The sequence below is a fragment of the Lygodium microphyllum genome, chromosome 30 (genome assembly GCF_053477565.2).
Source record: "Lygodium microphyllum isolate KBCC chromosome 30, Lygodium_microphyllum_v1.1.10, whole genome shotgun sequence".
Taxonomy (NCBI): Eukaryota; Viridiplantae; Streptophyta; class Polypodiopsida; order Schizaeales; family Lygodiaceae; genus Lygodium; species Lygodium microphyllum.
Window position 1 is genome coordinate 66,541,066 of NC_141164.1, and position 72,089 is coordinate 66,613,154.

The 72,089-nt window shown below is 40.7% G+C and overlaps 1 protein-coding gene across 1 annotated transcript; it reads left to right on the forward strand.

Annotated features, from left to right (window-relative positions):
* Positions 1-25,461: 25,461 nt before the first annotated feature.
* Positions 25,462-29,265, forward strand: LOC148009951 (putative inactive receptor kinase At2g26730). Its single transcript, XM_087672366.1, has 2 exons — positions 25,462-27,619; positions 28,083-29,265. Exons 1-2 carry the CDS (start codon positions 26,266-26,268, stop codon positions 28,757-28,759), a joined length of 2,031 nt encoding a protein of 676 aa, XP_087528492.1. The 5' UTR covers positions 25,462-26,265; the 3' UTR covers positions 28,760-29,265.
* The last annotated feature ends 42,824 nt before the right edge of the window (positions 29,266-72,089 follow it).

Below are 72,089 nucleotides of genomic sequence, written 5' to 3' on the forward strand. Positions count from 1 at the left end.
GCCATGTATGCATGTGATGACCTACATAGCTATCATATGTTAATCGTTGCAATGGCTTTCTTACTTTACTTGACCAGTGTGGACCTGGATCACTACTAGCTACTTTAGCATCCTCTTGTGCCTTTTGCACACTAGATTTTTTAATAGATGGAATCCCAAACTCCTCATCTAAGCTTTTCTTAGAGCCATTTAAATCAGCATCAATATGAGATAAACCTAATGATACATGTGTCACAAAAGATGAGTCCCCAACTTTCTCTTTACCTTTTCTTGACATCTGTGATGTGCTTGGTGGAGTAACTTGTGGCCTCAATTTTCCACTCCAAGGTCTATCACTAGAACCATGACTAGGAGACTCATGTGGTCCACTCAATGTCTATGGACTGGTAACTTGTTTTTGGATAGTGACACTCTCATGCTTATCAATCCCAATTACATTCTGTACATTACTATACCAACTACTCATTTCATCAAAAACCATATCCCTACTAACTTTCAACTGATGTATAATAGGGTTATAACATCTATATCCCTTCTACTCAAGAGAATATCCATTAAATACTTTTTCTACTTTGGGATCCAATTTACTATGCAACTTATCAGGAACATGCACATAAGCAATACATCCAAATACTTTTAGATGGGACAGATTTGGCTTTCTACCTGTAAACTTCGCTTCAAGTGTGATACAATGTACAATAATAGTGGGTATCCTATTCATAATACACACATTAGTAGCAACTATTTCAACCCAATAGTAATGAAGCAAATTTCTTCTGACATCAATGCATGAGCCACCTCTGCAATATGCCTATTTTTTTTACTCAACAACTCCATTTTATTGCAAAGTATATCTACATGTATACTACCTCTATATACCATTTTTTTGCAAAAAATTAGAAAAATCATTGGAGAGAGATTCTCGCCCCCCAACCAACCTTAGGCATTTAATATGCAACCTTGTTTCCTTGTCAACCAAATCCTTAAAGCTTTTAAAGTGAGTAAACACCTCACTTTTCTCATGCATAAAGAAAACCACACTTTGTAGGTATGATCATCAATGAAGGAAACATAATACGTGCAACCACTCAATGTTGTAGTATTTGTTAGACCCCACATATCAAAATGTATCAATTCAAGTGGCTTCTTGCATACATGCTTTTCATGTGGAAACATATGCATTGCTTGCTTTTCAAATTGACATGCTTCACATACTTTATGCATCCCATCAACCCTACACTTGGGAATGCCATCCACAATTTATTTTGATTGCATGTCTTTCAGTAGCTACATATTCACATGGCTGATTCTCTTATATTAAATCTCAATAGTAGCCATAACACTTGAATCTTGCCCAAATATGGTAGCTTCCATTTCAAGTAGACTTACATCAAGAGTAAACAATCTACTAGCACATTTTGATGCCAGGAGGCATATTCCACGGTGGATTCTGTGCCACGGTGGATTCCGTGAGGTTTTACGGTGGACTCCGTAAACTTAGATGACCGGGGCTCATACACAAAGAGGATTCTTTGTGCGAGAAGTTGATGGGGACGCCTGTCCTTTTCGGGCGTTTCATTAATTTAGTGTGTACATGGGTGATTCCATAGCGGGTGATTCCGCAAAATGCATATTAAATTAATAAATGTTTATGAGTTTAGAGTGCGCACTCGTAATAAATTAAGGTTAGGATTTATTTCTAACCAGTTGATTTATTTATGTAGCTGAAGACTGCTAGGTATTCACTTTTGTCGGTTTAATTGTATTATTTTACTAACGATTGTGAATGCTTCAGTTGATGTGTAGAGATAGCAGCAGTGGCGGAGGAAAGCATTGGAGTCTAGCGAGTATTCGACCTTTGGATTATATTTTGATAGGCGCCACGCCTAGCGCCACGCCTATATTTTGTTATGTCTATTGAGGCATTGATTATTGATTATTATTTTGTATGCGCCTATGCGCACGGATATGTTATTTCTATTTGGACATTGTGTTGGGCGTGCAAGACTCTATGGGCACCGTCCATTAGCTTTATTTCCTACTTTTGTAGAAAGCAAACTCAAAAGCTAAAAGCTTGTCATATTTTTGTAAATTGGGCTATTATTGAGCATGAAGATGGAAATATACATAAAATACATGCTTTGTGAAGCGCTCACACAAGGCATGGGGGGAGATTGAACCCAATTGGTCTCTTGCTTCTTGTCGTTCATGCTTTTACATTGTTTTTTGTGCAAAAAGGTAGAGTTCATTGTTCTTGGGGACCTTCCAGGATTCACTACGTGAGCATACAGTGACCGATCTGTACACCAGTGGTATCAGAGCTGAGCTGAGATCAAGAGCTTCCAATCGCTACCCATCTCGTGCGAAGGCGGAGCTCCTGGAACGATCGGGCTCTACAGTCAATCTCGTCGCAAACCGTCGATACAGGCAGACTTCTGGCGATCAAGAACCCCTGTTTCTACTCTCAGATCGCGAAGGACCAGGCTATACAGGTGGAGGACCACGCATTCATCTCCATCATCAAGTTATCAAAACAGAGAGATAAGCTTTCTTCATATCATAGTTAATTATTTCAACAAGGCTTAAGACTAAGCTTAGAAGCTTCAAGCTTCAAATTTTTCGCCGTGGTATCTCAGGAGGTGTCCGTGTTTTTCGCGCCGTGCTGAAAACGGCCCCTCCCCCCACGAAATCAGACTATTGAGTTTGATTAAGCTTCTCAAGCTTAATCCCTTAAGTTAAAGCTAAACTACTCAAGTCAAGTCAGACAAGACAATCAAGTTCATAAACTTCAGGTCCTGCACCTCTGAAGTCAAGTCCTGCAAGTCGACTGGAATCAAGTTATGCAAGTTCATTAAGTTCTGCAAGTCTGCAACTCTGCAAGTCGGCTAAGTCTGCAACTCTGCAAGTCAGACCAAAGTATTCTATCCATCCACAGGTCCGCTGAAGTGTTTTTAGCAAACAAAGAAGGAAATATCGCAGATTTTCTGAAAATTGAGAAAGAAATACCCAAAAATACATGGCCTTGTAACCCCGAATTTGAGCTACGCTCATCCCGCTAACCTGATTTTGAGTGAGAAAGGTCTTTTGAGTTTTACAGGATGACGACCCCACATATGGATGATCCTATGGCTGAAGACGACTTACCTAAGCCTACCATGGAACAAAAGCTGGATCTAATTATGCTGCAATTGGAAGAAGAACGAAGGGCTAGGCAAGCATTGCAAGCGCAATTGACAAAATTACAAAGAGCGTCTACCGACAAAGAAGAACCTCAAGCTGAAGATTTGATTCGACGTACCATCGATGCCACTCTTGAAGCTCAAACCATTCGCAAGGAATCAAAGATAAGTAAACGAAGTTTCAAATTTCGCACTTTCAATGGCATACGAGAAGGAAAGACTGTTTTATCATTCATTAGCCAGTTTGATGACTATTTCCATGAGGAAACCTATCCAGAAAAAGATAAAATCAAGTGTGTTACTAATCATTTGGTAGACAGAGCATCACTTTGGTGGACTGTAGTACGCAAGAGCATAGAATGTCCAGCTACTTGGGAAGATTTCAAGAAGAAGTTCATGCAGAATTTCCTTCCACCGCAATTTCATGAGAAGGCTATCAAGCAATGGGATCTACTTCAATAACGGGATCGTGAGCCTATTCCACAGTATACATAGCGTTTTTGGAATGCACTCCTACAGCTACGCATGCTTGAAGACGTACCAGAGACGACACATAAGCGGAAGTATATGTCTGGACTTCTTGGACATTACTACGCTGAAGTGAACATGTTCAAGCCTGCTACCCTTGAAGACGCCATCTCACTAGCTCACGACACTGAAGATAAGTTACGCGGTAGAGACAGACGACCACAGAATTCCAAATCAATGGTAATTATGGATCTAAACAATTCAATTCTAATTTTAGAAGGTTTAATCCAGGTCGTTTCTCTTCACCATCCTTCCGCAAGAATTGGGCTAAACCACCTGCATTACCATCCAATGTCAATCCAAATCCTAAGCCTATTCCACAAGCAAATCCAAATGTACCCAGACTTCCAGCCATTGCAAATAATGTAACCAAAGCCAAGCCAATAGTATGCTATAAATGTCACCAGCCTGGACATCTCGCAGCAAATTGTCATTCAAAGAAGCCACCAGTACATATCAACTATCTTGGAGCCATGGACGAAGACGAGCATGAGGATATGCCTGATTTCACTGAAGATGATGATGACACTACTACTACTTCCGACACTTTACCAGGTATGCCTACTCCACATTCATTATTGACTATGAAATGTTTGGTGCATGGAAAGGAAAAGACTATCTTGCATGATGACGGTAGTACTCATGATTTTATTTCAGCAAAATTGGTAAAGGAATTGAAATTACAGACTGTACCTACGCATTATCACATAAAAGCTGCATTTTTAGGCACTAGGTATAATGGCACACAAGAAGTACAAGATTTAGAGATTCAAATTGGTTCATACACTGAAAGAAGAAATTTCTTAGTTGTTCCATTACAGTCAAGCGACATTATTTTAGGAATGCCTTGGCGACACCAACATAATCCCAATATAGATTATCCCACGCACACAATGAATATTAATTTTCAAGGAAAATCTATTACATTATATGGTATGCATGCATCTAATATTTTTCCACTGCTTTCGCATACTCAAGCAAAACGTGCATTACGCAAGAGTACTAAATCATATCTCATTTGGATGAATGAATTACAAGCAAACGAAAATCATATGCACCCTAGGCATAAGGAATTTCTTGCATATTTTAAGGACTGTTTTGCAGAAGACCTACCACCAGGTTTACCTCCTTCACGTCTAGAAGACCATAAGATTGATTTGATTCCTGGCACACAACCACCTTGCAAAGCACCATATAGGCACAATCAGATAGAGCAAAAAGAAATCCAGAGTCAAGTTGAAGAATTACTAAATAGAGGTTTAATTCGACCTAGCAGTTCTCCATTCGGTGCACCTGTACTCTTAGTCAAGAAAAAGAATAATACCTATCGTATGTGTATTGACTACCGAGCTTTAAATAAGATCACTGTAAAGAATAGGTATCCTATACCTAGAGTTGATGACCTTATGGACAAACTGCAAGGATCTTCTATATTTAGTAAAATTGACCTTAAGTCTGGATATCATCAAGTGAGGCTAGATAAATCTGACATATTTAAGACTGCATTTAGAACACAGTTTGGCCATTACGAATTCTTAGTCATGCCATTCGGATTGACTAATGCACCTGCCACCTTTAGTAGAATGATGAACCGTATCTTTCTAAAATATCAGTACTGTGTGATTGTTTTCTTTGATGATATTTTGGTGTTTAGTCAAAATGAGAAAGAGCATTATGAGCATTTGTCAATAGTTTTTCAATTATTGAAAGAAAATCAATTGTTTGCAAATCCTGAAAAGAGTGAATTCTTTAAGACAGAAATAGAATATTTAGGTCATATTGTATCATCTGAAGGAATTAAAGTTGATCCTAAGAAATTGATGTAATATTGCATTGGCCTATTCCTAAAAACGTGCATGAGTTACGCTCATTCCTTGGTCTTGCTAGTTTCTATAGGAAGTTTGTACGAAATTTTTCATTACTTGCTTTACCATTAACAAAACTTCTCAAGAAAGGCATTGTTTATCAATGGACCGAAAATCAACAGAAATCCTTTGACTTACTGAAACGTGCATTAACCAATGCCCTGTTTTACAATTGCCTGACTTTAATAGACCATTCTTTCTAGTTGTGACCGATGCTAGCGGATCAGGAATAGGAACCGTACTAATGCAAGACAATCATCCAATAGCATATTCTAGTTGTAAGCTGAAACCCTCTGAGCTGAAATATTCCACTTATGACAAAGAACTATTAGCAGTTGTACAAGCATTAAGACAGTGGAAACACTACTTAATGGGTTCAGAATTCATGATAAAGACTGATCAGCAAAGCATTAGACATTTACTTAGCCAACCCCAAATTTCTGACCGTCATATCAAATGGGCTTCCTTCATTCAAAGTTTTCATCCTATCATTCAATACTAACCTGGAAAAGAAAATGTAGTTGCTGATGCATTGAGTAGAAGACCTGCAATTCATAATATTTCTGTCATATCTTTTGATACATATCACCAAGATATTACTTTTCATTCTGATTGGAATAAATTAGTTCAAAATAATATCATTCCTGTTGATTCATTGTCATATAATGATGGATTTATGTTTTATGAAAAGAGACTGTGTGTTACTATTCCATTCCGATCTTTTGTTTTGAATGAAATTCATTGTCCCCCATATCAAGGTCATAGAGGTATCATCTCTACATTACGTATGTTAACTGAAGATTTTTATTGGCTGCATATGGATGCAGATGTATCTAATTTCGTTTCTGAATGTTTGATTTGTCAAAGAATAAAAAGACATCATGGTAAACAATATGGATTACTAATGCCTTTGTCTATTCCATCTAAACCTTGGAAACAAATTTCTATGGATTTCATTACTGGTTTACCAAATACTAAATCTAACCATGATATGATTTGGACAGTTGTAGATAGATTTAGTAAGCAAGCATATTTCATTCCATGTAAGAAAACTTTAACAGCATCACAGGCAGCACAGTTATTTTTGAAAACTGTTTTTACTAACCATGGATTGCCAAAAGTTATCATTTCAGATCGTGATTCTAGATTTTGTAACAACTTTTGGATTACACTGTTTGCTAATCTAGGCACAAAGATTGACTTCTCATCTGCATTTCATCCAGAAACTAATGGACAAACAGAAGCTACAAACAACACCATTCTAGATCTTTTACGTACATATACTATCTCTAAACCTCAGACATGGGACACTCATTTGCATTTATTACAGTTTGCATATAACAATACACCGCACACATCTACAAAGAAAGCACCTTTTGAAGTCATTTATGGATATAGATTATCTACACCTGTTGCATCTTTGTCTAATAAAATTCAGAGTACTGATGCTATTGCTAGTATGCATAACAGTATTTTTGATGAGGTTAAGGATATGATTGCTAAAGCCCAACAATCATATACCAAACAAGCTAACAAGAAAAGACAAGCCATGAATTTCAAAGTTGATGATTATGCTTGGCTGAGAATAGAAAAACGTAGACTGCAAAGTGTAGATAGACATCCAGTTGTCAAATTAGCTCCTAGATTTTATGGACCATTTAGAATCATTCATAAAATTAATGATAATGCATTCAAGTTAGAATTACCATCTCATTGGAAAATTCACAATACATTTCATATTAGTTTATTGAGACCATTTAGAGGCCAATTACATATCCACCCTGTTTATGAAAACCCACCTTTATTAGAAGAAGAGACTGAAATACTTGAACCAGAAGCTATCATAGACACTGACTATATGACCACTAGAACTGGCCGAAGGTATTCTAGATATCTAGTAAAATTTAAGAACCATCCTGTAGAGGAAGCACAATGGATGCACGCTAGAGACTTAAATGCTTTCCCCACTCTGTTAGCTCCACATTGAGCTAATAGCAATTGAGGTCAATTGCTATCCCACCCCGGGGGTATGATGCCAGGAGGCATATTCCACGGTGGATTCCGTGCCACGGTGGATTCCGTGAGGTTTTACGGTGGACTCCGTAAACTTAGATGACCAGGGCTCATACACAAAGAGGATTCTTTGTGCGAGAAGTTGATGGGGACGCATGTCCTTTTCGGGCGTTTCATTAATTTAGTGTGTACATGGGTGATTCCATAGCGGGTGATTCCGCAAAATGCATATTAAATTAATAAACGTTTATGAGTTTAGAGTGCGCACTCATAATAAATTAAGGTTAGGATTTATTTCTAACCAGTTGATTTATTTATGTAGCTGAAGACTGTTAGGTATTCACTTTTGTCGGTTTAATTGTATTATTTTACTAACGATTGTGAATGCTTCAGTTGATGTGTAGAGATAGCAGCAGTGGCGGAGGAAAGCATTGGAGTCTAGCGAGTATTCGACCTTTGGATTATATTTTGATAGGCGCCACGCCTATATTTTGTTATGTCTATTGAGGCATTGATTATTGATTATTATTTTGTATGCGCCCATGCGCACGGATATGTTATTTCTATTTGGACATTGTGTTGGGCGTGCCAGACTCTATGGGCACCGTCCATTAGCTTTATTTCCTACTTTTGTAAAAAGCAAACTCAAAAGCTAAAAGCTTGTCATATTTTTGTAAATTGGGCTATTATTGAGCATGAAGATGGAAATATACATAAAATACATGCTTTGTGAAGCGCTCACACAAGACATGGGGGGAGATTGAACCCAATTGGTCTCTTGCTTCTTGTCGTTCATGTTTTTACATTGTTTTTTGTGCAAAAAGGTAGAGTTCATTGTTCTTGGGGACCTTTCGGGATTCACTACGTGAGCATACAGCGACCGATCTGCGCACCACATTTTCCTGTTGCAATCAACCTATAATCATTTTTTAAAATCTTTTGCATAGCAACCATAAAATGTAAGCCAAACCTACAATTCTTATTCTACCATATGATTAAAAAAACAAAGTTTTTTTAAATACTTGGTTTATATAGCACATAAGTCAAGTACTTAGTTTTGCCATCCTACATACTCAAAGAAACATTTCCAACATGAGTAATGGGGTGAGCTATATCATCCCCTGTCTCCACATAGCCTAGAGATTCTAGATTACATATCTCACTAAATCAATATTCATGAGAAGTCACATGGTTGGAGGAACCTGAATCTATATATTATACACCATTCTTTGTTGCTGAATTATTAGCAGTTATAGTATTTATAAAGTGTTGCATAACAAAATTGTTTACTCCTATCGTCATTGTTTCTACTAATACTAGATGCATAATTACCTTGTTGCTTTTTGCCATTTCTAATTTTAGATTTTATTTTGAAGCAATTTTTAGAAATGTGGCCTTTTTTACCCTAATGTTGGCACTCTCTACTATCACCAGAATTCTATTGCCTATTAGAATCTGCAACTTGCCTTTTTTGGCTTTCCCTTTCTCAAGACTATCCTCCTCTATTTGATGTGTATCATAACCTTGACCATGAGTACCACCTTGGCCTATGCCATAATCTCTATCTCTATTAGGAGAGTAAAACACCTATTCAAGATTTCTTTTGCTTTGAGAAGAAGAGGAATCCAAGCCAAGGTTCTTCTTCTCAAGTATGAACATAGAAATCAAGTCTGCAAAATCAACGATATCATCTCTTATATTCATAGATGACTTGAAGCTCTTGTATTAATCTTCAAGTCCATCTAAGCATGCATGCACAACATCATCATCATCAACTACTACCACTCTAACAGATCCAAGAGCTTCCACAATAATCATGATCTTCAAGGCATAATCATCAATGAATAGGTTCCCTCTTTTCACTTGGTTCAACTCTTATTTGAGTTGTAGCTTTCTTGCCTTTGTATTTACTTCGAATAGCCTTGCCAAATTCTTCTATATAATAGCGGGGGTTTTAGATTTATGCAAATGTCCCATCATGCTACCTATGACACTTGACAGATAGCCAATACATGACCTTACTCTATGTTTATTCCCAATCTTTCTTAGTCTTTACTAGTTCTATAGTAGTATTTTGTGTAGGAATTTCACATGCTACTACCATGTCTCCTTCAATATAATTCCAAAAACCTTTTCCCTTTAAGAAATTTATCGTCCTGAACTTCCATGTAGGATAATTGTTTTTATCAAGATTCTCGCTAACAATCTAGTTGAAGTTATTATACATTTTGGCAAAATAGAAAACCTTGCAAAAACCTACAATCTATAAGCAAGCTGATACCATGTACACCACAACTAAGCATGCAACCTTTTTTACTAATTGCACAATGATAACTATAATCTGCAATCTATATGCAGATGCCTTTTGTGTCTATAACCTAGCAAACACCTAAAACCTTACATATTCAAAATCTATAACCTATGTACCTATAGATGGCAGACATAGTCGAACTACAGTAAATCCAAAAATTATTTTCAAGACCACTTGTAGGTCCAGAACAAAGGCCAAAATGGCCTTAGATGCCAAAAATCACAACTAATAAGCCCTAAAAGGCTTATTTGCGATACATATCATTCTTTCTACTCATAAAGTTTCACTACAATCAGAGACTACAACCTTGCCAGCCTCAAGAGTCTCCTGCAGTTATAACCTAAGGCAAATCGACCAAGGTGGAAGAGCTTCTTACCCATTGCTTGCTTGGTTACTTTCATGCTCCAACACCTTTACCTGACCTTCAATCAAGCTCTGCACAACTATATGACGGATCTATTGAAATGCTCTTTGGCATACACTGAACAATTGGTTCCTATTAATCAAGATTTAAAAATCACTTATAAGTGGCTCTCGGCAAACATAGCACTTGTTAGGACCAAAAATGGTCTCGACATTGGCTCTAAGACTCTAGTCAAGCTCCTACGCTCACTAAACCACCCTCACGGCCTTGCAGTCAAGAGTATCGATTTGTATTGATTTGTAGTCCAACGATTTTGACCATCCCAACTCTGATAGAGGGAGTATTCTACACATGCAAGTAACTAATAGCTTGTTGCACACACATACATACCATCCCTAGAGCTGATCACTTTGGCTCTCCTACGGCTCTCCTACACATCGAGGATTGGCCTTAGGATACACTGTCTAAACATAAAACACAAGCGTAACATTGTCCACTCTTTTGAAAAAGCATTCCATGAGGTATTTTTGTTTCCTCACTTAATCAATCCCCAAAGAAAATCGTACTATCCTATAGGCCCGGGATCCTCACACTCTCGTGGTTGTGGTTAACAACTTTTAACAACCAATTACAATGCATCTATCAGAATTCCTCTTTCTTGATACCATGTATAAGAATACAAATGCAAGGTGTAATGCCATATAGTGCTCAAACAAATTAACCACAAATCAGCTACTAATGTATTGTGTGAAAAACATTATTTCAATGATTTTCTTTCAAACATATTGCTTTATGGCTCAAAAACAACACCGGACCAAACAGTGCTATTGTCTCTTTAAACTTAAATGAAGTGAGTCATATATATCATAATATGCATGGAAATTAGAATTTAATTGATACTTAACTTTTCCCCCCACCCCTTTCTCCCTATTGTTTAGGTTTTGCAATCGTACACCTGTTTAAAAGGTATTTCGTGTCAATTTTTTCCATGTAGAAAAGTGGTAAACACGCATTTTTACATAAACATGGAGGTAGGTTGAGGCAAATCCCCATGTCGTGCCTTCACCATACATCCACGTACATATACCTAATTATGGTAATTTTTTACGTATAAAAACTAAATTTTTTCATCAAAAAATATTTTTATAATTTCTCATAATTTATTTTAATATTAATCACTAGTTTTTTCTTATTTTCAAATTTATGAAGCTTATGTGGATCGTGATTCATCATTACATTCAATATAACTTCATAGAAACACCATTTGGACCATAAAAACCCATGAATTTATCATTTTTCTACTAAATTCTGTGTTGCAGGTTTTACGGTTTTGATTTTCATTAAGTGAATTGCTAGAAATTACTATTTATTATATAACTTCAGAAATATTCAAGCATGTTCAACCATTTCCAAGATGTTTCATAATAAAAACGAAAATTCATCGTAAAAATTCAATAAAAGGTGCTTATGCTATAATCCGCATATGCGTGCATCATATGTCGAAAACGAGAAGCTGCTAACACTCTTTTAGTCGTTAAGGCATCCTTTGCACTTCCTTGTTCCATTCCTCATCTCTTATCATGAACCAGCACCCATTCCCCCTCATCCTCTCAGCCTATATGAACAACATTTATAGCAAGAGAGAAAGAGAAGAGAAAAATGCTAAAATCTGAACTTTTCATAGAGGGTGTCAAATCACTTGTTGTTTTTCACGATGTGAAGCGAAGAATGCTGGGAATCCATGGCTAGAAGGACAACACATGCTGATGAAGAGAGGCACAAAAATCAAAATTTTAATGGAATGGAGGGGCACTGAAAAAAATGCCCCCCCCCCCCCCTCTCAAGTTATTTGGAGTTTATGCTTCTTTTAAGCTTAATTAACTTCTAACTTGCAAAAAAACCATTTCACTTGAGCACATCACACTATCTTGCAAAGTGGTTTTGGTCCGAATGGAGGGGCAAACGACCTTAGATTCGCAATCCGACTGGACAAGCGGCTTTCTAGCATCGAAATCTATTATCCAGCCTCCATAACTTACTTTTTGGATTCTAGATCAAGTAGCTGCTTCATAACACCAAACCTTATGACTATTAAATAGGGAGTCAAATGGACTTCAAACACTTGCATCGAATTCCTAGCGTTGAAATGCATCTAGGAAAATGCAAGTGGTTTTGGTCCAAACGAAGGGGCAAACAGCCTCATATTCGCAATCCAATTGGACAGGCAACTTTCTAGCATCTAAATCTATTACCCAGCCTCCATAACTTACTTTTTGGCTAAATGATCAAGTAGCTGCTTCATAATGAACCTTGGGACTATTAAATAGGGAGTCGAATGGACTTCAATCAATGAATGAACACTTGCCTTGGATCCCTAGCATTAAAATGCATCAAAGAAAACCTCAACTTTATGGCTCTCGAGCCACATTTGCACTTTAAATTTGGCTCTAAAAGTCAACTCTTAGCTCATGTAGCATTTTCTATCTTTGTTCTTGAAGTAAGCTTACAACTTGAGAATAAAAAAAGTAGGTTGGTGACCATGTACATAGAACCTTCCTTTATACAAATAAAACTTTTTCCCTACTACAATGTCATTTGGTTTGCATAACTTGAGAAAAGCACATTGTTGTGAGCTCATTTGCGAAAATATATTTTCCCTCATATCCCACATAGTGTTATCTTTGATCATCTCATGTCCACCTATAGCTCTACAATAACAAACCCTAGATTAGAAGTGGTGCATTTATAGCTTTGCTTGCATCATCACCTCATGGTATGTGTTTTCTATGATTGGGGTTTTCAACAAACCTACACTTGCCCCACTCCGCCTTGATCCTCCACACGACATCTCATGCAAGATAAGTGTGTCATATCTAAGGAAGTATAGTTCCATTGCCTCACGTCATGTTTGCTATTGTAAGATGTGTGGGTGTTGGTGCATACCCTAGTGATCCTAGTGTAGGTGGTCCTATCAATGGTAGCAATGATGTGGCCAAGTTCTACTATGTGTGTAGGAGGTCTAATAAGGTGGGGTTTAAGGGTGTCTATGAGTGAGGTCCACCTAATAGTGGTGCTAACAAGTATTCAAGCTACATTTGGTAGCTCTATATTTGGGACTAAGTAGGGGACATTCATGGCCTCATGATGAAGAAGGGGCCACTTACATAATCTTAGAGTTTAGTGGATTCAACACCCCTAAGTCCCCTTGAAAACCATAATCTACCACACAACCCCCCCCCCCCAAAACCTTGTAAACATTACCCACCTTGAAACCTTATGGCACACTATTGAATCTTAATGTTCCCCAACTCTAATGATCTATACACATGCGTGCACACCCATGCATCCTTGCATGCATGCACATGTATGCATATACATGCACCTTCAACTCACCAAGTGAAACCTTAGGCTCCCCATTATCACAAGAGACAAAGTAGAGGCAAAGCTTTTACATAGAGGAAGAATCAAACATATGAAGGGTGTTGTGCTCTTCTTCTTTCTTTCGACTTCCTCTTTGCAAGTTTTTATATATGTTGTTGTTTGGGTTTGTGAGAGAAATAATGCAAACACATGATGTTCTTTAGCACCACACTTTCAAAACATGGACTTGAGAATGATTATTGGTACAAACCATTGGGAATAAAGGCCTTGTATAAGCAACACATTTCCAAGGTAAGTCAAAGAAAAGAAACTGAAGTAAGCAAAACTTATCCTAATCATCTCCCATAAGAATGCAAACTCAAATATCACTTTCCATAAAAGATTAGCTTAGTGCAACAAGAAAAGTCTTCAATTTGAGTATTTAAGATTCTTCGTGCCATGAAAATAAGTCATTTATCTTTTGTAAAAGCACATTCTCTTTCTTGTATGTTGGAATAGTTGGCACAACATACTACTAAAAGACAAAAGTAAAGGATATTCTCCAATGAGTATCTTGGTAAAAGTGCTTATTAGTTAATCATATTAGTGTAATTATTACCCACATTCAAGGAGATTGCTTGTAGGGAGATCATCCCTCAACAATAAATAATTATCAATGTTGTTTTATATTTGTATTGGTACTATTCATGAATTCTTCACTTCAATGTTGCCTTATGGTATAAGGCAAAGTGAATAATTTTAGGAAATGTTCAATTTTCAATCGAGATGTTGAGTTTTTAGCAAACTGAAGAGCTAACAAAGTCTTAAAGGATAAGGATTGATGAGTTATTAATGGATTGAAGATGAAGTTTCCCTCAAGTATCCAACAAGGGATTATCAAACATACTTGGAAGCCAAAAGCCTTCAACCTCGAGGACTTGCAAGTCTTCCTTTAGAGGCTACAAATAATAAAACCTTCTCTAAGAATTTCAAAGTTGTTTTTTGATTTAGCAAATTGCTTGACAATAAACATTCTCTATGAGTATTATGATATCCAAATTTCATTGAAGGTCCTCTTCGTTGTAACTAAAACAAGACCTTTTTTTAGAATTACTCTCTTACTTTTTTGAAAGTTTCCTCGTAAGCATCATGAAAGACTAATTCAATAATACCTAAAACGTGCCCCTGCATACTTTACTAAGTTGTTGTGGCAAAACAATAGGAAACACATCACTTCACATTGTTACTTTATCTAGTCATAATGTTTTGATAATTGTAGCATCATTACTAATTATGAGTGTGTATAATCTTTTTAGAACAATTTCTTGAGACATTTTCTTTATTAGTTATTTTGATTATCCACTTCTAGAAATAGAGAAAGATATCCACAATTGTGAAGTTGAGAAATGACCTCATACTCTTAATCAAAGCATTGGTTTATAATCTTATTGGGTAATATTGTTCACCACTTTTGAATTTCTAAACTCTACGGCCATTTATATTTTTTCTGTGTACCATGAAACCAACCGCTAGTACAATGTAAATAGAAATAATAAGTAAAAGGAATATAGTAGAAGTAAAGGGAATACTGCGGTAGATGAAATGGGACACAAAGAGTATCTCTTCACCTAATTATCCTACCATCTATACTTGGAGATTTACCACAAGTGCTTGAGGTACCTACCCTCATATTCTTTTAATAGTTGTAAGTTTGAAGTAGGAGAGGTGGGTTCTAGCATTACCAACCATCACTTGCCTAAAAAGAAGACAAGCCTAAGTACAGTACTAGTACTGGGAGCTCTTTATAATACCATCAAACTATCAATCCTTTATCTTTGGTTTGCTTAATGTGTAAGAGGAAACGATGAAATTGTCAATAAATAGGGCATGTATTCTCTTCTTTTCTTATAATAAGAAGTTTTGAACCCATTCTTTACATGGAAGAGACAATGAGACATGCTCACATTTCCGATGCAAAGACTCTTCTAATCAAACCAACGATCACCATGGACTTTGGAGATTCTTGGATTGGGGGGGGGGGGGGGACAAGTGGGGCTTAGAGACGTTGTAGCAAAATATGTGCAAATGGCGCCTTTTGAGAAGTAAAATATATTAAAACTTTAAAAGGAGCAATTGATGTTCGCATTTTCCAAAAAAAGAAGAAGAAGGGAGGTTTTAAAGGAGCAATAAAAATGGGGAGTTTAATAAGAAGGTAGGCTGACAAGCTTAGGAAGTCGGAGGTAATGATGGCATTACCACAGCAATAAAAGTCGTAATAGAGGTAATGATGGCACTAATATATTGTAATAAGAAGGAATCCATAGAGGCTTTATGAATCTAATCCGGCTCGCACGAGTATCGAATGGGCGACGTACAGCACAACGGCCTTGTCATGTTGAAGGCCCTTTCCTTTTGGTAGTTTGACGTTTGCATATATACATACATATATATATATATATATTGGCGGATACTCCTTTTCACACTAGCATGCGGTTCCTTTAAATTTAAAAATCATAGAAAATGAAGAATTTCCCATTGTATCTATCATCCATGGCCAAGCCAAAGGGGGATAAAATTACTCATATTGTACCTCCACAAGCAAGGCTTTTGTCGAAGAAGTACAAAGGGGCATTCAAACCTTTCTTTTCTATTCAAAAGGGGGAAAATGCAAAATTCTCCCAAAAGTTTATGGGTGTTCGGTGGGACTTGGATCCAATCATCCCATGGTCATGAATGTTATTATGCAAAGCAGTCATGCATTGTGAGTGTGAATACTCATGCTTGATGATGTTTGTTTTGATGATTAGCATAGAGGCACAAAGTGATGGGCACACCTTGTCACACTTGTTCTAACTTCTCCCCCACACAATCTATTCTTACAAATCTCTTTCCAACTTTTGCCATTTATGCAATAGGAGTACATTCATATGGGATGTGCTTGTGCATTCAAACTCTACCAATCATAAACCGACACAAGCCTATGAAAGTTGCAGCTCTTATCACTCTTAGCCATGTCTCCAACTCCATGCTACTATTCTATGTAGCAAAGGATGACAATATTAGTATCTTAAAATGGGGACACCTAAAATAATAGTCTAAACCTCTTTAACTAGGAATATGGCAATGTTAGTATCTTAAAATGGGGACACCTACAATAGTAGTCTAAACCTCTTTAACTAGGAATATGATATTGCAAGTTATAGTGGTATAGGCAACTCACATTAATACCTTACCTTAATCCCTGTAGCTTGTTGCATTACCATTAAAACACATGAAGTAGGCCTCAATTCAACTATTATTGACACTAATGCATTGTGCTTGGTCTACTTGGAAGATACACTTCCATATGGCTAGGATGGCTAGGAAGGCTAGATGGAAGAGCCTTCAAGACTTGGCAAGTTGCAGCTCCAATAAGCTAAACACCTTCTTATGGAAGGTGGTGCTCATAAACTGCCACTTTGAAGCCTATTATCCAAGATACTTCATATTTGCCCACTCTACCCTTTTGTGCAAGAGAGAGGAGACCGTATTGCACATGTCTTGGAGCGTATTCATGTCAATCATGTGTGGAGGAATGCTAAAAAATGGATAATAAGTGCCACCCTTCAAGTTACCTTTGGTATCAAGACCTCTTTTTGGCGATAAGGTTGGACTTGACAACCAAAGTATGAAGCTAGTCAATCTCTTGATAAGAGCTATAACACTAAAGTTGATATGTGAAAATATGTAATTCGGTAGCCTTTCCAAGATCGACATCTCTACTACCTATGGGTAGTACTAATACTTTTTATGGTAGTATTTTGACAATCAGTAGGAAACTCAACCCTCAAATTTAGATATACAAAGTTTTTGTAAAATACTTGCTAAATCTAGTTGCCAGGCTCTACCTCGATGCAATGCACTTTGTGATGTTGTATATATTTTTACATCTGTAGTAATAACCTTTCACATGCTCTAACTCCCTCCACCATGAAGGCAAGATTAAGCACCATATGCCCATTCTTTAGTTTAAGTCAATAACAATAATAGAGATTTTCCTTAAATGCTTACATCACAATATTTGATGGTCACTCAAAATTCACTCATTGTACTAATTCGTTAACATGAAAGTTGAAGTCAATTCTCCTTATATTATCTACTCTTATGTCGAGAGGTCTTTTCTACTTATTGTACTAGTAGATACACGTCTCATTTTATCTTTGTATTGGCCTCCTTCTTGCTTTAATATTTTTTATGTATTCTTTTGCTTCTTACTTTTACATTTCCTCTTGCTTCCACAGTCAATAAGGACCATAGCTTTTATTCACATGCAACATTCTTACACTATTTGCTTTCTCTATTTACAGTAGGAGCATCACCATCCTTGGGTCTTTTCCAATCTTAAATGACTATGTTGCGGCATTCACTCAAGAAAATGAACTTCTATGTAGGCAGTACTAGTGAATGTCATAGGCTAAATCCACATATACACCATAAATAGCAGGCTCCTCAACTTCCTTTTATGAGAACTAACAACAAAAATATTGTGGCAAAGGTTAGGATTATAAATAAATGTAAGATTTTATAGGTGCATCTTAAGCTAATGCCACAAAAATAGCTAAGATTAGAACATTTGATTGCGATAAATATGTAGATATTATTGATGAAAGGTGTTAATTCATTTTTGGCATTTTAGTTTTAATCCCCATTAATGTTAGTTTAGTTAACTAGATTGTCAATTGCAGTTGTTGTCTCTAACTATTTTGATCAGTGTGCCAAGAAGGTGTTTGTTTGGCAAAATAATCACCTAAGAAAAAGACAATCTTAAAAGCTGTGCAATTGTGGTTACACAATCTAAAGAATGTTTTGTATAAACTATCCCAACACCCTATTACAAAGCTTTTAAACTTTAAGAAAGATGATTTATAAATGATGAAGCTTTGAAAAAAGGAGTAATAAAATAATTGCATATAGACTCTTTAATGAGGCCCCATCAAAATTTTGGAATCAAGGGAGGCAAAACTTGCATAATGAAAGATAACATCATAAAATTTTCTTGCAACCATATGGCATTGGGACATATGACTTCTCAAAGGGAGGATGTAATTCAAGGTAGAGCATGCATTAATACATCCCTCATGGAAGAGCTTAGAAACAATAGCTAATAAAACCAACACAACCTACCAAGAGACGGGGAAAGTGTTTTGAATTCTATAGTATTCATTAAAATGAGAAGTAGAGAGCATTAGTGAAGAACTCCCACAACTTTAGGTGAAAAAGGAGAGTAAAAGGAAATATGGAGGCTAATATTGTTTAATTGACTAGAGAGCATTAGCCAAGAACTCCCACAACCTTAGGTGAAAAAGGAAAGTAGTAGGAAATATGTGGGCTAATATTGTTTAATTGACTTGGCTCTTAGCCACTTGCATGTGATCCCCAAAATAAACTAAGCGTGTAGTCTAGCAAATTACTCTAGTATTGCTTAAAGCCACAAATGAGTAGAATGAAATAAACAATTAGTGCTTTGTATCTACTCGAGTGATTCATGTTCTAGCTTCTTTAGCACTACATATATGCACGACCATAACTCTATTTTTTCCAGATAGAGCTTTGTTAAGTGACAATGAGGGTTGAAGACATAACATCCACGTAAGAAATTTCCATAGTGTACCTTTCTAAAACATGTTGGTGGAACCTTTAAATGAATTTTGTTCAAGGAGTTAGATTGAGGTATGCTTTTTCTCCAACTACATAAAGACTCAATGATTAATAACTCTTTCTCAAAATGTTAAAGCTTGGAACTAGAGCCTTAATACACAAGACCCTAGGTTAACTTAGGCAACAACAAGGGGGGCGACAAGTTTGTGTATTATACCAAAGCTTGTATGGCCTTTGTAAGGGGCCATATGAGTGAAATGTGTTTTGAGGATTGACCATTGCCTAAAGGAATGTTATAGCTCAAACTCAACTAGTTTGGACGTATGAACCTCCCTCATTTGGTGGATGGGAGGGCATGAATCTCAAGTACATAGATATGACATCATTGCTTAGATCATATCAAAGTATCCCATGATATAACCTAACATCCTCTCCTATACTGGCCTACATAAGAGGCTCCTTTAGTATTAGTGTTCAAAGTATCCCATGATGTAACCTAGAATATTCTCTCTTACACTAGCTTAACAAGAGGCTGTGTTTGTAGTTTTTTTTGCTCTCTCTAATCTTAACTCTCTATCTTGCATCCACATTCAAAACATGGACTCGCTACCAACATCAAGACCCAGTTTTCATTTAAGCCTTCTTGACTCTATAAGGGTGTAGATATGTCATTGTTGAGCTTCCAAATTCCAATGTTTTAATAACCTATCATATTCTTCATCTACCCTCTCCATTTTTTGCACAATAGCACCCTTTCATAGTGTAGGACTTGTAATTCTAGAAGGAGGAATCCATTTATCTTTATCTTTTTTTGGAATAAGTTTGACCATGAACCTACAACTTGACATTGAAATTGGTCACAACCACCATAAGAAAAGGCATATTCTTTATTTGCAAGCAAAGCTATAACTCAGCATTGAAATTTATCACAACAACCATAAGAAAAGGCACCACTCTTTATTTACTAAAAATAGAGTCTCAGCTACTATTGTGTGGTATAGAGCCTTCAGATCTCTCCACTCTCGATAATCCTTAGGTTGATGCTAGGGTTCTTGTCCACCACATTATTACACACTCTAGATAACAGGGCTTGTCAAAAGACAACTACTACTACACGGCCCTATAGCTTTTTTGGAAGCGTGTCCCACCTACATCACATCTCTTCTTAACATTTCTACTATCATCTCTTCTTAGCATTCAAGTACCTCACTTTAGATTTCTCCCTTAGTACTCCTTTTCCCTTATCACATCTCTTGAAGCATCACAACAAAGGACTCAAAGACTAACAAGTTTGATGGGAATGGATTTCCCACTTGGTAGGGTAAGAGAAAAGGGTGTAACATATCTCTTGAAAAAAGAGTTGTGGAGTATCATCTCATCAACACAAGCTCAAATATGCCAAGCACTAGGAACCCATTCTTCTAGGGTCAAAAAAATGTTAGTAGCTCAAGGGGACAAGTAGTGCAACAATTAACTCCAAAGATAAGTACTAGAAATTCTTATAACCAGCCTTATATAGATAAACTTGTGCATCATATATATGGAGCAAAGAATGCATTTGAAGCATGGAAAAACTTGGAGAAATCATTTGGAACAAAAGATAACACTTTATTACTTTAAAGCTTAAAGATTGAACTCTATGGACTTTAATGGACCCAAAGCACATGTGAAATAGAATCCTTAATTCTCTTAAACTAGCAATCTTGTCCTTAATAGGGGGTATCTCTAAGACTATCTTTTAAAAAAGAAACAAAGTCAATTGTTGAACAAACATTGATTGTAGATTGCCAAGTGTGCATAGAAATATTGAGATATGTCATGTTCCAATACTTCTCAATCCCAATGAAGAAATACTTAGGAGAGGGTTGGAATCCAAACCTTTTTCTTCATTTTATTGGTCAATTTTTCTTTAAAATGACCTAAATACCTCAATAGGCCATCACAACCAATCATAAAGGAGGGAAACAATTTTCGCTATTTTTTTAGAGGGCTTAATTCATCCATTCCCCTCTCCTTCTTATTTAGCCATAATTTGTTCCCTATCCCATCCACTCACACAATCTTCTAATCATCCTCATCCCAATATCCATCCATCTAGCAACTCCTTTCTTTGCCAAGTTTTTAGAAAGACTTGGTTTGTGTGAGATGGGTGAGAAGGAATTTGCTAGGTTGCAAGGAATACTAAATACTTTGTAGCAAAGCCATGTCACCTCTATGACTTGTTTTAAATCTCCATTTCTATGTTTTAAGAATCTCCCTCCATTGTTCCACCAATGACTATAAAGTACTAGAGCCTGATACTTCAATTTTGCAACTTGTAACTGTGAGTTTGTCCTCTCAAGTGAGTCTAATCTAGTAGCCACCTAGAAGTCCAAGATTCTTGGTGGAAGCCTAGTAATAATTGCCCAAGTGAGCAAACCTTCATGCAAATTAGTAAATTGAAAACCAAATTGCATGCCTTGGTACTCAACTTCTCCAATCCCAATCCTCCACCTCTTCTTGCCATGGTGATGACCTCCCATGAGAACCAATGCCATTTCACGGTGGAACCATGTCTCCATAGGAAATCCATAAATACATTCTCAACCTTGTCCTATTGTGCTCTAATAAAGGGGAGGCTACAACAACAAGCATTAGAGTAGGAGACAATACCTTGTCTACCTTCGAAGCTAAGATCTAGAGGTGAGGTATGTAACCTTGAAATATTCTCCTCTATCTTCTTATTCAACATCCATCAAAGTTTTTGGGAAGGGGATATCCCTATCTGTAAAGGGCATCTTAGACAATGAAATATCTCCCCAACTCAAATCACTTTGAAGCCCATCTATGGAACCCACCTTGACTTTGCCTTACTAATGAGTGAGCCAGAAACACTAGAAAATTGATTACTAGCTAGAAATACTAGAAAATTGCTTATAAATCTCAAAGATCTTGTCAATGTTATCTTTATTTGCCTGAATCATATTAGAGTTATCATCCATAAAGAGTTTAGACATCTAAGAAACATTAAGAAGTGGATGATTATGGATAGTGTCCCTTTGTATCTTGAAATCAATCGCCTTCAATAGCAGATTGGTAGATGTTGCAAAGAGAATGGGAGCCAGAGGTGAGGCCAAAGGGCACCCTTATCTCATTAATCTTTGAAGTAAGAAAGGGTGAGAAGGATATCCATTCATCACAACCTTGATTGAGGTATTAATAAAAAGTGAATTGACCATCATACAAAATTGGATACCAAAATCCGACCTACGCATGATAGAAATCAAAAATCCAATTTAATCCTATCATCGACCTTGTCTAGGTCCATGTTTATGAGAGAAAATTTGATTCATAGTGTACTCAATTGTGACCATCAAACTTAAGATGGTGTCATGGATCTTTCAACCATGAAGCAATCCACATTGAGCAATATGAAAAATCTTAGCAAGCAATCCATCTCTCTTCTTATGTATTTGGGTGAGCCTTCCTTGCATCTTTTGTGTGCGTATTTGGCAATTTGGTTCAACCAAGTTCTCCCACCATGTGCATTTTTTCAAGTTTAAAGTAAGTTGGATGGGAGAATGATCAAAATCCAAGTATTCCTATAGGATTCTAGGCTTGGGCATAGGCACTAATCACCAACCCCCCTGATTAATATAAACTCTATCAAGTCTAGGAGCATGCTAGGATTCATATTTATGCTTATTATGACAAGTGAAGGCCTTAGCAATCTTTGATGAAATCATATGAATAACACCAATTAAATCTTGAAAGTGATATAGATTATCCAAACTCTCTCTTTCACTAGTAATCATAGTGATGTACACCTGATGTTCAATTTGCATGTGGTTATATTCCAATAATCCATTAGGATGGTACAATCCCACAAGATTTCCAAATTAATTTTCTTCCATAATCTTGCCCTACTCAATTGATGAGAGGGGGCCATACATAGACCAAACATTCAACTCTAAACCACTAATTATGATTACGATGGCTATTGCCAATGAACCATCCCCATTTGTCCAATTGAGTTTCGGTGTGAGTTCCTCCTTTATCAAGAGAAGAGCGCCATCTTTGCCTCTATCGACAAGTGCCAAGAATCCTAAATAAATAGGAAACACCATACTTTGAAATGTCATATGTTGTGCTAGCTTTACCTCCTAAATAACATGGATGTTTGGTGTACTATGAAGCAACAATCTTTTGCATGTAGCATTCCTATTATTAAAGTAGAGCCCTCTAACATTCCAAGAGATTAGAGAGCACTTCTTTGTGAGACTATCCATAAACATAATCAAAAGCAAACTCAATAAACTCATCATTCTTATCAATTAATGGAGCGAAAATATTATGATATGTCATAGATAATATGGCAAGTTTTTGAGAGATACATTACTTTTGTGCTTGTAAATCTTGCCTTTACACCCTTTTGCCAAAGGTGGGATGATCTCCTTGTTGCCTCTCATTTGGGCCTTGCTATGGTCCTTTTGTAGCTTCTTTGATTGGATGACGCTTGATCTTACTAGAATCAATTAGCTATGGATCCCTTCCTTTTGTGATGTTAGTTTTGGTTTGTTTGTTAGCTAGCCCCTCAGTAGGACATTCTTCATATCCTCCTCTTTGCCTTGTGGCCTAGAGGTTTGAATAGGGTTTGGGACCTTGTTTTGACTTGCCTTAGCCTAACAATCCCTCACAAAATGAGTTGTCTAATGATAGACATAGAAAGAGTTAAAGTTAGCATCCACCACCATCTTGATTTCATGTAAGTTGAAGACCTCAAGTTACTCTGGGATTTCATTCCACCTGTCCTAAAGAAAGCATGCTTTCTTCTCAACTCACAATAGTCCTTTTGCAAGTATTGGAAGGTATAAATCTTTGCCCTCTGTGAATCAACCAAGGCACCCACTTCTCTCATAACCAATCAACATGCTTCAGGAAATGGGATGCAAATAGGGCAATCATGCACAAGAGTGTCTTTTGGGGAAAATTGCGAAGACCATGGAATAACATAAATGAAATCACATTGAGTCCAATTACATAAGCCAGGATCTAGTCTCTCTTGTTGAGGGTCAACTAATGCAAACTAGAAGCCTTTGAACAAAAAATTATATTGAACAAGAATCCTGTGCACATGATATCTTTGTAGGCACCATCTCACAACTTCCTCCTCCATAAAAATCCTCCCCATGAAAAAGAAAAGTGTGCCACACGATGATAAATCTACATAGCTCTTTCTGATTCTTTGCAAAGAGAAAGCCACAAGAGCTTTGAATACCATTGGCTTGCTCTTTGTGGCTAGAGACTTCTTGCTCTCACTAAGCTATTTGATGTCTTTCCGTAAGGATATTCTAATTTCTTCCACATCGAAGTTGGCATGCTTTGCAATTGATAGGAAGTCCGTTTCCATAAATTCAACATTCTTGGCACTCAACTTGCAACTCTTACCATCTCTCTCCTGAGCGAGCTCATATTGGGGTCTCTTGCCACCCCCCATAGCTTGAATAAGAGGAGGCTCAATGGCAAGATATGTGTCTAAGGTGGCCATCCCTATTATTAAAGGAAATATATGCATTTAATATTATCAATGACTCTTGACATTGCTACATATCTTAATCCACTCCTCCTAATGCTTTTTAGAGACATTTGAGATTAGGGGATCTTCCAAGTTGTTGAAAAGGTGTGGAAAAGCCATGCCATCTCATATAGGTTTGATCTTTGGCAAGATTACATTTACTTTGTGTGAGTACTCTATCATGCGGTGCATGCTCTCTATCTTTATTTCCAGTGTAGCAGTTGCACTTATTAGCCCATCTGTAGGCACTACAATTGTGTTAGACGTAAGACTTGCTAGACATTTTAGAAGTCTAGCAGGCAAAGTAAACATCATGCAACATGTTTTTCTTTGACTCCTTACTTTCTAGAAATAAGGCAATATTACACACACACACACACACACACACACACACACGCGTGTGCGCACTTATGCACACACGCACACAAAGTGGCCTAGTGTTCTGGGGGTGTGAAGCGTGGAAGGAACACTAGTATTTGTATATACACGCACACACAAGGAACTTTGCACCTAGATTCTCTTGGTGCTTCAGCAAGTCTCAAACACACATATGGTGCCTAGGTCATAATTTTGTGGGGAAAAAGTGGGTATTTTGTGACTTAGTTGGCCCGGATTCTACATTTGCAAGGGTCCCAAGTTCCAACATCTCAGGTTGAGGAGGGGCCTCTTGTTTTTTTCAGTGACTCTTGGCCCTTAGCTCTTTAGTGTAACTGCAGCACTTGTGAGGCTCAAAAAAGATAAAGCAAAAGTAAGCTTCTGCGTGTCTGTATAATGCGAGGACTGAACGCTGATGTTGTTCCGAGCGATGGCGATTCGCTTTGCGTTTGGCGGAGCACCAGCACTGGCCCCCCCAGCCCCGGTAATAGATTGAGTTTTACTGCCATCTTCATCATCACGATTCACCATCGTGACTCGTGAGGGTGAAGGTGCTGGCAGCTGCTGCTGCTGCTGCTGCTACTCTCTCCTCTCTATAGTCGACTCCTGCCCACCCGCACAACAACAACAAAGCCAACAAAGAGGTGTGAATAGCTATCTACTCGCCAATGTTGGATCCTTCATGAGAGCTGGTCGGGCCCCTCCACATTAGAGGCGTGTCTGAGGCTTCACAGGAGAGAGAGAGAGAGAGAGAGAGAGAGAGAGAGAGAGAGAGAGAGAGAGAGAGAGAGCGCATTAATTAGCATACTACGCTCTCACAGTATGGATAGGAGGACGAGACAGGACTAGAGAAGAATAGAGGAAAATGGAGTTGATGAGGAAGGTGGCGAAGAAGAGCTCTATAAGGAAAAAGGAGGGAGCTTGTTTACTGCCATAGTTTCTTTCTTGCGCATACGGAAAAGACAGAGACGGCATTGCGGGCTCAAGGTTGCATTCGTTGCAGGAACATGGTCAGATAGAAGAAGAAGAAGAAGAAGAAGAAGAAGAAGAAGAAGAAGAAGAATGAGCAGAGGGCAGGTATGCTGAGGAAGGAGCGCTGTGATAGAATGGCGGCCTGGACCGCCTGTGGCTTCCTGCTGGCGGCCATAATGTGGGCGGCGGCCCGGGCGGCGGACGTCAACACCGACGCGCAGGCGCTGACGGCCTTCCTGGCCGGGCTGGCGGCGGCCACGCGCGTCAACTGGGCCGCTAACGCGAGCGTCTGCAAGTGGCAGGGCGTGGTTTGCTCGGCAGCGCCGCAGCCAATCAGGGTCGTCTCGCTGCGCCTGCCGGCGGTGGGGCTGTACGGGGAGATTCCGGCGGGGGCGCTGGGGAACCTCAGCGCGCTGCGGGTGCTGAGCCTGCGGAACAACCGGCTGACCGGGAGGCTACCGGCGGATGTCGGGAATCTGACAGAGCTGAGGAGCATATATATGCAGAACAACAGGCTGACGGGGGGCCTGGAGGCGGTGCTGGGCGGGGGGCTGAGGCAGCTGGTGCGGGCCAATCTGGCCTTCAATGGGTTCCGGGAAAGGGTGCCGGAGACGGTGGGACAGCTGCGACGGCTCGGGACGCTGTACCTGCAGAATAATTCGCTGACGGGGGCACTGCCGCCGGCGCTGGGGTCCCTGCCGGACCTGGCGCAGTTCAGCGTGGCGCACAACGCGCTCAACGGTTCGGTGCCGTCGTCCCTTCAGATGAGGTTCGGGCGGTCGGCATTCTCTGGGAACGCGTTCTGCGGGGCCCCTCTCTTCCCGGCCTGCCCGCCCAGCATCCCGCCGTCGCCATCGCTCCTCCCGCCCTCTCCTGCGGTGGTGCCGCACGTACACTCTCGGCCGCTGCTTTCCACCGGCTACATAATCGCCATCGCTGTCGGCGGTGCCGCGCTACTCTTCCTCGCCGTCGCCGCCTGCTGCATTGCCGTGGCCCTTAAGCGCCGGCGTGGCGATGGCCCCGGCAGCGGCAAGGCGGCTGCCGCCGCAGCTGGCGGCAAGGACGGCGCTGCCGCAGCCGAGGGTGCGGACAAATTAGGGGACGATGCCAAGGACGAATTCAGCTCCGCCCAGGAGGCGGAGCGCAACAAGCTGGTGTTCTTCCAGGGCAGCAATTACACCTTCGATCTGGAGGACCTACTCCGCGCCTCCGCCGAAGTGCTGGGTAAGGGCAGCGTCGGCACCGCCTACAAGGCCGTCCTGGAGGACGGCTCCACTGTCGTCGTGAAGCGCCTCAAGGACGTCTCCGTCGGCAGAAAAGAATTCGAGCAGATCATTGAGCAGCTGGGCCGCCTCCAGTTCAGGCACCTGGTGCCCCTCCGAGCTTTCTACTACTCCAAGGACGAGAAGCTGCTGTTGCACGACTACATGCCTCTGGGTAGCTTGTCAGCTCTTCTGCACGGTAACTACCCACTAACTATCTCCTGCTTTCCCTAATTACATGCCGAACTTTTTATCACATCAATCCTCCGATCTCCATGTAGTGACCCACTGAACTGTTGACAACATGGATACTTTTAATGATTCCATCTATCGATTGAAACAGTCGCGAAAATGGATGTTTGAAAGTATTTTTCCAAGGATCGTAATAATTGCAGCATGCTTTTATCAATCAGATTTAGGAAAGTGGAAGTAGTTCTGCGGCAATTATTCCCTTCTCACATTGATGCCATTTCGTTGCGCTTTATAGAAGGACGAAGTTGCTTAGTACTTTGAACTGTTCTAGGTTAAATGCTTATTGATGGTAGTGCTCCACCATATCATTTACACACATCATTGCTTTTGCCTTCTGATTATTTTCTGATTCATGTGTTGGATTCAATCTCACGCACTACATATATGCTGTCATTTGTCCCTTAAAACAGGTAGCAAAGGGTCCGGCAGGACTCCACTGGACTGGGACACTAGGGTGAGGATTGCCACGGGAGCTGCGAAGGGTATAGCATTCTTGCATGAACAGGGAGGTGGAAGCAAATTTGTCCATGGGAACATTAAATCCTCTAATGTCCTTCTGTCAAGGGACTATACCGCAAGTGTCTCTGATTTCGGCCTAGCCCCCTTGTTTGGATCAAGCCCGGCTGCATCACGCATAACAGGATACAGAGCGCCTGAAGTGGTAGAAACAAGGAAGGTGACACAGAAGTCAGATGTGTACAGCTTTGGTGTGCTTCTTCTTGAGCTTCTTACAGGCAAGGCACCAACTCAAACATCGAGCGAAGAGGGCATTGATCTGCCAAGATGGGTCCAATCTGTGGTCAGAGAAGAATGGACTGCAGAGGTCTTCGATGTGGAGCTTATGAGGTATCAGAATATTGAAGAGGAGATGGTGCAGATGCTGCAAGTTGCCATGGCTTGTGTTGCCACCTTGCCCGATCAGAGGCCCACAATGGTCCAAGTTGTGAAGATGATAGAAGATGTGAGAGCATTTGAAACTGATGATGGCAATAGACAGTCTTCCTCTGACAAATCTAAGGAGTCTAATGGACATACACCACACAGGACACCCCCAGAATCCCTCACCCCAGCTAGGATCACACCATGAGACTAGACACAAAGGCACTGCTAAGATGATGAATTAATCAACAGCAGAGGGTATTGAGAACATTTCTTTTTTTCGCAGCTTTCATGGATTGTGTCTCTAAACAGCATGGTTTGAATGCTGTTCCGGTAACTTCCTTTTGGGTCATGCTACCCTCATAGCCTAACGTGAATTGGATGGATTTCACAGTCTGCATTTGAGGGAGCCAGTGCCCTGTTCAAGCCTTCATTAAAGCCTGGTACTTCCAACCCGCTTTCCTCCTCCAGAAAGATGTTTGTGTTTTGATTTATTACATAAAAGAGGCACCGATGGCTTATTTGGTTAATAAGCTCCAAGCCTCTCTGCAATTGCGTAGTTGCTAGAACCAGAAGGAGAACTCTTCAAACAAGAAGGCGTAAATCCATATCCATTCTTGGCTGTCTGCAGCTTCTTGTATCTAAATTGCATCTGAATTATCCATTGTAATCGCCCTTGGTTGAATTTTTGGAAGCAAAAGTCCTATTAAATTGCATGGTTTGTTGGGAATCCTGATGTCGGTCGGAAATGTAATGGGAAAGGGATTATGGTTTGCGTTAAATTGCATGGTTTGTTGGGAATCCTGATGTCGGTAGGAAATGTAATGGGAAAGGGATTATGGTTTGCGAGGGTACTCTGGTGATGAGAGGCCGGGGTCCGGCCGGCTGCAGTGCGCGTCAGGTCGACTTACTCATCATCAGTCTGGATTCCGCAAAGATTTTGAATTCGAATCCGTTATAAATTATTTTGTTGAGAAAGAACGACCTGTGGCACGCAACTCAGAAAATCCATTATCGCAATTTGCAAACTTGCATACTGGCAGGCAGGCAGGTTGTGTGTGGGCACTGGCCGCAGTAGGCAGTAGTACTGGGACCAGAATTTCAAAAATTTTGTTTCTGTGATAAAACAAAAAAAAGCACGAAAGTGTGGTAATAAAAACGCTGTTAAAAAAAGCAAAAACAACCCCATTGGTGACGCCAAAATCGATTAGCGAAGGACGGGCGATGCCGACCGAAATTAAAGAGGGGGGGACCGGTCAAATTTGGAGGCAGAAGAAATAAAAGGAAAAGGGTTTGTCGGGAGAGGCTTTTTCTGGCGGTTATTTTCATTTTTATTTATTTTGTTTTTTTTCCCGTGTGTGCGGGTCTCTCCAGGCTTCTCTGTCCGCCTCCTCCCCCATGCACCGTTTTTTCTCTTTTCACCGTGCTCCTTTTTTGCGGCGTCCATGCTTTTTTCTTTGTAAATTCATATTCATATTCATAATTCATAAATAAAATAATCATAATAATGATAATGACCAGCTGGCATGTCCAACGTTTCCTCAGGCTTTTTAATAGTTGGAAAGCTGCTACCTAGCATGCCAGGTACAGTAGCTGCTGCTGCTGCTGCTGCTGCTGAGAAGACACACACTCTCTCTAGACTCTCTGTCTTTCTCTGTGTATCTGTCTCGCGCTCTCATGATAAACAAGAGCCAGCCCCAGCGTTTCATTCCCTCTCGTGATAGAAATAAGAGCCCCCAGGCAGGTTGATTGGTTTGGGCGATGTACGCAGCTTACTTTATAAAAAGCATAAAAGACAAACCAACCCCCCCCAACCCTTGCATGGAGAATATACTCGAAATGCGGCTGTAAAACTCGAATATGCATGTTTGTTGGTAAAATTTTGAGTGCATGCATGGTGTGTATTCAGTTCACAGAAAACCGCCCTCAGAGTGTGGCTCTTTTTTCTTTTTATGGGGGCGGGGGGACAGGACATTGACATTGTAGTTGTCGAACCGACTAATTCTATATACATTTTTCTTCCTTTCCATTGGATGACAAATCCTTTTGAAAAGAAAAAACCTTGATCGAAATGTTATTTTGCAAAGTAAGGATGGGCATTGGGTGAGTCATGGTTAGTTGCTTGCGAATATGGCCACTTTTCCTATATGCGCTCTGCAGTTAACACCACTATGATTGGAAAAATTCTGGGCATTTGAAAGAAATTTGCTTTGAACCATGGTTACATTAGCTTCATTAGTTTTTTTTCAAGAAATACAATGACAAATTTTCTATTCTATGTATTTTTTAAAGGGTTGGTTTGAAAATCCCAAACTTTTTTATAGGGATCCTAAAACAATGAGGAAGCCCCCAAGCCTATGTGGGGAGGGAGGTGTGGTGGAAAAGGTTTGTTTGAATCTCGCTTGGTGAGGGATTCTTAGTGTGCCAATCAACAACAGTCACACATGTACACCCAGAACTAGAGTCAATCTCTCTCACACACACACACACACACACACACACACACACACACACAAAAGGGTTCCAAAAAGCAAGAGTAGGAGATAGATATTGGAAGAAGCTCATGTAGCTCTTGGTGTGTGTGTCTCCAACAAGGTGGCTAGCAAGGAAGCACATACATATAATGGACCTTGAGAGAGTGGAGTGGTGTAGTTGGTGAATGGCTCAGTAAATCCATGAGGCTGTGAGTGAATGACAAACTAAGTGGCAGCCATTGGGAGATTGCAAAGGCAAGGTCACAACAAGCACTTTTGGAGGTAGATAGCATGTTGGTAAACATGAGAGAGAGAGAGAGAGAGAGAGAGAGAGAGAGAGGGGGGGGGGGGGGGGGGTTCACGGCGGAGGGGGAGGGGAGTTAAAGGTAGATGGAGGATAGTGAAATAAGTAGACATAGGGAAATTCACGGCGGAGGGGGAGGGGAGTTAAAGGTAGATGGAGGATAGTGAAATAAGTAGACATAGGGAAAAAGATGTGAGAAAGGGACGAGAGAGAGAAATGAAGATACTAGAAAAGAAAAAAAGAAAATATTTTTAACTAACCAAAAAATTTATCAATATTAGCAAGAGAACTAATTTTAACACTTAACATTATATTGGATTTTAATATTGTTAGTTCAATAAAAATATATTTATATTAAAAATATCAATTAAGTAAGGAATCGTGTTGTATTTATTATTCCTATTATTATAATAAAACAATTGACTAGGCTTTGATAAAATGAAAACTAGGAGCTTGGTGCCTAGATTCTCTTGGTGCTTCACATCGATGTTAGGTTAGTGCTTCACATCGATGTTAGGTTAGTGCTTCACATTGGTTTTAGATTGATACTTTGCACTAGGGTTAGCATTTGTTATGCACTTGCAAGGTGATAGTCTAGATATAAGATTAACCCTAAACCCTATGCACACACTCTATGGCTAAGATATTTTAATGTGATGTATGTTTAGAGAGAGAGAGAGAGAGAGAGAGAGAGAGAGAGAGAGAGAGAGAGAGAGAGAGAGAGAGAGGTGTGTCAAGGGCGAATGGCGGGACCAACAAATACACAAATAATAACTATAATTAATATTATATTAAATTTGATAATAAGTTGTATATAATGTATATGTATTAACATATTTAACACAATCATGTAACATTAAATCAACATGTATAATGTTGATAAGTATATAAATACATGTATACATTGTGTGTGTGTATAATACAATTGTAGTTAATATTACATTAATTTTGATTATAATTAACATATAATATATGTGTTAACGTGTACAACATAATAATGTAATGTTAAATTAACATGTACTATACTCATAAGTATATATATACATATATACATTGTATATAATTATATGAAGAAATACTTTAGATATAATGTTAAATAATTATATACATGGACGTCTATGTGAATACGTTATATGTAGTTACATATATAATCATGTAATATATAATGTTATATAATTACCTATACATGTGTGTGAAGAGAGAGAGAGAGAGAGAGAGAGAGAGAGAGAGAGAGAGAGAGAGAGAGAGAGAGAGAGAGAGAGAGAGAGAGAGAGAGAGAGAGAGAGGTTGTGTGTGTGCATGTATGTGTTGGAGGCACATGGGTGTTGAATTGTGGGCAGGGGTTGTGGGTGGATTGTGAGGCGGGTCGACGCATGGGTGGACGGATGGGTCAACACATAGGTTGCATAGTGTGAATTGCGGGGAGGGGGGTGAGAGCTACCACATGGTACCAACATTGAATCTTCAGTTAGTATACAAGAAGATTCATCTCTCTTTCTAATAGTGTATTTGCATTTGTGGGTGTTTTAAGAGTATGTACACATTGGATGCACGTGTTCAACCATTAAAATATATCATACAATTTCATCTCATATGTCAATTTAGAAAATAATTCGAGAGAGTGAGAGAGCCACAAACAACTTTTCAATGACTCACCTTTCCTATTTTCATTATCATATCACCCTTCAAAAGAAACCCCTCTTTATTTCTTGAACATCAAATATCTATCTTACTTAAGAAAAAGGAGAGAGAGAGAGAGAGAGGGAGAGAGCCACTAACAACTTTTCAAGGATTCACCTTTTCCCTTTTCATTATTATATCAAACCTCTCCTCTATGTTGTGCCACGCAAGCTTGGGAACCTTCTGGTTGGTTCTGGATCCCCAAGGCAAAGCTCTAAATAATATATAGAATAGACAAATGGGATTGACTAGTTGATTGACACATAATTCCCAATTTTGCATTTGGCAATGGTACCAATATTACAATGAAATCCACTTTCACAAAATGTATGGCCAAACATTAAGGGTTGGTGGAGTAAGAAAGAACATAAAGAGATATAATATAAAATTTGAGATAATGTTTTCTATGAGGAGTTGTGCTAGGGAATGATTAAAATGCCATAGTGCATTTATACAAGAAGTTAGAGGCTTTGCGGAATATTTAATACACATTACTTACTTGCAATGTATTTGACACTATTGCAAAGGGTGGCTTGCTTTGGTTGCACATATGGGAGAGATCCTATGAAAATGTTTGAGGATTATGCATCTGGAAAATACATGATAAACTTGACTTTACCTCTGGCTAAGTAATAATCATAGATTGAGAGCATAAGGCAATAGTAAATAAGATCTACAAACAATTATGGGATATGAAAATATTCTTGAATTCTAAATACCATGTGACTTATATGCACGTGTTAGTCTAAGGATAATGTTGACACTTTGCAATCATTTCATTCAATCTACAATTTGTGAGAAAGTTGACCCCAAAACAATGTGCATATCCACAACGATGCTTTAGTACATTATATCACCCACAAATTGATGGCCAAACAGAGTGAGTTAATCAGATCATAGAAGACATCGTAAGGGCATACTATTGCAAATAACCTCAATAGTGAATGTAATATCTATCTGTGGTGGAATTTGCTTACAATGCCTCATACTCCCAAAGTGTCAAAATGACAGATAGTAAAGGAGATGGATGAACAAATTAAGGCCATAATATAAGATATTCAAGTTAAGGATCTCCAAAAAGCCTATGTTGATCTTGGAAGACGAGTGGATCTTCAAAAAAGGGGACATTATATTTCTCATTGTCCACCCAAAGAAGAGTTCACTACCATTGGGTGAATTAGAAAAACTAAGCCTAAGGTATTGTGGACCATACAAGATCCTCAAGTGCCTAGGGACCAATTATTATAAGTTGGAATTTCCTGAACACTTAAAGATCCACAATGTCTTTCATGTTAGTTTGTTAAAGGCCTATGTACCCAACCCTGATCATGTAAGAGATGATAAAAAATTGTAATATCAAGCCAATGAGTCCTTGAGCTCTAGCTTGAGAGAATGCTTGATGTAAAGGAGAGAATCCATAGAAGTAGAACTTTAAGAGAATACCTCATCTAGTGGAAGAACTATCTTGAAGAGGATGCCACTTGGATTGATGAGGAAGCTGTATGTGAACAATATCCCTGATTTCTCTCAAGATGAAGACATTTCAAATCCTCCAAGGGGGAGAGGATGTAATGGCCTTAGTCTTGAAAATAAAAATCAAACAAAAACTTAAAACCTTTCGCAGTAGACAGCCATTGACCCGTCACTATGATCATCTACATCATCATTGTCGATGTTAACTAGAAGCTCCATCTCTTGCTTGTATGAGTCTACAAAGTAACCTAACCTGATCACGAAAAAGATGGAGTGAAGATCTCATGCTTGTTAAAGTCACTCTCCTCGCTCCATTCATATATCCCCCAAATCAGTCCTAATGACTTCCCAACTATTTGTATCAATTCCTTCCACATTCCCTATCACTATTTTGTCCAATCACCACCTTTATCCTTGTCGGATCTCCTACTCTCCATCCTAAACCACCCAAGAATACATTAAAAAATCACAAATCTGGTATCTAGAAGTACTATATCTCCTTCTTTATCTTACTACCAAGTTCACTTTTTCTTCTTGCTCAACCAAACTCTATATCTCTCTTAAATCTTATCATTTTGCTTAGTCAAAGCCTTAATTGGAGGATGTGCAAGCCTTAGAAGATTGACAAAGACTGAAGGAGAAGTGAGATGAGGAATATGCTAGGACAATTTACATGCATAAGATGACCCTAAAATGAAGGAATGTTGGACCTGGATGAATAATAGCATGTACAAATGATGTTCCCATCACACCAACTCAAGTCCATGTGTCTTGCTTGTATTTTGAAAAGTAATCTTGATAAAACAAAAATAGAAGTATTAGTCAAATAATAATAACAACTTAGGTCAAATTTACTTGAGTTCCAAGATCCTTGCGGACACTGTGAGAGTCAAGTAGATGGGCAAAAGTATAGGTGCTTAGGAGGGGAATCCCAATAAGAATAACTCCTCATGTGATGGTACCTAGCCCATCCATAGAACTTTCTAAAACAATTTGATGTTTACATTGCAATGATGAAATGATTGATTGGGTAAAGTATAAGTAGCTTTGCTGAACATCAGATTTAACTTCCATCTTTGAAAGAAAATCTTTATATGATAAAACCTCAAAGGAAGTTAAGATAACTAAGGATGTTGGTTAGACACCATCCTTATTTATCTCATGAAATTAAATTAGTAAAGAGAGATGGATCTAGCAAGGGTTAGAGAAACATCAACTCTTTATTGGAAAATTTAGTAAAGTAGCAAATGTATCAAATCAATAATACCTAAGATCCATGACCAAAGCCATGACCTACGTCAAGCAAAACCTATGCTTGCAAGTTTAGGCCTTAGAAAAATACACTTATGCATAAGTATACTTATTATATTACTTGTTACATTGCAATGAATGTTTGAATTGTTTGTGGATTCTAAGAAACAATTTATCCAATATAGGTTAACTCTTGGATGCCCAAGATTATTTTAGCTAGCCCTTTATCAAGGAGTTGGATTATCACTCTAGATGTTAGGATTGACATTTGATACAAGAAGTTTCTCCATAGGGACTTATAGTTAGCTAGGAGGTACCAAGGAAGCATGGGGGTGGAGGGGCTTTGGTTGCAATTCCTTAGGCATTCTATGACCAACTTAACCCTGAGCTCATCAAGGTGGATCTCTTGGTAGGCTCTAATGCTAGCTGAGAGCGGACTTGGTGTTTTTTTGGGCCTTTAGGTAGAGTCTTGATATGGATTGGAAAAACCATTATATTTAGAATAAAGATAATAACTTTGAATAAATATTTTATTTTTCAAAAGGACTATTTTGCCTTGTATTCATGTTTGTGCTTAGACTTATGTGAAGAAACACTGTTTAATAGGTAAATTAATGAAGCTGGATTTATATGTCAAACTAAAATGTGTTAGGGTAGTTAAAAAACTAGTGACTACTCTTCGAGAGAAGTGGGTGGTTAGATCCCTAATGGATATTTGCTATAATAGGGTGATCATGGTTAGCCAAGAGGCTTCCATAGAAAAATTGAAGTGCTATTCTATCCAATGTCATTTTAGGGGGACTAGAGTCGAGACTATACCTTATGGATAGAGGAATCAATACATATACTCCCCCTTGATTCTTAATCTCTTTGAACCAAGCTTGCTTTAGTTTGAGGGATGCTAGCAAAGTGGTCACTTCAAGCTCAAGTTAGATAATGATGATAAATTAATATTGTCTCCCTCATTTCTCACTCTCTTTGAACCAAGTTTGTTTTAGTTTGAGGGATGATAGCAAAATGGTCACCTCAAGCTCATGCTACATAATGGTCCACTTTAGTTTGAGGGATGATAGCAAAGTGGTCACCTCAAGCTTACACTAGATAATGTCGATATAGGAGATCATAGTAATAACTTAGGCCATATTTTAGGTTCATCCTTGTGGGATTGAGGTGGAGCTTTCTCTATGAGGTAGGCTCAAGTAGTTTTAGATAATAGAGTTTAGTTATTCCAAGGGAGTTTCAAATAAAAGTTACCTTAATTAGGCTTTGATAGATTACCAAAAATTTGTGCCATATTGAGTTTCATTAGATAGGCATGCTATACTCTTAGAGAGGCCTCATTTATTACTTTGACTTTGGGAATTGAAGTAGCTTGAAAGACCAACATGTAGGCAAAAACCTTTGGGTGGAATATTCATCCAATGGATATTTCAGGGAAGCTTGATGTGGATGAGGATGTAGACTTCAAGATGGATGGATGGCTCCCTTGTTGATGTAGATGCATCTCCCAATCACCTTGTTGTGATACCAATGTTGCTTGCCTTCACCATAGGTTAGAATATAATTGAGAATAAAATAAAAAGAGAACAATTTGCATGAGAGAAAAGAATACCAAAAACTTGCACGACACAAGATTGGGTATAATCTCCCTATTTTGTTGAAATTTATTGTGGATTTTATTCATTTGCCACATGATTCGTGGCTTATCACACATATGCTAGTAAAATATCATGATGATTTCATGATTTTGATTTTACTCGTGATAGATAAGACATAAATTCATAATTCTAGCAAAATACAGTGATAAACATAATTCCATAATAAGATAGTCCTTTTGTTAATCCTTTCACTATGCGAAAAGATTTTTCCAGGTGGACTTTTGATTTTCTTGCTTCTTCTCTCTTTGATAATACTTCAATTAAGGTCACTATTAATGGAGCTCTAACTAATCCCTTCCCAATCAAGAAGTCCATTAGACAAGGCTATTCCCTAGCCCCTCTTCTTTTTTCTATTGTAGTGGATGCCTTGGGGTAGTTGGTCCAAAAAGAAGTTTAAGTAGGAAATATAAAAGGTATTCTACTAACCAAATGATCAAAAGAAAATGATCCTCAATGGCTTTACCGATGACACAAACGGCACAGTCAACTATGGTAACAAATCATTGATAACATTTTGGTAATGTATCAAAGAATTTTGATGTGCTTCAAGATCTGTTGCAAACCCACTCAAGACAAGCATTAAAAGTCTGATCAAACCACCCCAAGACTCAATGAAGATCAGAGAAGCATTGAGAGCAGTCTGATTTTCCAACTACTTGGAATTCCATTAGGATTCTTAGGTGGTCTCTATGAAACAAAGATGGCATTGGGTCGTCTCTATGATTTAGAATAATTTGGAATATTGTGAGGACTTTCAAAGGCAACCTAGCAAGTAGGGTTGTGGTCCTCAAAAATATTATTATGGCCTCTACAATTTTATTTCTTAGCATGTTGGAGGCTCTCCAAATCTTCCATCAAACTTACTAGAAGGACTTTTAGAGAAGCCTAGCAACAAGTAGGGTTGTAGTCCTCAAACATATTATTATGGCCTCCAACATTTTGGAGGCCCTCCAAATCTTCCATCAAAGAAATAGAAGGCTTGTGTAAATTCTTCCTATGGGTTATAAAAGATAACAAATAGGAAAATTCTGATAGTGGCATGGATCACATGCATCTTGCCTAAAGAACAAGGAGGTCTAGGCATCTCGAGCTTGGAAAAAGTAGTTGACAAATTGGAAAATAAGTGGATTATTAGGAGTATATAGTACACTCAAGAGGACTAGACTATGCTACTCCATAATTTAGGGAGTTAAAATTTTGCGGTCAAGGATTTCCCTAACTTGGAAATGACTCTTAGTCATCACTTCCCATTTTGCCAACATTCCTACGACAATAAACAAAGCTACTATGCGGGAAGCTTGGTTCAAATACAAATCCCACATCAACCCCAACCACTGTTCCAATTTTACACTAATATGGGCCTCACTAGTTCAATATGATTTAGCATGCATTATTGTTACACTCTGAGGTCTCAAAAATTCCTTTTAGGATGTAGAGAGAGAGAGAGAGAGAGAGAGAGAGAGAGAGAGAGTGTGTGTGTGTGTGTTTTAGACCAATAGGAGTAAAGCCTTTATAATGGAACATATATTTTAAAAAAAGTAAAAATTATTTTCTAAAAAATAAATATTTATAATTATGATTTTTTATTTGAGTATTTACTTTTTATCCCTTGTATTGTGATTATAGTAGCCTTTATATTAATGGTATAGGGTCTTGTCCACTTCACATTACTGACATGATCGTGATTGCATGATAATCATGTTAAATCTAAATTCAAATCACAAAATGTTGGGTGTGTCAAACTTCCAGCTTGTCTTTTTCCCTCCTTATTTGGCTTGTTCCTTCCCCTCTCCTCCCTCCCTCCACGCACACGCGCACGCACACGCACACGCACACGCACACGTACACACACACACGCACACATAGAGGCACGCACACATAGCCATGGATACAAAAATTCAACGTTCAACAAGACATCTCTCTCTCCCCCCCTTCTCTCCCTCATCCACTTTGGATGGAGAAATTCGAGTTCAACAAGGTACCCAAGCGCTTATGCCACATTCATATTAGTGTTTAATTAATTTTAAAATGATAGAAAATGGATTCATATTTGATTCAACTTCTTTAATGACAAATATTTGTGTTAAAAAGTTTTGTAGATATAGAACAGAAGAAGAAGAGTATACAATATAAATATATTTAAGCAAATATCTCTTTCCTTTCAATATATTTTTAACAATTGATATTGAAGCAGATCTCTTTGCTTTCATCATAATTACATACATAAGTATTTACAAGGCAATACAAAAAAGCTATTGCTTTTTATGAGGACTTTTCCTAGAAGAGACATCCTTTTTAGGAGTCTTTTACATTTTCTTTGATACTTTAGTTGCCATAGGTATTGAGAATATGCCTATAGTTTGTTATGGTTTTGCAAAGATCTTATTCCTTGTCCATTTTCACACTCTCCATGGTCTTCTTGTCTCTTTGATCATCAACTTTTTAAATATATTTGTAAAACTTGTTCTTGCCTTGATTATTTTTCTCTTGTTGTGGTTGGATACAATTGATAACCATATGCTTCAATAGAAAAAAAAAAATAGAAATTATAATTAGAAAAAGCTCAAATGATGAGAGAAACCTTGAAGCGTTGTAGTTACACCTTGATATTTCCATGGGATTCTTTCAAAGAATTAATGAAATAATATTGCTTGGCTTAGAAAATTTGGCTAACTTTAAGCTTGATGAATCTTCTAATATAATTGTTTAGGATTATACTTTATCTCCTAGTAGTTGATTTTGTCCTTAATTATCATGTTAAAATGATTTATAAAATAATTAAGAAAATTTACAAGGTCTTACTAGAGCCATTTTCATTGATTGCTTTGCAAAAGATCCAATGTTAATGATGCCAAAAATAATTTAGATTTATAGTATCCCATTACTATGTTACAAATTTGGATCCATAAAGAAAATACTTAAGACTTAAAAATTTGGTCAAGGCTGCAATTCTACACTATGTATTATGAAAAGTGAAATACTAAAGAAGCAAAAGTAGTAGAAGTTATCATATTCGCATTTCATAAGATAGTGGTGAAGAAGGATAATATGTATTATAAAAAGTGAAATACTAAGAAGAAAAAGTAGTATAAGCCATCATATTCACGTTTTATAAGAAAATGGTAAAGAATGACACAAAATTAGAAGATAATGGTGAAAATTCTACACTATGTATTATGAAAAGTGAAATACTAAAGAAGCAAAAGTAGTAGAAGTTATCATATTCGCATTTCATAAGATAGTGGTGAAGAAGGATAATATGTATTATAAAAAGTGAAATACTAAGAAGAAAAAGTAGTATAAGCCATCATATTCACGTTTTATAAGAAAATGGTAAAGAATGACACAAAATTAGAAGATAATGGTGAAGAAGGATACAAAGTTAGATACTTTAACCCTACAGTGTGTCTTATGAAAAGTGAAATAGTAATAAGGAAAAGTAGTACAAGCTATCATATTCGAGTTTCATAAGACAATGGCAAAGAAGGACACAAGATCATATGCTTTTTCCCTTGGCTTTAGAAACATGATTTTTTAGGCCATAACATGCATAGATCCCTAAAAAGTTGTATTTCTCAAGACAACTATTGACTAACTATCAATCTCACTAGTAGCGACCCATTTTTAAAGAAAGTAAGGCTTGCAAGTATTGAAACCCTGGGTAGAAATTCATTTAGCAATATTCAACATCAAAGTTTCATAAAAGATTGGGAGATGGAGATTAGACCTAGAGATTTTGGCTTGTTTGAGTGGTTGATATCTTTCAAGAGACACGTACATCCTAAAACTAGACTTCTTCTTGTGAAAAACATGTTTGGAATGCAATTAACTATGTCCTTATAAATGTCTTGTTTGAAATATAGAATTCTTTTATATAGGACTTCTCAAAAGGTGGTCAATAGTCCTAGATTAAAAAAAAATCATTTTTTTCAAAAAGATACACACTTTTCAAGACCAAGACAACTATTTTTTTTTCCTATTTTGGAGTCCCTTTGTAAACCCTTTCTTTTCATTCATAACCCATTTCTTTAGACACTCAAACAACATAACTATGTGCATACACTCAAGACCTTAGACCTATAGGTAAGATATCCTCTCAATTGTGCCTATTTGTTCCTTTGAGACATCATGAAATAAAGTTTACCTTTTAGATAAATTAGGATAAATATTTATATATTGAACTACAAGAAGATGTATTTTGTTGCAATGTGCATTTGAAACTAATGTTGAGAAACTTCTCATTTAAATATTCTCTCCTCCTTAAAACAAGGAAAAGATGAGAGAAGAATAGTAAAATAATCCTCTTCTCTCTTCACTTTTGCAATCTCGTTTTGCCTTTTTTATATTATCTACAAAGATATACTCAGATTCCTTCTCTCTCCTCATTCAAGAAGTCTTTTTCAACCAAATTTTATATTAAAAAAGGAGTTAGTTACAGGAGTGTGGTGCTTCGTTTTCAATGCAAAATGATTAGTAGATATGTGGTAATTGATTTTTTTACTTGAGAACAAGGAAAATGAAATTTCAAAAGTTCATTTTAAGATATTTTGGGGATTTTTTATATTCTAGCTTTTGGTCAAAAAACAAACCAACTGGTCAAATTTTGTGTTTTTGGAGGTAAAATAGAAATGTCTAAAATATGAAAAGTCTTGGACATCCCTACCCTCATAGCTATTTTCCCCCATATCTATACTCTCTCATGGCTCTATTGTGACCTCTTCTCTGTGTTTATGCAACCTTCATTAACACAGTGAATTACTTACACCCTCCTTTCCCTTGGCACCTTTGTGTGTCTCTCTATGCATCTCCACTCTACCTCCTCTGACAACCAAGTAGGCTCCCCGTTTTTATTAATAGTAAAATGAATACAGGAAAGAAGGAGTTGCATATTGAGGTAGAGATTGAATATGCCCCATTATTCAAAAGAACCCAGCATACCAGTGTCAACTCTTAGGTTTTGCAGAGTTACAGGAAAATGGGATTGAAACATGTGGATTTGTGGGTTGATGGGGGAATCTACCCAATTGACCCCTTAAGCAATAGACCTCCAACTTTCTCAGGAATCACAAATTTTTTGAAGTATGTGTGCGAGGGTGAAAATGGGTTACTTGGTTATACTAGGTGGCTCAATGATCAGGCGTTCAAAGTATTTACAACTTGCCAAGCAACCATAAAAAATTGCCATGATGTGATCGTTGCACATCAACTTCATATACAACAGCTCATTGGACAAGTGGTGCGGTTGAATGACACTATAGTTCAACAAAACAATCAAATTATTTTAAGGAAGGACACTATCCATGACATTAGTATCTCATATGAGGAGGCAAAGGTACAATTGGACAACTTGAGAAAGATCAACAACAAGCTAACACAGGAACGGAAACGAAAGAAGAAGCCAATCAATGAGTTAATTGTGAATAACGGCCAGTGGAAGCGACGTATCAAAGCATGTAAGGTAGCTCGGAAAGAGAACCTAGGTGAGGGTGAGGTTGGATTGTGTATTAGTAGATTGCTGAAGGCAAGTACATTGGAAAACAATTTGAGCAATCCTAAGTTTAAGGCTATGAAGGAAAAGGCGATTGAGTGCACATTAAAAGATGTGTCAAATGAGTCCTTAGCTGTGGATGCACAATCTATTTGTGATAGGGCCAATGTTAGCACAACGACTTACTCAAAGATATTCAAAGGTGTGAAGGCTGGGTTTGGTCGTGTGCCGAAGAGAAGTAGAATCGTGCCTCTTCCTCAACCTTCAAAGTTAATAGAGGCCCAACGACAACTTAATACAAAGGTTTTGGAGTTGATATGAGATCCCATGCATGTTTAATGCGTGGAAACACTAAAGGTTGGGACCAAAAATGCATATAAGATGAAGTTCACCGAACTCAACAATTACTATTTAGATTTGTACAAGGTGCAGTCGGCAATGGTAATGTACTACAATATGTCTGTTGAGGAATGTAATGGTAAATTGCAGTTTGTTATAAAATTAGATGAAACTGAGGTCATCAAAGGAGTAAAGCTTGAAAGAGTTAGTGTAACTCTGATGAATAGAGCTTTGCAATTTGACAGGAACAACCCAGGGAACTTTAGTGTTCAATCTGAGCGCCATGTGTGGTGGCTCACTGCATTTGAAGTTCCTAAGGAAACATTTGAGGTGCTGCAGCTGTTCTTTATGTACACAAGCATTCCAAGCATAATTGATCGTCAGGAACATGGTGAGATGCTCTCGGTTGAAGGGTATGGTCAATACTTGGTTGAATGGCATCTTGTAGGAGACTTGAAAACTTTAAAATGCATGTGTGGAATCTCAAATGGTGCAAATACAAAGAATCCATGCCTATATTTATTGACAGAGAGGGTAGAAGGAAAGGACGGAAAGAAGAATTGGCAAAGGGTGACAAGTGTTGCACCGACGCGTAATAGAGAAGATCCCACTTGGAAGCCCATCTTCAACATTCCATTGGATCGTATTCACATTTGTTCATTGCATGCTTTTGTCAGAATCGTGGAGAAACTTGTATATGAATACATTTGCTTTGCTTATAGGATGTAACCAGAAAAAGAAGCCATTGCAACGTGTAGGAATGTGGAGCAAGTGCTATCAGAAATTGGGCTACACAAGCATCAAGTGACGATTGAAAAAGATGAGAAGAGATCAGGAAAATTTGGTAACTTGCCAAAAAAGCATTGCTTTGGAGGAGCAAAGACTAGGAAGTTTGTCTCAACACCTATCAATGAGGAAGGGAATGCCATGGTTCATAGGCTGCAGGACTACAATGGGTGGAAAAAGTTACATTTTGCAGTTCTCGATCGAAGTAATGGAGGAAAAATAAGATTGGCCAAAGCTAAAGTTTGGATAAGTCTTAAAAAATTGGCTTCCTTACTTCGCAAGATGGTGTTTAATAATGAAGATAAGCAAGATTTTATCAATGATGTGCATAGCTTCTATGAAAACATGGTGGAAGCATGGGGCAAAAGCTTTATCACACATTACATGGTGCGTACTAAGTTAATATTTTAAAATTGTATGAATTGTATAAACTATTGAGCATAGTTTTACTCATGTGTGATATGTGTCTTTGTAGCATATCCTTGAGGCACATGGGCCATACTTTGCAGAAAAGGGAAGCATCGGAATTCGGTCCACACAAGGGATGGAAAATTCACATTGGATAGCGCGTGGTGTATACCAAATAAAAATTGATCATGGTGGAGGGGTGAATGGTAGCAATCCAATGATCCAATTGCTGTCTTGGTGGTATAGGATTATAATAGCAGATGAAGCTAAACTCTCACAAAAAAGAGCAAATGAAAGTGCCGATGAATCGGCTGCAGACATGATGGAATCACATCGTGTCACTAAAAGAGTGCGTTATGAAGCCTCAAGTGCCAAAGAAAACCATGCCAAGTGGCTAGAAACAAGGCTTTGACAAGGCAGCAAATGGGTTCGAAGAGAGCTAAGATAGTAAGATGAACAATGTGTTTAGTGTGAATGCAATTCATAGTTTAAGAGAGAAAGAGAGAGTGTGCATCTATGTGAATGAGTCTTATAGTTTAGGGTTATATAAAAGAGGGTTTCACTTTCTATCTTATTCATTGAGTTTTCACACCTCTTGTGCAAGAAATATGGCTAGGTCTAAGGTAGTTGCAAATAAGCTTCCGCTCAGAGCCCCATATCGTGTTCAGTCCTTGGAGCATCTACTAGCTCAGATGCACCCCCTTCTCAACCTAACCCACCTTCCTCAAGCTGGCCTCACAAGGGTCCTCCTCAGCATCCCCACAAGAAACGCAAGTGGAAGCCAGGTTTAGTGGCCTTGAGAGAAATTAGGAGGTATCAACGCTCTTTTGATCCCATCATTCCGAAGGTGAGCTTCTCGAGACTTGTTCACAAGATTGTACAAGACCTTTACCGCACAGAAAGTAGGAGGTGGTTTTTGGCACAAGGTTAGGATAGACCTGATCGCTTCACAAAAGAACGTCTTCATGCTCTACAGTGTGCTATAGAGGCCTTTTCAGTTGACTTGATGATTGATGCTCGGCATTGTGCAATACATGCGAAGTGTATCACTGTAACTTCCAAGGACTTCCAACTTGTAAGAAATCTTCAAGCAGTGAAGGATGCATTCGTTCCAATGGAATGAACACTGTTTGTAATGTTATCTTTTTTGGCATAGTGTTATCCTCGTGTATCGGACATATGACTATGTCCCAGTGCAAAACTATTTTATGCGTCCTTAAAATCTGAATTAAAATTTTACACTTATCCTTCACTCTCAACTTTGACTGTGCATCTTCGCTGTATTTTCAATTCTTACTTACAATTTTTGTTAGCACTGTCAATTTCAATAGGAAAAACATGCAAAAATTTGCCATTTTTGTTGCAAACTTTAGTAATGATGCCTCTATATATTCTATGTGGTGGTGTGATGTTTCTAAGGGCCAGTAGTTGCGATGTTGATTTCTCAATTATCAATCCATCCATAATTTTGGTGTGGGATAATTTTTAAAATACTAAATTGTATCAGAATGCGATGAAACTTCACATGTGCACTCGTTAGATGGCCAAGAGTCAAAATTATTTTTTTTTGAAAAAAAAATGCATACAAACCCTTGGTCCAAAGGAAAGTGGCTCCAGACGCCAGACTTCGGTAGGGGTCTTTCTTGCCAGGAAAGTGGCTCCAGGTGCCAGAATTCAGACCAGGGGTTTACATGCATTTTTTAATTTAAAAATAATTTAGACTCTTGGCCACCTAACGAGTGCACGTGTGAAGTTTCGTCACATTCCGATAAAAGGTTATGGATTTATGATCACACGATGGATAGTGCGTATGAAGCTACATTAACCCGATTTTGGGGTTTAAATATGTTAAAAGTTCATTCTTCTTCTCATTTTCACATCTTGCTTTCTTTGCTTCCTCAATTTTCACATCCCCAACCTTTGTCTCTTCTCCATCTTGCCCTCCTCGAGCTTGCATGGCATGCACCAAGCAATCATGTTGCCATTTCGGCCACGAGAAGACCTCACGCCAAGGCCCGCCGCTTGGAGCACAAGGTGGAGCCTCCTCTAGTGCAGCAATAGGTGCTCCCCATAGAGCACAAGGACCACCATAGAAGAAGAGGAGATGGAAACCGAGCACTGTCGCCCTTCGAGAGATAAGGAGAATTCAACGTGGATATGAGCTTCTCATCCCGAAAATTTATTTTCATAAGGTTGTTCGGGAAGTCATGCAAGACTTGGAGCTGAAAGGGATGGGAAGATTTTGGGTACGAGTGCGGGATGGCCCACTAGTAGGAAGGTGGACTGCTGCAGCTATGGAGGCCCTACAAACAGTTGCAGAGGGGTTTCTCATCGACTTGTTCGATGATATACACCTTGTGGCCATCTGTGCAAAGCGTGTCACAATCATAGATAAAGACATGAACTTTATCATTCGGCTTTGACATGGCTCCGCCATAGGTAACTAGATTAATGATGCAAGGTTTTTAATGAGTGTTATAGCACCATAGCATCTTGGAAGGCCAAAAAATTTTGTATACTCTGCCACATTGGAATATTTATTTATATATACATAATATCTCATGTGATGTGTACTGAATTTAAATAATTGAGTAAAGTTGTTTTGTTTTGTTTCTTGAAACACACAACTCTTAATTTTTGTTTAACGTACGAACGCATCGAAAGTAGTAATACGTACGAATACGAGTTACGTTATTGCTTATGCATAATCGCAAGTACAGTACTATGCATTGAATTATGTTAATGTATGCGAATGCATCATTCATGTACCACACATTATCGTCACACTTATACGAACCACACATTTATTTAATAAATATTTATTTATAGGAACAAAGTAAAATATCTTATATTCATCAAGAAAAATACATGTGATGGCTGCTAGTGATGGTAGATACAAAAAGCCGATAGCCAACAAGAACTCTCAATTGTTCCTTGGCTTTTTCATCGGTGGAGAGGAGGGGCCCGAGGGGTCCACTAGGGTTTACCATATGGTACCACGTGAGTGTAAGGAAGGGGGGTTATTTAAGGGAAGGAAGGTACATTTTATAAGGTAAGGTCCCATAAATAGGGGATAGATAATGGGTATTTTCATATATTTCTTACACGCAGGTGATGTCTCCTTATTACTACTAGTGAATCCCCCATGAGGAGGGGCCAGCTTCTGATGAAAATATAAGTTTCTTATTTGCTTCAAAAATGATGTGCTCCCCCCCTTCAGCTCTTTCTCTAGGAGAAGCAGATCTGACACTTTAGCAAGGTCACCTAATGTAGCAAGCACACACATTGCTCCACCATGCGTTTGTCCTACCCCGAGATAAGCAGCTAGTTTCATTGTAACTCTACGTCGGGGATCTTGGATAACTGCTCCAACACTTCCTTTTTTATTAGGGCCCTTGGACGCTCCATCAAAGTATAATGTGTATGCCCACAATGGGTTTACACATCCAGCCATCCAGACCTCCCCTATTTGTAATTATGATAGTCAAAATTCAACATATTGAGAGGATGAACTGACGGCCTCCATCCCACCTTTATCATTAAAGACTACATGTACGCTCGTCAAAATCTACAAACAGTGATGACAAAAGACCTTAATCTCCCAAACAAATGTCCCATCATCTTGCTCAGTCACTTTATAGCGTTTATTCCACTAGATGAGCTTTCCCTGATGATATCGCTGCTCTAAGTATGGGTGCTCGAAATAAGGGATCAGTCGACCCATCAATCTCTATCGTTGTTTCCTTGCAGATATCCGATCAATCACACATAGACCTGCAAGGCACTTATGTCATTAGTGCAGTAAGAAATAATAAGGTTTAATCTTATTAAGATTAACCTTATTCTTAAACTCCACACCCTCAAGATCTGCCAATAATGCTATGTATTTATTATTTTCGATCCTGACAATCCAATAAGGACCGTCCTATTTGGCCTCTAGCTTTCCTGGAAATAATTCTCTATGCACATCATAGTACAACACTAGCTGTCCTTTCTTAAAAGTGTATTTCTTTGCTTTTAGGTCATGGAGCTGCTTCATCCGATGCTTGGTCACCTCCTGATGTAGCAAGCTCTGCAATCTAATCTCATTGAGGTGTGCCAGAGTCGTAAAGCACTCTAAGAGGGCATCCCCATCACCTAAAGAATGATTGATCACGAATCTTATTATCGGCAAGTCGATCTCTAGAGGTAGGATACACTCCTCTCCATATACTAACTTGAATGGAGCGTGACTAGTAGCTTGTTTGAACATCGTATTGTATGCCCACACTGCCACATACAACTTTTTGTCCCAATCTCATTTCTTTTTCGATACTACCTTAGACAGAATGCCCATAAGCTACTTGTTGGTACTCTCGACCTGCCCATTGGCTTATGGGTCATAGGGGGTTGTTTTATTGTGCTTGACATGCCAAGCCTATCTTTTTATCACTTTGTTCAGAAAATGCGTCCCTCGGTCCAATACTATTTCTTTTGGCGGACTAAATCGACATACTATTTGCTCCAATAGGAAACTGACGGTTTCCTTTGCATCGTCTTTCTGTGTTGCACGTGCTTCCGACCACTTAGTATTATAATCAGTCGCTACGATAATATATTTTTTCTGTGCAGTGGACGACGAAGTAATAGGGCCCACAAAGTCGATCCCCGACTTCTCGAATGGAAGGATTGCCATAATAGGGGTGAGTGGTTGCTTCCTATTCTCTCGGCTATCATGTCGTTGAGAGATGTTGCATCTTTTAACGTACTTGAATGCGTCCTGAAAGATGGACGGCTACAAATATCTCACCCTCAAGGCTTTTTGCGCAGGTAGCCGCCCAACAAAATGACCTCTGCAAGCAGAGTCATGGCACTCTTCTAAGATTAAAGGGACCTTGTCAGGCATTACGCATCGGTGGTAGATATCATCTACCCCTTGCCGATACAATGTGTCTGCGATTGTTGTGAATTTTAAAGCATGTTGCTTGATCTTTCACTTTTTTGACTTCGATAGACCAGCTCCAGTCTCTCTCATTGACAAATAATGTGTTATCGCCGCATACTAGGAGGGAATAGATGCCGTGTCAATCTTGAACAATGAGTCCCAGTCACTGCCTTCAGCTAGAGCTTCCTTTGGCTCCCCAAAGTCCAAAAGGAACTCTACGTTACCTTGCAACCTGCGTGGCTTGCTCTTGACCTCATAGTCAAACTCCTACAAAGTGATTAACCACTTTTCCAAACGATCGAGCGGTTGTAGCTTATTCATCAGCAGTCGTAGCCCTTCCGCCTTCGTATAAAGAACAACCTTCTCATAAAGGATGTAGTGCCTGAACTTTTTAGTCGCAAAGACCATCGCAAGGAACAACTTTTCCATATAAGTATAATTAATTTTGGATACACCCAGCTTTCAATTGGCAAAAGCAATCGGGTGATACCACTTCTCTTCCCACATCTGCGCTAAACAACAACTAATGCTATGCATGGTAGTTGTTGAAAAGATATAAAAAATTTTGCCCCTCTTCGGTGCTTTCAGCACAGGTGCTCTTGCGTGTTTTTGCTTTATATCCTTGAAAGCCACCTTACAAGGGTCACTCCACGTAAACAAATAGTTGAAGGATAAAAGATTTGTCAATGGCAATGTTCTTTCTGCCAAAGCATTTATGAACCGTTGATAATATCCAACTGATGACAAAAAGCTGTGGACTTCTTTGGGGATGCGTGGCGGACTCATGGCGACTATAGCTTTGATCTTTTCAGGATCCATCATAATCCCTACTGAGCTAACTACATGACCCAGGAGGAGCCCATAAGGTACGCCAAAAACACACTTCCTCCGATTAAGAGCTATGCAAAATTGTCTGCATTGCTTAAAACATTTTTGTAAAATATCAACTGTCTTTCTCTCATAGTGGCTACCCCTAAATCATCAATAAATACCTTCAGCTCCTCAGGGGAAATGTCACCAAAGGTCTTATCGGCAGTTTGTTGCCAAGAACCAGGCGCATTGCATAGACCAAATGCCATCACATGATACGCAAAGGTCCCAAAGACTGTTATGAACGTCGTTTTGAGCTTATCCTCTTCTGCAATCGCCATCTGATTATAGCCTGCAAAACAGTCCATGAATGAATATATCTCCCTACCCACCAATTGATCCAGAATCTGGTCGATAAAGGGAAGTGGGTGTCCTTAATTGTTTGCTTGTTCAACTCTTGAAAGTCCACACACAGCCAGATTTGGTTATTTTTCTTCTTCCTGATCACAACTGGTGAACACCATTCAGCATGCTGCATAGGGAAGATCAAACCCGCTTTTCGTAATTTTTGTAACTCCTCGAACAGCCTATCCCGCAACTCAAACGGCATACGCCTGACTTTCTGTCGCACAGGATGGCTTCTTTCCTTCAACGGAATTGTATGGACAATGAGGCTAGGAGGAATACCCCTAAGTTCATCGTAACTCCAAGCAAAAATATCACAGAACTCTTGGATCATAGTGACATAATCCTTCCGTTCCTTTGCACTAAGCATGGACCCTAGCTTTATTGGCCGCTCATCGTCTGGCATACCAGGGTCTAGCTCGATAACATCTACTTCCCTTATTCTATCTTGAGCTTCTAATGGCTCATTCAATGTTACTTGATAGATGTCTTCTGTGATCGATCTCTCTTTGGATTCGTTAGTTGATGATGTCTCACTTGCAGACACTCCATTGTCTCTAACTTTGTATAGAAGACAGGGGAGCTTGCTCACTTTGAGGTGATTCAGGATATGCATTGAATACCACCCGTCTAGCACCTCCACCAAATATCAATCTACCAGCGGGTATATCTACTTGACAGTTTGCTTTCAAAATCCAAGGTCGACCAAACAATAATTGGTAACTCGGACGCCCTGCAAATCGGATTATCCTAAATTCAGACATGCATTCTACGTTGGCAACTATCACGTGGACTTTAGTAATGCAGCCCCCTGGCTGTCTCAAACTATTGTTAGCCATTCTAAGGATTGTGGAGGCATCTTTTTGAATTGCAAGATCCAACCTCTCCATCAATTCAGAACTCATAATATTAACTGAGGATCCTGCGTCAACAATAGCATTATCCACTAGAATCCCATCAACATAGGCTGCAACCCTTGGGCAGTGCTTTTCAGCATGTTCAAATTAGTCATCCCCTACCCATGCTATTCCCAAGGGTTCTACGATATAACCCATACGCAAGATCTTTTTAAATTCTTTGCGTACTCCTGGCGACAACTTGATTAGCTGTAAGAGATTCACGTCTGGTTTAACATCGCAAAGGGAGTTAGCTAAATCAAATTTGTGATAATTTGCTAAAGCTCGCTTCTCGTGCCAAACCATCCGCTCTTTAGGACAATGCACAGACTTTATTGCCTCTTTTTTAACTCTCACCTTCTTTCTCGATACCTCTTTATCTCTCTTGGCGTCAGCCTTACTCTCTACGGGCTTCAGAGGTCCCCCTTCTTCGTCAGGATTTAGAACTTGTGTTTCTTTATCATCCTGCCTAGGGTTTTCGTCGACAGGTTTTACCTTATCTTTGTCTCCTTCTCTATGTTTTTTGCCTCTTATTATGACACGTAGGCTAAAAGCTTTAGTGCCATTAACTTGCACGGCCTCGATGAGGTTCATCCCACTGCCAATTGCCAGTTCCTCGACAGTAGCCTTACCCCTTTGGAGTATTTGCTTTGGCCCATCATCCTACTGAAAATTGTTTTCTTGTGCACGATGATTAACAAGCCTTGGTTGCCGACTGCCTTGTTGGAGGGAACTGATCTTGCTCCAACAGGTGGCTGCTAAATGTCTAGACTTCCCGCAAATGTCGCACTTGACATTCGGGAAATTAAGTCGATAATGTTGTCCACCACATCATTTGCACCTGAATCTAGAGGGTGCACCCTCTTTGGGGTGTCGACTCCCTATTAGATTCTGTTGTTTCTTTACGAAATAAACATCAATGGCTATTTGCCGATATTGTTGTAGTGGGAGCTCATGCTCAACTGCCAAGACCCATGGACCGCTTATTGTTTCAAGTGTTTCAAGCGAGCTCTCATGGCTATCTCTCACCTAGCCAGCATGCCATTGATCCTCTCAAGGTGTAGTGAGCTTACCTTGATGCTGAAATGAGTTGCCTCCTCTCTCACACACGTTGGTAGCTCCACAATCCTAGATGCTAGCTCAAGCATCCTCAAGCCTCCTCCATCTCCAAGCTCCATCCACCATAGCCGCACGCATGAGAAAAGAGAAGAGAGAAGAAGAGAGAAGAGGAGATGGTGAAGAGCTCCACCCTCTTGATCCCTCACTCCCACACACTCACTCACTCCCTCACACTCTCACACTCCCTCTCTCAAGAACACACACACAAGTAAGGTGAAGAGAAGAAGAGAGGACTCTTGTTAGCCACACACCAAAGAATGAGCTCTCATTCACTTTTTGAACTTTATATACAAAACCCTAAATTTCCATGGGCATCCATCCATTTTTATATGACTGGGCATTGTGGCAAGGTCCCTTTTTCTAATTTTCTCTTCTTGCTTCATGCCCTGAGCCTATACCCATCTATTCTTTTACAAATGGCCAGGAGGGAGCCTGGCGCTCTTTTATCAGGGTTTTTAGAGTTTTTTGAGGTGCCTTTCATTTAAAATTGCACTTTTTTCCCTAGCTTAGGTTTAGGGGCCGCCTCTACGCCTTTGCTATTTTTCCATCATTTTTTTACTTTTTGCTTCATTTTTCCACTATCTCAAATCGGGGTTAACATTACCCCCCTTCGAGATGGGTGCCAGTCCCATGGCACTTCTAGCTATTTGTTGGGAAAGGGTAGGCTGTTGGCAAGTTGTTGGTAAGGTGATGGTAGGGACACATGTGGACTCAGATGCTTTGGAGCTTTTGGCAATGATGGTTGACGGAGAAGCCAATTAGATGTCAAGTGGATGATGGGCCCTCCGAAGTTAGTGATTTATCGTATTTTGTAGTACGTGAAAGGAGAATGTGCGGTGCTCTACCTAAGGGGAGTGTCTACCTTACTATGTGGTGCATTGTGCTCATGTTGGTGGAATGGGGAGCTGGGTCTAACCACAGACAGGCCTGGGTGATGTCCCACACTTGAGGACCCCGTTCGTGTGATAGGGAGGTGGGGTGTGTGTAGTGTAGGGTGACAGGTCTAACCATAGGCGAGTGTTACCTCCCTGGGTATGTCCTACCCTTGATGTGCCCTAAGAGTGAAGTGGGGGGTCAAAAAGGGGCTAGGGGGTTAGGAGTGGAGCTGGCCGACTGAAGCCACTGGACATGCCTAACTTGAGGACCCCTAGGTGCAGTGATTGTGTCCTATGTGGTCCTGGTTGTGTCTTCATGTGAGCCTTTCTTTCCATGTCTTTTTATTTTTGTGATGTGTTTTCTTGCCTTCCTTTCTTTCCTTTTTTTTTTTTTTTGGCCAAGATAACAACCAATTTCTAACTTTCATCATAGTGAGGTGGAGAAGGGGGCCGGATAGATTTTCTCAAAAATTTGCGAGCTCTGCACACATCCCTTGAGATTCATGCGAACATGGAGTGAAGTGGTGGAGAGGAAGGGGTGGTTACATCGGGTGAACTGACTATCGTTCATATCTTCAAGAAGAGCTAAACAAAAAGAAGGTAGAAGGCTAGCTCTCATCAGCAAGTGCGTCATGGCATAGCTATCGATAGCATTATGATCAAAAAAGAGGAGTGGGAGGCCACATTCTTGTGGGGTAGGGTCCTGCTTAAGTAAGAGTTTAAGAAACCTAAGGTAGTTATAGGTGGATATGAAGGCTGGATCGGGACAAGATGAAAAGTCGGTGAGGAAGCGGGTCATGGACACGTCTAGGCTTTCATAGGTGAAGGTGAGAGCTTGTTCAAAAGAGGTACAATTAGGATTATAGATAATGGGGAAGTCATAGCATCCATGGAGGGAAGAGTCAAAATCCACTTTTACGCTATGAGGGTATGCCATGAATGTAGGGTTGTTCCTCTCGTAGAGTAAGGTGTTGCAAAAGGCCATCCAGGAGAGCATGCTAATGTTGCATACCCGTCTCCTCCACATGGGGCTGGCAGTTATAGCCTTGTATAGAATATGGCACTTCAAAGATCTTATTCTACCAAAAGTCTACCTCTTCGGTCCCCCAGAGAGTGGGACTCTTTTCTCTCTCTTCCAGCCATTGCTGGCCTAGTCGGCTTCCAATCACAATCATTTCCTCCACTACTTTAAGTAGCATGACTCTCCTCAGGCTGTTGGGTAGAAGGAAGCTAAAGGAGAAGGGTTTTTTGTCCCTTTCTTGTCGCTCCCAAACTATCAATTCAGTGTGGAAACCTGCTGGGAGGTCATGTGGGCATGGTGGTAGGAGTGTAGATGGTTGCATGACCGGCTTGGCTCTCATTTGTTTCCTAGTCTCTTCCACCAATTTCTTCATCCTTTCCCTGAGAGCGGCTTGTCTTTCTGCAGATGTGTCAATTGATGGTGGCTGCTCTTGGGAATGTGGCGAGGGGGGTTGTGGGATAACCTCTTCTTTAAATATGCCCATATCAATTTGGAGTTCAGCTTCAACCCTTTGTTGGTTTGCTTGATGTGGTTCCTCTTCAAAGCCTAGTACATCAACCTCCTGGGGGGTTAGGTCGGCCATCAATAAGTACTTCCATTGATCATCAAGGCTCAGCCCCACAACATCGGGTTGGGGTGGCATGTGCAGTCGTGCTTGCAGGGCCTTGCAGGCTATGCTTAGTTTCTTCTTTGCCACCTCGAGGGACTCCCCTTTTTCTGAGTGGGTGGCATCCATTAATGTATTCAAGAAGGCTTTTTCTTGAGTGTTGAAGGCTACTTAGGCGGCCTCTGCTTTGCTCTCTGCGAGGATTTTCTCTTTTTCCACAAGAGCCAGGAGACACGCCAAGGTCTTCATCCTCCGTTCATTCTGTCCTGCCCATTCTTCGGCTCTCTTCTTCATTTCCTCCATGGCTTACCCCTGCCTTTGCACCAGAGCTATGAGTCTTTGCTCCTGGTCTTTCAATTCTTTGCTCATTCTCTCTTGCTCTTTTCTTTCTAAGTTCAGCTTCTCAATCATGGTCTCCATCTCCTTGTCATGTTGTTCTTCCTCTTGCTTCCTTTCCTCCTCTTAGCTGGTGGCGTCATCGTCGTGGATCGGAGTGGTTGAGGCCTCCACTTTCTGGCGTTTTGGATCTTGTCTAGATTCGGCGTCTGCGCGGCCGGCCTCTTCTACCCCATGGCTGTAGTTTCCATGCTTTTCCCTCGGGCTAATTCTTTATTGATGAAATATTGCATCCAGGCCACCAAGTTTGAGACGTCGATACTAGTGGGGATGCTTGGGGTGAGGGTGGCTGCTTCGGTGGTAGGCATTAGGAGGGTCGGGAAAGGATGGATGGGGTCTTTACCCTTGCCTTCAGTGATGGATGGTGGCGATATGATCTCCGACACCTGAGTGCTTGAGCCTGGCCCCTCCTCCCTGGGCGGAGGGCTCAGAGCCCCTAGGTCATCTGCCTTGCTTTGTTGCTCTATGGACTGACATGTGGCTTTGGCCATGTCTTCCTCCTCCTTCCTTCTCAGCTCCTTCTCTTCCTTAGCATCCCTTCTCTCCCTCTCTTCTTCTGCTTTCCTAGATTCTTCCTCCAATTTATCTGCTTCTTCTTTTTCTTTCTTCTTCCTCTCTTCGGCCTCCTATTTTGGCACCTTCCTGGCTTTCTTGGCTTCTTCCTTTGACTTTTCTGCTTCGTGTTTCTTCTTCTTCTTCCTCTCTTTTTCCTCTTTGAGGGATTCCCTTTTTGCTCTCTCTAAGTCCTCCTTCTCCTTTTTGCAGCCTTCGTCCTGCTTCTTCTTTTGTGTCATCCTCTTCTTAGGTTTCTTTGCTTGCTTTTTGCTCGACTATTCCTTCTGTTCTCCCCTTCTTCGTCACTTTCGATCCTATCACTAGACAACTCTTGGTCCTGGTGAGGAGCCGATCTGTCGGGTGTTTCTCCTTCTCCTTCCTCTGCTTCTTGTGCCTCTTTTATTGCCTCCTGGATGAGAGCAGTCAAAACACTTCCATAGCCGATGAAAGAGGCTTTGAAAGAGGCTTTTTTCCTCTTAGTGCTTTTGGAGGTTGGGGACTCCCCACCTGTTGGCTTGCTCCCCAAGGCGACTAGTGCTTTTGCTACCTAGTCTATGGTCTTGCGCACATAGCCATTTCAGTCAACCTTGTCCAGGGTGCGAGCTGCCATGTTCTCCAGCACAGGCACGCTGATCCGGTGCATGAGGGAATTGTAGCGCTGGGCTGGAGAATAGTGCATGCACCAGTTTTGCTTGCATGCGGGCTTTAGCGTCACGGATATCCTGGACGCTGATGCTGTCGTTGGTTAGCACCTCTTCCCTCTTCATCTTAAGCAAGGCATAGACATCTCTTTTTTACTTCTTCTCCACCTTAGGCTCTAACCCTAGTGCCTTCTCCACCAAGGCTGGGCTCAAGGGTACCTGTACCTGTTTGGCCTTCTCCCTTCTTCCCACTGTTACAGTTTCACATTCCTAATCTGGGTTGTAAGTTCTGAGGAATTCCACAGCCTTTGTGTGGTCAGGCTCTTGTGCGAACTTCTCGAGGTACTTAGCGAGGTTGCACTGCTCTACGACCCTCTTGGCTGCTTCCTCCTTGGCCACTACTTTCTTGATGTTATGGATGGTTTGAAATTTTAGTTGGTTGTAGGCACAGCTTTCCAAGGAGATGCCGTACTGGGTCCTCTCCTCTTTCGTGAAGGGAAGTCGGTGGGCATAGTCTTGTTGCGACATCTTTCATTCCTGCCATGAACCATAATTCCCATTAGTGCTTTCAAAAATAATAATTTGTTGAAAAGAAAGACTTTATGTTTGTTGAATGACAGCATTAAGATCCAACATAGATTCTTCCCTTCAGACCTTTTTCCTTTTATTTCAAAGCTTTTGTGACATTCCTTCTACATTGCTAGTTTCTTATGTGTTTATGCATTTGCTTGATCTTGATTGGTTTTAATTTTACTTACCCCGTCCCCTTCTAGATTGAGAAGAATCCTTCCGAGGATTGAAGGTTAGGAGGTCAAGGGAATTCAACATTCAGATATAAGGGTTACTTGCACATGATTCAAGTATAGAATTCTGGGTTATACTCCAGCTGAGCCTTGCAGTCAAGATCGAAGGGTCGGGTACTTAGGTTTGTGATGTAAGTGAGGACATCCATTAGAAACTCGCCAAAATCGACACGGTTAGCGATGTGTAGCTCTTCTTTGGTCAGGAGACGATCAAGATATGGGTGTCCTTTGATATGCTCTTCCATGGGTCAGCCATAAAGAGTGGTTAACACTCTATATGAGGTGGGTGCGACATAGGTTGGGTCATACTTCGATGTCTTGATTGCGCGGTGCTGCTTAGCGTTGGTCATGATTTGACATCCTTTGAGTTCCCACTGCAATCATAGAGTGTACCAGTTTCGTAAGAATGGGGAGTCGGTGTCAGCTAACGCTTTTAACTCCTCGACTTCTTTGTCAGTGATGGAAGAAGTCACGCGCTTATCGTAGGACGTAATGAGGCACTATTTGATGGCTTGTTCTCTTGATATCTTAGTGCATAGCAGCTCGAAACCTAAGTGGGGTGTTTTGACAAATGTGAATTCCAATGTTTCCCAGGAACAAGGCATTGTGCGAACTTCAGTTGCTAAAGGCTCTTGCAACAGGCCTAAGTCCAAGCGGTCATAACTTAGAGCCAATGACATGAACGTGGCATCTAAGCATCTAAGATAAGCAATAACGTCATCCATTGTGTCTTCGGCTAGGTCTGCGTGGCAAGAGTTAAGAATGATTTTCACTCGTAGGAGGGTTTAAGGCTTGCAAGTGGCTGGGGTTTGATGGGGCTAGAAGGCTTGGTGGCAGATGGTGGCAATTGCCCATGAAGCAGTGGTTGAGCCTCGTGGATGAGCGTCGGAGTAGTAGCTATTGCAGATGGGCTGCTACACTCGGATTGGGTTTGGCAAGTCTTATCGGCACTAGCAGGGGTTGAAGTGTGTAAAGGCATTTGTGGTGTGGGCCAATAGGATTTCTCAACTCTTTTTGGCTTATGCATGGGTGAGGGCAGTGTGTGAGTAGTACCTTGGGCCATTCGCGCCTTAGGGATCCATATCCAAGCATTTCCCTCATAGTAACCTTGCACGTGCAAGAGGGCTTTAGGAACCCATCTTGGCTTGATCATGCTTCGATTTCTGTAACTGCGTCTCGGCCTCCTAGGTTTAGATTTTCTTGTGCTATGAGGACGTGAGCATCTACTCCTAGGTGACGGTTGCAGTTGTTTAGGCCTCCATTGAAACTTAGGCTATTGGGCCTTAGCTTTTGCTACTGTGAGCGGTGGATCGTGAGATTCCGTGGATGGTGACTGAGCACTACCCCCTCCATAGACTTGGATGCGAGTATTTCTACCGGTGGCCTTGCGGACTTTGATGAGGTTGCGCAGCCCTTGCTGAAGGCTGTAACAATGCAGATGTTGCCTATGGCAAGGTGGATGCACTGCGACTCATAATCGACATTACAGTGAGTTTGCCTCTTGAAAGTTTGCCCAAGCAGTGACTCCGTGCCTGCGTCTTTAGTGTTTAGCAACACGTAAAAGATCATTGGTACAGTCTCAGACTCGATAGCAACAAAGGCCTTGCACTTGTCGAGAAGTGCGTATGAGCGGCCCCCATATGGGCTTAATTTGGCATTAGTGGGATGTAGTGGTGGTTTGCCAAGTTGGGTCCAATGATCGTGAGTTAAGACATTGAAGTCTTCTCCCTTGTTGATCAAGGCATCAAAAGCGCATGTTTGCTATGTAGAAACCGTGATGTGGAGGTATGCAGGTTCTACGACTTCCTCATCCTCATCATCAATTTCTGTGATTGTGGTGACTCGTACTTTGAAAGGGGATTCTCACATTGGTGGCTCATGCAGCGGATGCGTGGGAGGGTAGTACTTCTTAATGCGACTGCCATTGAAGAAATCTATGCCCTTGCCATCTAGAGTCTCGAGCTCAACGTTGCCAGTTTGGTTGATTGCACAAACTTTGAAAGCCCCAAGACCTCTAAACTTTATTTTCTGCTTGTGTCCTTTAGTTGAGTATAGGAGCATGAAGTCTCCCTACTCAAAGTCGCGCTGCTTGACATGCTTGTCAAACCAGCTCTTACGTCGTGCCTTCTCGAATATGATCGCATGAGTTGCTAGAAGGCTAGTTTCCGAGAGGCATTCAAGTTCAACCAGGCATTTCATCCATGTCTCCTTCCCTTCCCATCGTTCTTGAAGTGCTATTCTCAGGCTAGGAATGAAGAACTCTATTGGTAGAATTGTCTCAGCCCTATAGTTCAACCTAAAGGGAGTCTAGTCGACAGCCATTTTATAAGCTGTATGGTAAGCCCACAAGGCTACCATCAGCTTGTTATCCCAGTCCCTATGCAAAGCAGAGACTACTTTAGTTAGAACATTTACAAGGATCTTATTTGTGGATTTTGCCTGCCCATTTGCAGTATGGAGAGGATTTTCGATGGATAATTAGAAAGGTGGATAGAAGATACACTATCACTTCATTAATGAAGTGTGTGCTCCAGTCACTGACTAGTTCGATGGGCTAGCTGAATCATGAGATCACCTACTCCCATAAGAACTTGGCAGTCGTTCTAGCGTTATTCTTTTGTGTCGCTCTCATTTCTGCCCATTTGGGTAGGTAGTCTGTAGCCACAATTATATATTTGGCTTGCGAATACTGTACCGCACGACTAATGGGTCCTATGAAGTTGATACCCCATTTTTCAAAAGGTTGTCATGCAATGAATGGGATCAACTCCATTTGATCCTTGCGGGACCTTTGTCCATTGGCACTCCTCACAATGCTTGATGAATCGTGCTGCATCGCAAAAAAGCATGGGTCACCATAGTTGAGATCGTAGCACCTTGTGGGCTATCGTGTCTCCGCTAAAGTACCCTCCAGCAATTCCGTTGTGCGCCTCTACAAGCACATCGTGCATCTCATGCTCACATACGCATCTAGGCAACAACCTATCTTGCCCTAGCCTATATAGTTAGCATGCTATCAACTGATAGGGTTGGATTTTGAGGATAAGTTGCCTAAGTCAAGCTTTTTCTATCGGTCGCTCGGGCAGTTCGTGCTCCAGCACTTGGACGATGTCATCTGCCCAATGTGGCATTAGATCAGCCTTGAATAAATCTCTCTCACTGGAAAGGTTAAACATATGGGTGTCTGGCAATTCATTGGCAATGCCTTGTCCAGCGGCCTCTCCCGTGGGGATGTGTGACATGTGGTCAGCTATATAGTGTTGTTTTCCCTTCCGTACAACTACATAGAAGTCGAATTCTAAAAGCAGAAGGAGCCATCAAGCTATGCGTCCTGTAGCGTAGGGTTTGTTTACTAGATATAGCAAGGCTTGATGGTCCACAAAGAAAGTGAAAGGCGTACAGATAATGCCGAAACTTCTTTACAACAAATACCATGGCTAAACCCTCTCTCTCAGCCGTTGAGTAGTTCATTTAAGTCACAGTGAGTTGTCTGCTAGCAAAGCTCACTGGATAGTGGAGGTTAAGTTCGTCAGGTTGGCACAACACTGCCCCCATGGCGAATTTCAAAGCATCAATATGCACGTGGAAGGTAATGGTCCAATCTGGGGCTTGTAGAATTGGTACAGTAGTCAGAGCCTTTTTCAATTCCCCATACACTTGTTGGTATGCTTCACTCGAAGATGATCAACAGTTTGTACAAAGGTCTGGCAATCAATGCATAGTTCAACACAAACCATTGATAGTATCTCATATGGCCTAAGAAGCATTGAACTCCCTTATAGTTGATTGGGGATGTTTCACCCAGAACTGGCACTTTAAGGGGTTCAGGGAGAGACGATATAGGCGACACCGCTCAAAGACTGCTCGGAGTTTGTCTAAGTGTTCTCTCCAGGTTGAGTGAACACACAAGTCATCCACGAAGACTTCCAATTCCTTGCAAGCAATGTCCTTAAATATGGTGCACATGAGGCATTGAAAGGTGGTTGGGACATTAGTCAACCCGAAGGGCATGACTATGTAAGCAAAGACGCCCCACTCAGTGGCGAAGGCAGTCTTATGCCTGTCGACAAGATGCACTTGCACCTGATTGTATCCAGAGAACCCGTCCAGAAAGTTATAGGCCTCTTTGCCCGCCACTCTTTCGAGCATGTGCTCAATGTATGGCAATGGGTAGTTGTCTGTCTTAGTGGCAGTGTTCACCTTCTTGTAATTGAGGCACACTCTAATCTTTCTGTTTTTCTTCATCACTATGACTATGGGCGACACCCAATCTGTGTGCTCAATTTCCTAAATGAATCATGCTCTCATCAATATGACTATGGGCGACACCCAATCTATGTGCTCAATTTTGTAAATGAATCCTGCTCTCATCAGCTTGTCAATCTCCTCTTTGACTGCATGAGCGTGTGTTGGATTCATCGGATATGGTCGCTGCTTGACCGGCATTGTGTTTGGCATCATGGGTATGTTATGAGCCACTACACTCAGATTTATCCCCTTCAGCTCTTCTAAGGACCAAGCGAACACATTTATATACTCTCACAAGAGAGCAACAAGACTAATCTCCTCTTCCTCAGTCAAGTCATCGGCAATAAAGACTAGTCGGGGTGTCTCCCCTTGTGCTAGGTTCATAGCCTTGATTTTGGCTGGTCCCTCGATGGGTTCACTCATTTTCCCTTGGCGTTTGGCGCCCAATAAGATTACTACCCTGTCACCTTTCTTAAATTTCATAAATCTCTTTGGGAGATCCTGCAGCTTTCTTTGCTCTTCTGTTTGCATGTCCCTAGGCTATTTTTCCCTTTCTTTCTTCAACCGCTTGCGCCTCAGGTGGACGGGTAGGTCTCCCTTGGTGCATCTGGTCTTGGATGGTCTAGGTATTTTTGGGTCATATTTGAGCTTACTTCCCAATCAGAATTGAACTCGCCGTTTTTTCTAGAAGAGGTGGTTTCCCCTGGTGGTCGCAGCTCAGAGGATGACTCTGTTCTAAGCACTGGTGTCGTACCTAGTTGGGTTAGGCCTACTTGTTCGAAATCTATGGCTCCTATGTGTTCCAACCAAGCGTGGTCACAATCCATGTGCATGACCCCTTGCTCTATCTTAAAGACACTATTTTCTGTGGCTTGGAGTCCACTCATATTTGTTCTATTTCTCATCCCTCAGTGTCGTATTCCACCTTGTCTATCTCACCCTTACTTTCGTCATCACTGAAAGAATGACAGTCTCCATACTTGTCATTGGAGTCATCTTCATCCGACTGCTCATCGTCTCCTAGGTTTTGGTATATGTCTTGTCTCTGATCAGGGACTAGGGCCCAATTGTACCTGAGGTTTAAGTCATGCACCCTGGTCCATTGCCACCTTGGTTCATCTAACAGATCTTGGAGTGGCTTGAAGTTTACTGTTGGATCGCTAGCTAGTTTGCCAGTCAAATACGCCAGAATCTCTTGGAGTTCCCCCTTGTTATTTGGCACTTGGAATGTGACAGGTTTAGGTCACCACAAAGGGTTCCTGCCATCATGCAGACTGGTACGGAGGGTGTGTCTTTTGACTTGCCAACTATCTTGATGGCTTACTCGTATGCCTCATGTTCTGAGAATGGCAAGTCGATGTACCAAGGAAATGCATCCAGTCTTGCTCATCCTCCGGGCATGGGATATACTTGGTCAAGGGCCCATAGGACTTCTTGACTTGAGCTTTACCTTTAAGCGTCACGGAGATGGCATCCAAATCGACTGGTGAGGTCTTCCAAGTGTCCATCTGTACCCTCACAACTTCCGTTCTATTGCCAAGGAAGATTAAGTTGTTACCCCAATCTTTGATGACTCTAGCATTGCGCATCTATAGGATATTGTAGTCCACTCCCTTCATGACTACAAAGTCAACTGAGAACTGGACGCTTGGAATTTTCACCGTCCAGTATTTAAGTACCCTGAATGGTTTCACTCTCATACCGTTTGCTAGTGCGACATTGAACCTGGCAGTCTCGACAGGCGGGTTTCCCCAAGTCTGATGCACTGTGTGGACTAGTACACTAACCCCCGCTCCTGTGTCTACAATCCCCTTTCTCGTTGTGTCACCTAGGGCTAAGACATGTAAGACCGCATGCACCTCGATGCCTTCCCAGAAAGCATTAATGTGCAAGGACTTAGGCACAGAGTGCAGCGTCAGACTTGGTATTTGTATCTTTGCATCATGGTCGTGTAGGTTTGTAGCAGCTTGCTCTCGTGATCCTTCAACCCACTGCTTCAGGTCTTTCCATAGGGTGGAATGCTGCCTAAGAAGGTCTCCCAGGCTCAACGTCACAGGGGTGGTCACTAGCATGGTAAGGAGGTTGTTGGCTACTCGTCTTTCTCCTATTCCGAATTGTCCTGGCCAATGGCCGTGATTGATTTGCTGGCCTGTAGCGTCAAGGCTTTGCCTAAGCGGTACCACTTGTGGCGCAGTCGCATCTCTCGATTTTGGTCGAGGGGGTGGGACTGGCATGCTTATGCTGGGGAGATCTTCGATCTCATCCTCTAGGATGGGATCAGCATCTTTTAGGTGCTCTTGGGACTGGCATGCTTATGCTGGGGAGATCTTCGATCTCATCCTCTAGGATGGGATCAACATCTTTTAGGTGCTCTTGGGCCTCTCTTACCCATTCCTTCACTTTCTCGATAGCCTCTAGTTGGCGCTTCTTCGGATGCGAGTATTCCTCTACCTTAGCACTTCCCTTTTCGGCCGTCTTAGGAGCTGAGAATTCTGCCTCCACATTAGTGACCTTCTTTTCAGCAGACAGAGTCGTGGCACTCTCAGTTTTCAGCACGATCTTAGCTTCAGGTTTCTTCTTTCTCCGTTTACGGCTCTTCTTCTCGATCGAGGCTGCATCAAGGTTGCTAGGGCCTGACAATGATATGCCGGCCTGCTTCGTGCTCGGGTCATGACACGCAATGGGATAGGTGTGGCCTCCCCATTGAGGTTCTCAATGCCAAACAGCCCCAATGGGATAGATGGCACGTTGGCTAAACTTGAGGATGGTTTTCACTTGGGATAGTCAATGAAGAGATGAGTGATTCCGCACTCAGGGCACCTTACGTCTACCTTGTCTCTATTTGGTTGCTCCCTTTCATGAAAACATGATGAGACGTGTCCTGGATGACTGCAAGTCCAACACATGATTGGATCCTACGTCTGCCCTCCTAGGCCTCTACCTCGGCCTCTTCCTAACGCCATCACCGGTACTGGTCAATAGTCCATAAGGACTGCGTTGCCCTCATTGTCGTGCAAGACGTATGGGTATACGTAAGTCTCTTCCTCATTTGGCTCCTCCACGTAGTGGATTGGAGCGTCACTTGGTGGATGGGTCACATAGGGACCAGGCGGTCTAGGTATGCCTGTAGGGTTTATGTCCATTATTCTAGGAACAGCCGGTTTAACGTCGCTAGGCGTAGGAAAGGCCAATGGGGCTCCCCTTTTGAAGAATTATTGGGGTTTGCTTGCTAAATATGGCTGGCCGTATGGTTGTGAGTACGGAAGTCTTCTTGGTAATCTGCAATGCGCGATGTCGTGACCGAATCTACTGCAATTAGCATAGGGTCATGACCTAGGATCTTGACACTCGGCTGGCAAGTGGTTTCTGCCATAGTACATGCATTGGATGTGTGGGCTCGTTGGATGTCTCAACATACCCTGCAGTTTGGCTATCTCCATTTTTACCTCAGCGAAGTCTTGGTTTGTCTCAGTGGCTTTCCCTTTGTCCTGGGCCATTGGCAGCTGGTCATCTACTCAAATGGCCTCTTCAAATACCCTAGCTAGCGAGTCTTGCTACAAGCTTGAGTTGCATGCTAAGGCCTTATATAGCCCCTCACTTTGTATTCCACTGATAAACACGGTGGATACCACTCTTTCGGTAGGTCGTTTGCCCATGGGGATTCTCTTGAAGAGGTTCCTCACATGGGTTAGATAGTCGCGGATGTCCTCTTTCTCTTTTTGCTTGACATTCATTAGTCTTACTAGCAGATTGTGAGAGTATCCAGGCTTGGAGAATCTCTTGATGAAGAGGTTTTTGAGGCTGTTAAAGTCCACTCGTTATCCGGTATCTAGACTCGTGTGCCAAGTCCTATCCTTGTCGCCTAAGCAAAGTTCAAATGCTTGAGAGCGTTGAGTCAAGTCGGTGAAGCCGTTGGCCTCACAGACTTGCTTGAATTGCTCTAAAAGCTGTATGGATCGTCATGGGATTGGTATTTGTCGAGTTGCTTTGCAACAATTGGGATTTTAGACTGGCCCTTAGAGCCTTGGTTTGCTCCTAATCCTACTAGTAATGATGTTGCTAGTGCTGCAACACTCTTCTCTGCTGCTGCTGTGTTGTCGAGCAGTCGCTTCATGAGAAGCTCACTCAATGTCAAGTCTCCTTCCAAGACTCTCTCATGATCGGTTCGATTCCCACCTGCTAGGTTCATCACCCGCTGTACTTTGCGCAATTCTGTGTTTTGCCTTAAACTCCTAGCACACTGGTCTTGGTTGTATTTCACTATGCCTTGCAGCACCTTGTGGGCTAGCTTCAGTTCCTCTTCCAAGTCTATTATAATGGCCTCTGCCATTCTCCACAGTGCTCATATCGAGCGTGTGCATCGTAGCTACTCAATAGCTGCTGAATTGCCTCTGGAAAAAATCCAAAGTCGAGTTCCTCGTTCGTCCTATGGTTTGAGCTTTCCTCTGTCATAATCACGTTCTCGTGCTCCACCAAGCTGTCGATCGCGTTGAGCAAGTTGGCCAGATCCACTTCTCTAGCGTCGCTTGCTTGGTCCTACTCTGTGCTTTGGTCGTCTGTCTATGTCTTGGGATCTTCTCCTATTGGTGGGTTCCTTGAGGTGTTTATCTAAGTGAGTTCCTTGACTTATTGCATCCAATCCTCAATTTATCTCTACTTAGTGTGTGTGTGTTCTTTCATGTGCACTTGTGCTCAATCAGGCTTTCAGCTGTCCTTAAGTGTACTTCAAGTGTAGAAATTCAGGGTGAGTACAAAAAACAAGTATCTAAGCGACTTATGCACTCTCGCTTTGTTTTAGGCTTGATAGGCTTGTTGACCCACTTCTAGCCATCTTGTTAGGTTTTAGGGTTTCTTGTTGCATTGTATTACCGTTTTAGGTTTGTTCAGGGTCTTTGGCTCAGTTGGCTCTCACTAGGACTCTGTGTCTCACAATACCCTATTTGAGCTGCTAAGTGATTGCATCCTATAAATTTGCCTATTCTCTGCGCCAGAATCGAGTTCTGCGTGTCAGAAGGACTCATGAAGGTTTACGCATCCAAACTTTAGCCACGTCTGGTCTAATTTCCTAAAAATTTGGAAAAATCCTGACTTGGCCCAACTCATTCGAATTGCAGGGGCCGAGTGATGGATTCGGACAGGCCACCAATAAAATAACCTAAAATACTTGTTTTGAAGATAAAAAAACCCAAACTTCCTACCTATCTCAAGCTCCATTTCGGGGATGAATCCCTTACTTCGATGCTCGATACGAGGCGCACAAGTGCTCAAGCTTGAATCCGTTGGTCTCAGCAATGGAACCAAAATATAGTGGGAGCTCACGTTCAATCCCCAAGACCCACAAACCGCTAATTGTTTCATTTTTCTGCCATCTCGAATTGGGGTTAACAATTGTTCAAAGATCATATCCGTGTAGTGCTTCATCATGTCCTTGACTTCACTAAGGACATTTGACAAACTCGACCCTGATCGTCTACCCGTCGGTCCCTTGGCCACACAATTTGATTAGGCATGGGTTGCATTGGTTGCTGACCCACAGGAACGACGTTAGGGTTTGCTGCTTGGCCTTCCACATTTGGAGGCATCTGACTAGCCATAGGCATAGTCACACTAGGCGGAGCTGGCAATAAAGGCACATTCAGCACCACATTCCCTCTCCCATTAGGGTTGGCCATCCCTATCCCTTGGCTTCCATTGCCATTGATCGATTGAGAATTATTTCCCAACGCTAGGCCCATATTGGGATTGGTTCGAGAAGCATAGGCCACTTGCGGTCGGGATTCTATTTCTTGCGCTCGTCTAATGGCAATGTCTATATCCACCAAGGTGACACTACTCAGCTGCACCTGGATGTTAAAATCAAGACCATGTAAGAAGTATTGTAACTAGGCAGTAGATGGGATAGGGATAGAGGCATCCAATTTATGGAAAACCTCTTTAATCTTCTTGGCATACACTTGTATATCTTCATGCAGTTCTTGGCGTGTCAAATTCAACACGTGCAACCAATATTGGCCACCCCTCTTAGGGGCGAACTCCCTTTAGAAGGCTTCATAAAATAAGTCCACAGTGGTTATGGTTCTGACCTCAAGGCCGTGATACCATATAGCTGCCCTTCCCTTTAGGGTCATGTTGAAGAACATCATTAGATGCCCTTCCTCTTGGATGCGGCAGCTAAACATTAGCTTTTGGAACTCCTTTATATGAAGCTCCGCATCCTCTTCCACTAACCCATTAAAAAAGGGCAGGGGGAAACATAAGGCTGGCAAATCCGCCGTTCCCGCAAGGATTGTGATAGATTGCGCCATGGCAATGATAGGATTTGCTAATGGAATCGGGACATGCAAAGCTGTCACACCACTCGAAGTGGGCAGATTAATCAGGATGGGGAAAGTACTAGAACTTCCACCTCCTAACGGACTTTGATTTAGGTTAAGGTTACTAAGACCCTGCCCTTGAATGGGTTCAGGACTACTCCTTTTAGGAGAATAACCCCTATTGATTTCGGCCCTCCGTCTAGCCCTCTCAGCTCTCTCGTGTTTTTGGAGTTTGGCTTGATGGATCTCTTCAAAGGACATCAACTAACAAGTAGGTCCCAAGAGACCCTAGATTCAGAAACAATTGCTTTGAGATAGCTCCCGGCAAACGCACCACTGATGGGACCAAAAATGGGCACCACCACCACACTGCCTCGCGGTCCAGGAGTGTTTGTAATAACTAAATGCACACTAGATACTTCTAATATTGTGTTTGTAGCTAGATAAGAGTCCAATGGTACCTTCCCCAAAACCCCTCAAAGGGGGAATCCCACACATATTGGCAATAAGTGCCATGTATCACAGACATAGGAGGCACCCCATCGGTTGATTGCCATGGCCCCACTGCAGCTCTCCTACATCTTGGGGATTGGCCCCTCGATGTGATGCTTTTACATATAGACACATTCGCACAAGACTCCCCTCTTTGTTAGCGAGATCCAGGAGATACCATGTTCCCTCACTGATAATCTCCCCCAAGAAACGAATGGCTAACCTACATCAAGGGGAATCTCACCCTCTCAAGCGTGGACCAACTATAATTCAAACAATTGCTATGCATTTCCAGGAGTTGATACCACATGTATGATCAATGTAATAGTGGATGTCTCATTGTGCACAAACAATTATGTTTCGAATTCAACCTATGTGGTAGTACGCAAACAGTCTTTTCATGAATTCCAACTAATACGTATATACTTCATTGCAAGAATCTAGCACTAAGGCGAATCTTGTGCTACTAGATCCCTTATTTTCAAATAGGCCATTTTCTAAATGCTATGTATAGAACAAAAAACAATGAGAATTTGTATTATTTCAGCCCTCAAACTATTGCACAAAATCCTCCTCCCCCTCAGCGTTTAAGTTTTGCTTTGTTGCATAGGTGTATAGAGGTTGTTTTGTCATGGTTCAATATATAAAAAGCAATAAATCACACACTCTAACAAAAAGATAGGGCAAAATGAGGCCAAACCTCATGCTTTTCAACTATCATACATCCACAATCACTTATTATATTTTTCCCTATTTTTCTAAGGTGTATTCCTATTTTTCTCTTATTTTTTGCATTTTTCTCTATTTTTCTAATAAAAATATTGATATATTTTTATATTTGTGGCTCTTGATTCTTAGAAAAACATAAATATAGATTCTATTGGCATATTATCCCATGTGTATTGGTTTATCCCACTCGAAAACACCAAAAACCCCATTTTTCTCACAAAAACCATGTTTTACGGGTTTCTAAAAATTATTTTCAGCATTTTGACTTTAGGTTTTCTAAAATTTTCATCATGCAAGCATAGAATAAATAGTAAATAGCATGTCTACCAATTTTCACTCCATAAGAACAACACTGGCTCAATCAAATGTGAAAAACAAGCAATTTTCCTTTGTAAACGTTTATCGGCCTAGTAGGGTTAGGTTTTGGAGTGGGTCAATAGGACTCCCAGACCCTACATCTTGATCAAAGGTATTCTTGACCAAGGAATACCATGTGATGAGAAAATAATCCCACAAGTTAGGTGCTGACACCTATCTCGTGCAACAAGCTGCAGCGTTGTATGGTCGTGTGTCTAAATCATAAAATAGTATTGCCACTCCTGAGACCAAATTTGGCAAGTTTTAAGTACAAGTCTAATTTTTCTAGAGTATGAGTAGTCATCCTGCTACATCACTCTTCCTTGGACTTATCTGCCAAGCTAGGGAAGTTACGGATTTGCCAAGAAAGCAGTTGACCAACCAAGTTAGGGCGACGAGGTTGCCCATGATTTATTGACCTTAATACAAGGAAACCTAAGGTATTGACAATTTGGGTTAACAAAGTATAAACCCTAACCCAAGGAAAGAAGGGTAAACAAGCAACTCAGCTTACGAAACCCTTGGAATCTTGCCAAGTCGCAATTAATCCAGGATCGAATGCTGGAAGCATTCGGGGAGAAGAATCACACCTTAGTAGTTAGCCGTACAAATGACCACTGGAATGTTCTTGATTGTACGATGCACTGTTTGTACTTATTTTCTCAAAGAACTAATTCAGGAAAAACATCTAATGCTTCAGGTTAAAAGCCTAGAGGGAGAGGCAGTATCAGTTACCTCCGACTGTCTGCCTGACCCTATCTAAGGGGATTGTTAACCGCGCCGGGTACGTGGACCGAACCCGCCGCGAGAGGTCTCTTCATGGGTGCTACTTGGAGCAGGAGGATGCTTGGGTGCTAGGGGAGGCTCTGGCCGTAAATCCCTTGCCTCCGGATCCTGCATAAGAGGTCGACGTGACTCGAGGTGGGATCTCGAGGCCCGCATACTCGTCAACGGGCGGAACTTGGAATAGCGATCCCTGTGGATTGCTGGAATAGCCTTCGGGCAGGTTTATTTGATGTATTCCAAAGACTAATAAATAAAGATCAAATGTGGAAAATGAACGTGCTTGACATTGTTTTTCTATGTTAGTGCCTAAGTTACGTGAAGAAACCAGTGATTAAATGGGTAATTAAGGAAGCTGTTTTTGCTTGTCAAACTAAATGTGGTAGGTAATTAGATAACTAAAGCAACCTGAGGAAAGTGCGGTGGACGTGACTCTGGGTCCGTCCTATGGAAGGGTGGTCCCGGTTGGCCGAGAACTTTTCTCAAAGGATTGACAGCGAGGTAACAATGACCTAGAATGTATAGAGCTAGAGTCCCGATTTATGTTGTTTTAGGGGAACGGAATGGGACTATGCCTTATGGGTAGAGAGGTCGAGCTTTGCATCCCTCTCATTTCCCATTCTCCTTGAACCAAGAGAAGTATAAATCCACTTCTACCCTGATGTTTCTGCGTAAAGTAGTTTGTCTGGGGCTCGACACTAGCTACCTTCTAGGAACATGACCATTAGGAAAACCTTGATTCAGGTCGGTCCTAAGTGGGAACGGCCGAAATGCTTCCGCTTCGTGGTAGACTCGAAAAGTCCTAGATCGCAAACCCCATGACATTCCTTGGGAGTGCCGGGCGGTGCTTTCTAGTCTCTCTTCCCGATGGGCTGCTAAGATGTGTCCTACAAGCGGACAGGGGGACACGTTAGAGTTGGTATCAGAGCGAACCAACGGATCTAATATTTACAAGAGAAATTAATGAGGGGAAGTAGAGCAATGTTGCTGTTAAAAACATTTCCTTACTTACTTACGGATGCTGGCCTGCAGAATCGTGAAGCATGGAACAAATTCTTGGTGTTCCAGGTTATGTTTATGACTGCAATGCGTGCTTCAGATTATCGAAGGCTAGGTATGATGAATATCCTAGACTGCATCTACAATCCTTCACCACTGTACATGGAATGGAGATGGATGGGTGAATCAAGAATATATTACATAGCGGCCCACCGACTTGCGTACCTTCGGACCAACTTGAAGAGAATCAAGTGGATGGAGGATTTAAAGATCGTGAAGCTGTTCATCTTTGTCGAGGCTCACGCAAACGCAACCCTACATGTCGGCGGTCAAAAGGTCAAGCAGAACAAGTATGTGTATGAGGACTCGAATAATCCCTGCCGACAGAATCAAGGTGTTGGGACGTTATGAGAAGAATGGATATCAAAGGAAGGGATACCCCAAGCTTCCTATGACCTATCGATTCCTGAAAATCCATGACCCCACTCCATATTATTACTCAGTTCCTGTAGCCGAATGTAACACAATATTATTCTCCCCAAATTGATGTGCCAATCAGCTTGTTCTACCTTCCCAAAATAAATATACTCGAAAGGGCTATGCCCACATGAATGAATAAGATTTTTTTTTATCACTGTCTGTCATGGCTGTAAGTGTTGATAAAGGAGTTAAGTGATTAGGTCACTTGGCTAAAAGCTGAACT

Coding starts and splice junctions, on each gene's coding strand:
- LOC148009951 (XM_087672366.1), top strand. CDS start 26,266: ATGCTGAGGAAGGAGCGCTGTGATAGAATGGCGGCCTGGACCGCCTGT. Junction 27,620..28,082: donor CTTGTCAGCTCTTCTGCACG/GTAACTACCCAC, acceptor CCCTTAAAACAG/GTAGCAAAGGGTCCGGCAGG.